A 72,089-nucleotide genomic window follows, 5' to 3' on the forward strand; every position below is an offset into this window, starting at 1 on the left:
CTGACTGGTTTTTCATATAGCAGGTATTGGCTGCATTGGGCCCTCTGTTTTCTTCTATCATGTATCTCTCATGATTAGGGCAGGAACATGCTAGATGGACAACCAGGGTTCAGGGTGATGGGGGTATAGATGCGTCCATGAGATTGGACCCAGCCCTCGTTCCATTCAGGTCTCTAGCCTTAAATGCCCCAGTGGCCATCTCAATGAAGAAAGGGAGAAGATGCCCACCTCAAACAGAAGTGAATAGTGTGAACTACAGTTGGCATTAATATCCACAGACCCAACTCCTAAGTGCAGTTAAGCCAAGGCAGGACTTTAATGAAGCCGTGGGGGAAAGCTGTGGCTGAGAATGTGGCCATACATACAAGTATGGCCTGAATGGTCTGGCTAATCTGGGAGCCCCTGGAGCCTGTCTTTGTATTCTTTCTTCTCGGGAAGAAAAAACGGGAAGGGAAGATTCAAGCTGACTACATTGTCCTCTGTTATTTTCTTGCCTCCTCCTCAGTCCTCTCAGGAGAGACAGTTTGGAAGTGAATCTTTAGCCTTCCATTTTTGCCTCTGGAGGTAGTGGCTGCCAAGGGGCTTGGAGAAACATCTGAGAAAGCCCAGCTCACAAAGTTCCCATCATCTACCCTCTTAAGTTCCCCTTGTCCTTCAGTGGAGCTGTCCTTTGCCAATCTCCTCCAAAATCATTTCCCAACAATCCCAGCACCCCCTTCACCACAGATAGGTCTCTGACAACCACACTGGCCAATTTGGGATAAGAAATGAAGAGGGTACAGCTACTCACTAGTCCTGACAAGAAAGCCAAAACAATTTCTCTTATGTCTTAATTTGGTCTGGTAGGAGGCCAAATGCCTCTTCTCTTGAGAAATTTTTAATGAGAGGCTAAGCTCACAGCTCTCCTGAGACAGTAGCATGGACAAACTCTCAGATTCCTTTCCTAACACTGTACCAAATTCTATCTCTCTTTACAAGGCAGGTTAGAGGAAAAAAAGATGCACTCCCCTTTCTCTCAGCAGGTGTCGTCTCTGGGAGGTCTCCATCCCAATTTCTTGCTTAGTGAACTGCTAGAAGCTAAGAGGATTTTTGGCAATTGGAAGAAGAAGAATGCGTATCTATCCATAAACTCTGTGGCATTCATAGTGCTTGTATTTGTCCATTTGACCCAGATCTCTCAAAGCTGTGGCTAAAACTGGAATAATAACCATCCCAGTCAATTGCCAATAGCAATATTGACCAACATTCTTCCTAGAAATCAGAGTCAGAGAATGTCAGGACCGAAAGGGCTTTTGGATTGTCAAATGTCATAGCTAGAAGGGACTTTATAATATAGAACACAGAATATTATAACTGGAAGGGATCTTAGAACACAGAAGGTAGAATCTTAGGGCTAGAAGGGACCTCAGAGATCATCTAATCCAATGCCTTCACTTTAAAGCGGAAGACCAGAAAGGGCAAGTGATTTGTCCAATGATCCACTGAGTTAGTGACAGAACTAGAACACAGGTCTCCACACTCCCAGTACCAGAGATGGACCTTGAAATGGAGATAGGAATTAGGAAGATGAATATGGCCAGTAGGTAGTGTGCATGAAAGCAATGTGATGATACGCCGATATGACCCAAGAATTGGTCACAATGCTTAAGACGCCACTCCTCACGGCTGCTTTTGGTACTGGCTCTCAGTGGCAGTATAGAAGTCCTCCAGCACACTCTGGAGATACTCAAATGTAGGCCGATCTTCAGGCTTATTCATCCAGCAGCGAGTCATGATGCTATATAGCTCTTCTGGACAGTTGTTGGTACGAGGCATCCGGTATCCACGATCCAGGGAACGGATCACTTCAGGGTTAGACATTCCTGAAAAACAGAGGAGAAGAGTCAGGTAAAGGAAGGAAAAGTAGGAGCCATCCACATCCTCTCACCTAATTTCACTTTTTACTTGTCATGAATTTGAGGGACATGAAGCTGGGGTTTTAGAGGGGGTGTCCATGGTCTAGAAGTAGTCCAATGTTTACCCTCAACTTTTTTCAGTCTATAATATACCTGTAAACTTAAAAGGTCCCCAAAAGGTATGGTCTCCCTTTGTTCTCTATCTAACCTAGAGATGTTTACCCCAAAGAAGAAAAGATTTAGGGGGACATCCTTACTGTTCTCAAATATCTAAAGGACTGTTATGTAAAAGGTAGATTCAATTTGAACTACACAGCCCCAGAGAACAGTATGGGACTCTAATATGGAGGCTATAAAGAGGCAGATTTCACCTCAGTATGTGAACACACTTCCTAAAAATTAAGGTGGTTTAGAGATATGGCTGCCTTGGTGAGTGTTGAGCTGCCTGTCACTGATGGTGTTTAAGCAGAGGCTGAAAGACCATTTATCTGAGATGATGTAGAAAGGATTCATGTACTAGACATGGGGTTGGGCAAAATAATCTCTCTTCCAGTTCTGGGGTTCTGTTATTCTAGTGATCTATCTATATCCTTTACCATAGCACACAAAATATATATGTACATATATGTATAGATGTATGTATACTCCGTCCTTTTCATGGTGATGGTCATTTGCTACAAGTGGTATTGAAGAATGGCAGCCTGACTGCTCTAACTAGACTTCACAGGGCCATCTATACTTTTGGCTCTCTACTTTTCAGCTCAAGTGAACTGTTTTTTTTTCTGGAAAGCATGTCCTGGAAACTGGCTTATAGTAATTATTATTAACATTTTTTGGAGGCAATCGGGGTTAAGTGACCTGCCCAGGGTCACACAAGTAGTAAATGTCTGAGGCTATATTTGAACTCAGATCTTCCTGACTTCAGAATCAGTTCTCTATCCACTGCGCCACCTAGCTGCCCCTACTTATAGTAATTAAACTCACAAGAGTCTAATTGATAAGCCAGAAGAGCAATTTTGTAATAAAAATGCTAGTTATAATAATATATGGTTTTCATATAGCCCTGTATTGTTAAAAAAACTTTATATATTATACATTATCTTATTTGATCTTCATAGTATCTCCTGTGAAATTCATTATCTATGTTTTACAGAAGGGGAAAATGAGACCCAGAGAAGGGGGAATGGCAATCAAGGCCAACCAATTAGAATGTAGAAGGAAGGAAATAAGCATTTACTATATGCCAGGTACTGTGCTAAGCGCTTTACAAATATTATCTCATTTGATTCTCACAACAATCCTGGGAAAGGGGTACTACCCATTTTACAGTTGAGGAAACTGAGGCAAATACTGGTTAAATGACTTTCCCAGAGTCATAGTATATGCCTGAGGCTGGATTTGAACTTGGCTCTTCCAGACTTCAGGTCTAACACTCTATCCACTGTGCCACCTAGCTGCTTCTAATGTGGTAGAATCGGGATAGGAACCCAGGTCTTCTGACTCCAACTCTAGGATTCTTTCTACCACACCAAAAGCTACTAAGACAGTCCTGTCTGCCAAATAGCTCATCCTTCCCTGTGGGAAAGTCTACTTGGAAAAGCTAATCAATAAGAGAAGGTTGCTTGGCAACAGCAGTACATGACAAAGGGAGTTAGAAGGTCTGAAGCACTAGTTATCCAGATGCTTTCCTCCAGCAGAGGAATAAGGTAGTGCAGTGAAAGAAACATCTTGGTTTCTTGGTTTTGTATTCAGAAGGCTTGGGTTCCAGTCTTGGCCCCACTAGATACTAGTTGGCTGATTGTCATTTTCTTTCTTTGGGCTTCAGATGGGAGGGCTGCTATGAAGGTCAAATGAGATAATGTATTAAAATGTTTGGTAACCATAAAGTTCTATGCAAAAATTATCTATTAACATAAAGAGTATTATTAGTAAGTTGCTACTGTTTTTTATTGTGAGGCTCTGTTTCTTTTTCATTGTGACATGTTCTCATTTTCTTCATTTGTAGAATGAAGGTATTGGACCCAAATAACTGGAGAAATAATAATCGCTCATGGGTAGGCTAAGCCAATGTATTAAAAATGACAATACTCTCTGAATGAATTAGTTTACTTATTTGGTACATAATTACCAAATGATTACTTTATGGAGCTAGAAAAAATCATTTGGAGAATCAAAAGGTCAAGAATTTTAAAGGAAGTAACAAAAAAAGTGAGGAGGAAGGGGGCGTCTAACCAGGTCTCAGACTATATACTAAACAGAAATAATCATCAAAACTATTTGAAACTAGTGGAAAAAATGGAGAGGTTGATCAGTGGAACAAATTAAATATATAGTATACAGAAGCAAATGAACATAATAGCATAGCGTTTTTTATTCATTCATAATGTTCAACAAACACAAAGACTTTAGCTACTGAAATATGAACTCAGTATTCAGCAAAAAGTCTCTTGGAAAACTGCAAAGCAGTCCAGCAGAAATTAGATATAGACCAGATCCTCACACCATATATCAAAATAAGCTTCAACAGGATATGTGACTTGGATATAAAAGGTCACATCATAAACATATTAGAGAAGCAAAAAAGAAATTACCTTTTATAACTACTGATGGGGGAAGAGTTTATGACCAAAGAACAGGATAACAGAAGATTAAATGGACAATTTTGATTACATAAAGTTAAAAGGCTTTTATACAAACAAATATAGGTTTAACAATAAGTTAAAATTATAAAGGAAACAGTTAATTAGGAAAAAAAGTGTCTGGCAAGTTTCCCTAATAAAGGTCTCATCTCAAAGATATATAAGAAATGAGTTCAAATTGATAAGAACAAGAACAATTTCCCAATAAATAAGTGGTCAAAGGATATGAACAGACAGGTAATTTATAAAGCAATAAATCCAAGGTATCAACAACCATATGAAAAAAATGCTTCAAATCACTAAAAAACAGAGAAATGCAAGTTAATGAGGTTTTATCTTGTACCAATCAGATTGATAAAGATGATCCTCCCCACCCCCGCTCCAAAAAAAGAGAATATTACAAATGTTGGAGGGGCTATGGTAATACAAGCATACTAATGCAATTTTGATGAATCTGTGAATTGGTACAGCCACTCTGAAAAGCAGAAAGGAACTGTGCCAAAAAGTCACTAGATTGTGCCTACCCTTTGACCCAGGGATATCACTACTAATCCTATATCCCAAAGAGACCAGAGGAAGAGGGAAAGTTCACATATGTGCAAAAATAATTATAGCAGCGATTTTTGTATTGAAAAAGAACTGTAAATGAAGGGGGGAGTGCCATCAATTGGGGAAGGTCTGAAAAAATTATGATTATATGAATTTAATTTAATATTATTATGCCAAAAGAAATAATAAATGGGATGGTTTTGGAGAAACCCATGAATACATATTAATAGATGTAGAGTGAAGTAGGAAGGATTATGAGGACAGTTTATACAATAATAACAACCTTCTGTCATCACAAACAACTTTGAAAGACGTAAGAACTCTTAAGTAATACAATAAACAACCATGAGCCCAGAGGATTAATGAAGTTTGCTACTTATTTCTTGACAGAAAAGTAATAGATTCAAAATTCAGAGTGAATCATCTATTTTTGGACATGGACAATGTGGAAATTTCTTTTGCCTGACTATATATATTTGTTACAAGGGTCTCATCTTTCTTTTCTTTTCTTTTTTCTCTTTTTTCTCTCCTTCTCTCCTTCTCTCCTTCTTTCTCTCTCTCTCTCTCTCTCTCTCTCTCTCTCTCTCTCTCTCTCTCTCTCCTCCCTCCCTCCTCCCCTTCCTCTTTCCCTCCCTTCTTCCTTACCTCTCTCCCTCCCTCCCTCCCTCCCTCCTTCCCTTCCTTCCTTCCTTCCTTCCTTCCTTCCTATTTGGAGGGAGAATGAATAGCAATAGAGATCTTTGCCCACAAGAAATGAGAAGAGAACCACAAACAAGACAGCTTTGAAAGTTACGTGTTAAATTTATTATATTCTTAAAAAGAAAAACAAGTTCTACATGTTAGAAGTTCATAGTTTCATGTACAATCCCATCCTGTTCTACAGCATATATGGAAATAATCAAAATTAAAAGAAAGATAAATAAAATGAGAAGGATGAACTGGATGATAATCTCTAAGGCTCCTTTTAGTTCTCATTCTTATGTAATAATGACTCACAACTATGAAGTATAAAGCATTTTCTTTATAAAAATCCTTTTGAAATAAGCAGAACATTCTTCTCTGGTCAGTGTTAGGGACACAATGGCAAATTCCTACTCCCCAGCTTTAATTCTTCGATACTATCGTCAAAAGCAGCCCTCTGTACTGCCAGCCTCACAGGACTACTAAAAAGTTTAAGTGAGATCGTGAGTAAGGCACTTTGCAACTGTAAAGCATTCTAAAACTTTAATCAGTTTTATGTACAGGCTACATTTGTTCTCCAAATTTAGTTTACCTAAAATATGAGATTGGCCTAGAACAGGTGTTATTTTCAGAGTATATTTATATGATACTTACATATTTTCAAAGAGATTTTACGTTAGGGATACAACTTGGATTTGGGATAACATAATATTATTGTACCTCTGGCAAACTTATGTCCCTAAAGCACTGAATACACATACTACTTTCTGTTCAACAATTTTTAATGGTTCTTTAATCCTATTTCATTGAGTCCAAGCTCCTCTGACATGCTTTTAAGGCCCTAATTATTCTAGTTTCATAATCTTTACCATCTCCTCACTTTTCCCTCATTCCATAATACAGTTCCTTTGCTCCTGAAGGAATCATCTTCCTTACCTGGGTAGGGAATCCGGCCGTAAGTGACAATCTCCATCAGGAGGATGCCAAAGGACCACACATCTGACTTGATGGTAAAGGAGCCGTAGTTGATGGCCTCTGGAGCTGTCCACTTGATGGGAAACTTGGCTCCTGTTGAAGGATAGAGTTGAGTCAAAAGAGTCAACTGCAGGGATAAGGGTGCGGGGGAGTTATGGTGTGAATGGGATCCCCAAATGGCCAGCATCTCTTCCCTGGTTCAGCTGTCCACCCTACCCTCATACACGCCCAGGAACTTTCAGGTAGAAGTCTCGGAGTGCAGTTAGGGAATGAAACGCATGTGTTGGTTTTCTTGAACACAGCAAGAATCTTGGTGTGGGTGCTCCCTACACTGAGTTTTATCTCAGTCCTTCCACTTAATAATAGCTAGCTTAAGGAAGCATTATCAGAATCAAATAAGGTAATATAGTTAAATATGCATATACACATAATTTGTAAAAGTAAGACTCTATAAAAAGGAGAGCTTACATTTACATGGATTAATACTTCAAAGTTCTGAGAAAGTATTTTGAAAACCTGAAAGCATCATAGAAATGTAAGTTAGTATTATTTTTGGACTAGACCTGTGATTTCACTGATATAGGCAATTCTCAATGAGGAGACTCTCTCAGCCAATGCAGCTTGGCTTCTGCTTTGTAATTTATAGTTGGAAAGGAGTTCTTAGCCTTTTTTTGGTGTCATGATCTTCTCTAGCAGTCTGGTAAAATTTATGGTCCTCTTCTCGGAAGAATGTTTTTAAATGTATAAAATGCAATACAGAGGATTATAAGAGAAACCACTTTTATTATTGAAATACATTTATCAAAATATTTTTTAAAACAAGTTCACAGACCCCAGGTTAAGAACCCCTGTCTTAAAGAGTTGCTAGAAGTAGCAAGAGGCATGCTGGGCCTGGAGACAGGGAGACCTAAGTTCAAATCCAATCTCAGATATGTACTGACTATGTGACCCTGGCTGAGTCATTTAAGCTCTGTTAGCTTCTGTTTCCTCAACTTTAAAATGTGGATTATAACAGGATCAAATGAAATAATATTTGTAAAGTGCTAAGCAGTGTTTAGTGTATATTATATATATACACACACACATATATATGTACACACATCCATATATATGCACACACATATACATACATATGTACATATATGTATATCTACAAAAATAACCCTGGGCAAGTCACTTAACCTCTTAGAGGAAAGGGAAAGTAATAAGCATATGTATGTGTGTGTATGTGTGTGTATAATACATATGTAATAACACATTATATGTGATACATATAATATATGAATGTAACATATTATTGTATGTGTATACATATATACCATATCTATATCTATGTGTAAAATACATATATTAGATAATATATTATAAAATACCTATATAATATATGCACATATACTATATTATATAATGCATATAATAGAGACATGTATGGCTATCTAAATGTATATATTATAACACATGTATATATTATGTATGTGTATAGCATGTATATATAATATACGCATGTATATGTATATGTATGCATGGGCATAGCCAATATATATATATATATACACTTTATATATTATGTATAGGTATAATATATAATGTAATAATATATTGTATAACTACATATTATATATAATACATATATAACACTATATATAATATATAAAATGTTATATAAATGTATTATATATAATATGCCTATTCTCTTCCCTTCCCTCTAAGAAGTTAAGTAGTTTGCCCAGGGTCACACAGGCCAGAGGCAGGCCTTGAACTCAGGTCTTCCTGAGTCTGAGGCCAATTCTGCTACTCAGTTATTAGTATATCAGTGGGAGTTCTCCGACCTCTAGCATACACTGAAGTCCCTCCTCACCTTTAATAAATGGTTTCATGAATTGCTGTAGCCAAAAAAAAGAAATTCCCTAGTGTCCAATCTTCTGTTGACGAGCCTTTCAACCCTTAGCTAGGTTGGTCCTTACACAAGAGACACACAATCAGTCAATGAATTGTCCTCCCTTTGAAGCTTTCCCAGTTTAGGAGGATCAATAATGAATTGCCCTTTCAACCCTTGGAACTTCTGGCACACACTTTTTGCTTTTTGGCCAGTTGATGTTTTCTTCTAAATATTTACAAATGTTTTGGGGGGTGATGCAAGACGTAATGCTTAACATAGGGTACATATGCTTATGTTTTTTGGAGAGGTTATTGGTGTCCTCATTTTTTTGATAAAAGGTATGCGATACCTAGGGAAGCTACGTAAGTGATGAGGCTTTCATCTGAAAGGAAAGTAGTGAAATGATTTGCTATGACTGATATGCCACCGGGAAATTTTGAAGTCAATAATTATGAATCTTACCCAGGCCTACTGCTTTCCACTTCTGCAAACAAACTAATGTTTCAGTCATTGCCTTTGATGGTGGCTTTTTGTCATTCGTTTTATATACAGTTCACTAGCAGCCTGGGTTCTTGCAACCATAAAGGCAATTAGAAAATTTCTTTCATTTTTCATGGGTTCTCTTTCTCCTCTGACTTTTTTTTTGCTTTTCAAACCTCTGTGCTTAAGTTTGATGGTTGTAAATTACGTATTTTGTTCTTTTCTTTCATCTCCTCTTTTCCTTTTTTGTTTCTGCCCTTCTTTTTCTCTTCCTTTCTCCTTTCTTCTTTCCCTTTCCTCTCTTCTTCCCCCTCCTCCCCCTCTCTTCTCTCCTTTTCCTCTCTCTCTCCTTTTCCTTCCCTCTCCTATCTTCTACCTCCCTTTCCTGTCTTTACCCCATTCCTCTCCTTTCCCCCCTTTCTTTTTTTCCTTTTACTTTCCATTCTCCCTTTTTTCTCCTCTCTCCTCTCTATCTTCTTGTTCTACAACCTCCCCATCCTGGTCTCTGAATTTCCATCTTTTTCTCTGTCATTTCACAAAGTATACATTCAGTGAAACCAGTCCCTATCTAAGATAAAAACTGATTCTACAACTTTAAAAGGTAAGGCTAGATGCTCTCCTATCTAGTCCTCATGGGTTGGGCCAGGTCTCCTCAAAGCAGTTGGACCTCCATTCTCATTCTCATTCATACCTCACCCTGCTCCCTACACCTAAGATTTGGCCTGAAATCTCCTCCATTAGTCACTAATGGCCCAGGCAGCCAAGTATAAACTCTCATTAGGACAATCAAATTTTCGAATCTAGGCCTGGAGGAGACAGGTCAGTTTTGAAGAGGAGAGTTATAAGCTAATATATCTAAAAAAAAAAAGACCATCCACCTGTCCGTTTTACAGAGAGGGAGAGTGTCTGCCCAATGCCACACAGATGGTAAGCAGTGGATTTGGGACTCAAACCCAGATCCTCTCTGACTCCAAATCCAAAACTGTTTCAAGTGTACCACACTGTCTCCAGCCTCTTCATTTGGCAGATGCTGAAACAGGCTCAAAGACATTAAATGTCTTGCCCAAAGTCATACAAGCAGTTAGTGTTAGGGATGGGCAAGGACTGAGGTCTCCTAAGGCTCATTCTCTTTGTCCCTGGCTGATCCACAAGGTTGAAGCCTAAGAAAAAGGAGATGTCAGACTCGGCATGAAAAAGGTTGTAGCAGGATAACTAAAGGGTGTTTCAGGGAGAGAGAAAAGAGGTCATGACATTGCCTACCTTCTCGAGCATTGTATAGGTTGTCCTCAATGAGCCGTGCCAGGCCAAAGTCAGCAATCTTACACACCAGGGTGGAGGAGACGAGGATGTTGGCTGCTCTTAGATCTCGGTGGATATAGTTCCTCAGCTCAATGAAGGCCATTCCTTCAGCAATCTACAATGCCAAAAACAGAGACAACCATTCTCAAACTTAAGCCAAATTCCAAGCAGCTGAGGAGGAGCTAACCAAGCAAGTGTTGCCCATTGTCTTCCTCCCCTCTGAGAACCCTTCTGCGCCCAGATTAAGATAAGCCTGAGTCCACTAAGACCATCTGGGCTTGGATCAGCTATTGGACTTCTTCTAGATTGTTAGTCTTGCGTCTTGGACAAATGATCATTCAGCCATGAGGTGACCATGTCGATTTTTGGACAATTTTAGTTTAAGTTCTTTCCCACACTGAACTGAAATCTGTCCTTATAACTTTGAACCCATTGTTCTAGAGCTGCCAACAGCAGAACAGGCTGCCCTGGAGGGTAGAAGTTTCCCCATCCCTGGAGGTCTTCTAGTGGACGCTGGTTGACCACTTTTCAGAAATGTTGTAACAGGCTTGATCCCTGCTCTGATAAAGGTAGGACTGTATCCCCTCCACAACCCTTTCCAGGTTTGAGATTCTGTGTTCACTTCGCCCCATCCTTGAAATAACTGGATATTCACTTTGTGCATATTTTATATTTACCTGCATACATGTTTCTCTCAGTAGAATGTAAACTCCTTGAGGGTAGGGTTATTTTTTCTTTTTTTGCCTTATCCTCATAACCTAAAACAGTACCTGGATTGTAAGGGCATTTAAATGCTTGCTGAATTGAATTGAAGGGTTCTCTGAGATCACATAGAATGAAGATGTTCCCTCTTCCCTATAACAGATCTGTATGTAAATAACAGTTGTTTCTGTTTTGACCAGAAACCCTGAGGGTCTTCCCTTCCCAGATCTATTTTTTTAAAAGAGGCTATTCTTTGCCTAATTTTTTTTTTATTAAACCTTAATCACTGAATGGGCACTGCCTCACTCAAACTGAGACCTGTTAAAGACCTTAGCTTGAAAAGGCCACGGGGGCCCCACTGCATCATGGGCCATCTCCAGTTGTCCTGATCGATATCTGGCCACTGGACCCAGATGGCTCTGGAGGAGAAAGTAAGGCTGGTGATTTTGCACAGTCCTCCCTAACTTAAATCCAATTCACTTGCATGTCATGGCATCACCTCCCTGATGTCCTCTTTGATAACAAAAGACAACAACTTATCAATTCTTCCCCTGCCCCCATCATCTGTTTTTTTTCCAAGCTAAACATCCTTGGGATAATTGACTCAGTGAGTCAGTGTTAACTCAAGTTACTTGGACAAGCTGGTTGACCAAATACTTTTTAACATTTTTTTTTGGCAGACACCTGAGAAATACTAACAAACAGTTCATTTTTGACCTAGGGACAAATGTAGTAATGGTGAAACTTCAAAAATGGTCTGAGTAAAGGGACTTTAGCACACAGAGTATTAAAACTGGAGGAAGAGCCCGGAGAACTAGGAATTCAAATCCAAGTCCTGACTCCAAATAGAGTATTCTTTCTAGTGCATGATACCACCTTAGAATGTGAATACAAAATGTCAGAACTTGAAGAGAACTTGGAAAATAGAGCTGGAAGAGAACTTATAACTCTTCTGGTCCAACTTCTTCATTTCACAGAGGAGGAAACAGGCCCAGAGAAGGGTCATGAAGTACCTAAAGTTGCAGACTAAGAGGCAGGATTTGGTTTTCAAACTGAAGTCTTCTAAGCATATGTCCAGTAAGCTTTCATATATCCTATGCTATCTTATTCAAGAGGAACCCAGGTGACCAGAACCATCAGCTAACTGGGAATGCTTTCCTAATCCACTTTGAGGGGTTGGAAGCAAATGGCAAGGAAATCAGCTCATACCAGAGATTAAGTACAAAAATCAACCTCTAGGACACAGGCTGGGTTGTAGACTAGAGATCTAGGTGGCACAATGGCTACAGCACTGGACTCATGCCACAAAGACATGAGTTTGAATCTTGCCTCAGTCAATTATCTATGTGGTCCTATGAAAATCACTTAATTTCTCTCAGATTAAGTTTTCTCATCTTTAAAATGAGGATAATAACAATATCTACTGGTGATATCATAAAGAAATTAGAGAAGCAAGAAAGAACTTGCCAGGAAGATGTATGAATAGGAGAAGAGTTCATGATCAAACAAGAGACGGAGGGGTCACATAAGGTGAAGTCAACAATTTTGATTAAGTAAAATTAAAAAGTTTTTGCACAAACAAAACCAATGCAGTTAAAATTAGAAGAAAAACAGGTAAATGGGGAAAAAAATCTTTGCAGCAAGTTTCTCTGATAAAGGTCTCATTACTAAGATATATAGGGAATTGATTCAAATTGCACTCCTTATTTGATAAATTGTCAAATGTTATGAAAGGCACTTTTTCAGAGGAAGAAATCCAAGTTATCAATATGAAAAAATGCTCCAAATCATTATTATTTTGAAAAATGCCAATTAATACAATTTTGAGATTCTACCTCCTACCTTTCAGAGTGGCAAAGTTGACAAAAAAAGAAAATGAGAAATGCTGGAGGGGCTATGGGAAAACAGGCATATTAATGTACTATTGATGGAGCTGTGAACTGTTCCAGCCAATCTGGAAAGCAATTTAGAATTATATCCAAAAAGCTATTAAGCTGTGTATACCCTTTGGCTCAATAATACTACGATTTGGCCTATATCCCAAAGAAATCAAAGAAAGAGGAGAAGGAACTATATGTATAGAAATATTTATAGCAGCTCTTTTGTGGTGGCAAATAATTGGAAACTGAGGGTGCCCCTCAATTGCAGAATGTCTGAACAAGCTATGGCCTATGAATGTGATGGAGTTACCATTATGCTGAAAGAAATGAGCAAGGTGCTAGTTTCAGACAAACCTGGGGAGACTTGTATGAATTTGTACAGAATAAAATGAACAGAACCAGGACAACAGTTTATTCAACAACAATAATAAAGACAAACCACTTTGAAAGACTTAGGAACCCTGATCAATACATTGACCAACCACAATTTCAGAGAACTTAAAATGAAACAGTCTATTCACCTCCTGACAGCGGGGTGATAACTCAGAATGCCAATTGAGATACTTTTTTTTCATTTCCAATGCAGGAATTTGTTTTATTTGACTATACATGTTTACCACAGGGGTTTTGTTTTTCTTGTTTTCTTAATGGATGGGGGTGGGGTGGGGATTGAGAAAGATAGGAGGGGAAGAAGGTAGAGCTTCATGAAAATAAAATAAAATTTAATTTAAAAATAATAACACCTACCTCACAGGGTTGTTGTGGATCTAAGGGGATGATACATGTAAAACCCTTAGTAAACTTTGCAAATACTGTAAATGTTAGCTATTATTCTTACTAGGATTGGGACTGTGATTTCATTAGTATAGGAAACTCCTGGGTGAGAAAACTCCATTTACCAATGCAGGATGGTGCCTTCTTTGCAACTTAAGAGTTTTAGAGAGTTAAATGATTTGGCCAGTGCTGCATAGCCAGTATATATTACAGGTGACACTGGAACTTGTCTTCTTGGCTCTGAGGCAACTCTAAGGTCCACTAGGTCAATTATTATTAAAAGGTTTCTGGCCTTATCTAACTGGGGTACTCAACTAGAGCCTCATTCCCAAGAAGCTCTTATAACCTGAGTTCTGCTCTATTTGTTCAGTGTAGAGAGGGCCGAGAGAGTAGCCTGGGCACCCAGGGACTTGAGGACCTCCAACCAAGATGGTGATGTCCTAGGTAGGCTGCACCAGCAGATGGCAGCAAATGAACATCATTGTCCCAAAGCCAGACAGTGGATCAGAATCTGATTCCTGGCTTTGGATTTTCTGAGACTCCTTTAGGCTCAAAGGACTTAGAAATGGAAGGGACCTTAGAGGCCATCTGTGTCAATTCCCTCATTTTACAGATGAGGAAACTGAGTTCCAGGGACCTAAGGTTACAGAGTTAGTAAATGGCAGAGTTAGGTTTTATATTCAGATTTTCGAACATCAAAAACTGATGTTTTTTCTTTAATACCATATTCTTAATCTGGGGGTCTGTAGGCTCCTAAAGGGTATATGGATAGATTTCAGGGGGCCCTTAAGCTTGGATGGGAAAAAATTATATTTTTATTTTCAGTAACTACCAGGTGAAATTTAGCATTTCTTTCAATTATTTAGAACCATTATTCTGAGAAGGGGTCCATAGGCTTTATTAGATTGCCAAAGGGGCCCACCACACAGAAAACAGGTTAAGAGCCCCAGCTTTGCACTGGGTGCTGACTTTGTAGTCAGGGGTTTGGGGTAGGACTTTTGGTTATCTCACTTACTACCTGTATAATTAGGAAAAGTCATTTAACCTATCTGGGCTTCAGTTTCTTCTTCATCTGTAAAATGAAAGAGGTTGGACTAGATGACCTCTTAGGGCCCTCCAAACCGATCTCCAAATCTATGATCCTATATACCACGCTACCTTTTACAGGCTACTGGGTGCTGCTGGCCTCCTGGGGCTCAATTTAATTTAATAAATACATATTCCCTTATTAAGGGCTCAGTTGTTAGGGTCTGAATCCTCAGGATGCTCTGAGGTAAGGTATCACCATCAACATCACTGATGAACATTCACCAGGGGGCAGAACTGGCCTTAGGTCAGGTTGTCTCTATGTAGTAGGAGGGGTACTCAGCTAAGGAACGAGAGATCTGATTTCTGGGCCTGGCTCAGACTTGGTGTGTGACCTTGGGCAAATCTATCATTCAGGGCCTCATTTTCTTCCTTTCTCAAGTAGCCGATTGGCCTGTATACCTTCTAATTCCTTCTTTTTCCTAACATAGGGAGTTAGTGACAACACCAGGACTGGACAAGAGGTCTACAGGCTCTTTCCAGTAATTGTTATTATTAAGTTTTCTATCCCAATATTCTATATTGTAAGTACCTTTCCTCCTCTGTTATTCTGTATTTTGAAGTAGGGAACAAACCTGTTTATTGTCTCTCTGGGGTACTGCATTGGAAATTTCAGAGCTTCATTTCCATATTGTTCTCCTGAGAATCCCCGGGGAAGCAGGTCCACTTATTGTATATAGTTTGCCAACCTTAGGTTTGCATAGGCAAAGCCTCCCTGCATTTCCCTCCCTGCATTGTTCTTAGGTGTTCTCAGAGATCCAGCCCTTCCTTGTGCTCATTGGAGCATCTCTGGGATAGAAAATCTTCCCATTCTCAAGTGGTGTTTCCCATCCATGCCTCCTCCTCCTCCTCCTCCTCTTTTCAAGGCCTTCCCTGATGCCCTCAAATAAAAGTGTCCCTTCCTCCTTTAAAGGCTCATAGCACTTTTGAGGACCTCACTCAGGGTCCATATTATATCTTCCCTTGTATCTGTAATCCTGTCTCAGCTCCTCACCAGAATGTAAGTTCTTGAGGAGACGAACTGTATGTTCCTCACATTCTTATCCTCACTGGGCCTTGCACGTAGTAAATGGCCAGTTAATATATATGAATGAATGAATGCTCTTGATTCTAAGTGTGATCCTTTCCCCATGATACCTCATGGAATGTAAGCTCCCTGATAGCAGGGATTTTTTAATTCTTTGTATTTATATCCTGTGGGCAGCTGGATGGTATGGTGGCTAGAGCTCCGGACCTGGAATCAGGAAGATCTTAGCTCAAATCTGGCCTCAGATGCTTACCGGCTGTGTAACTCTAGGCAAGTCACTTAGTTCTGTTTGCCTCAATTTCCTTATCTGTAAAATGAGCTGGAGAAGGAATTGGTAAACCACTCCAGTATCTTTGCCAAGAAAACTCCAAATAGGGTCATGAAGAATACGAAACAACCGAACAACAACAACAACAACATTTATATTCCTGGAACCTAGCATAGTGCCTGGCAAATCAAAGGTGCTTCATCAATGCTTGTTTATCCATCGGTCACACTTTATTTGGCTCATGGTTATTTGTACACCTGTCACCACTAGGGGCGCCCTTCCCCCTTGCCATCCTCTCTTGTCGCACCCCTTCTTACCCTAACCCTTGGCCTTTAGGCTTTATGATCTGACGTGTCTGTAGACCCTGTAGTCCCCGGGCATTATTATCTGACCTACTTATATAAACTAAGGACCCCTGGGCCTCGCTCTCCACCCTGTCACTGCACCCTTAGGACTTCAGCGGAACTTTCCTTGCTGTATTATCTCTCTCAATTACAGTATGACCTTCTTGAGATTAGGGGCTGTCTCACTACTCCTGATGCTCAGCATTTAGCACAGTGCCGAAGTGTTCGATAAATGCTATTTTTCATTCATTCATGCCTTATCTCCCTTACAACTGTAAGGTTAATGAGGCTAGGGACTGCGTCTTATTCATCTTTATATCTTCTCCATGGTCTAGCATACAGTAGGCACTTAATAAATGTTTAAATGAATGAAGAATCCAGACAAGCAGAGAACAGAAGGAAGAAACTTCAGGCAGAAGAAACAGTGTGAGCCTGGACATGGAAGCTGTAAGGCATAAGAGAGTGTCAAATGCGGGTTGGAGCAGTGAGAAGACTGGTTGTCCTGGAACAGAGGCTCTACTTAGAGGACCAGTGGGAAATAAAGCTGGAGACACATTCTGGGATATACAGTGGCAGGGCCTCGAAACCCCAGCTAAATAGTTTAGGCTGTATGAGCACTGAATGGGATCGCGCAGGTAAAGCACTTTGCAAACCTCGAAGCACTACAGAAATGTTGACCTTATTATTATTGTTGCTATCATAACTATTATATCTTATAGACAATGGGGAACCATTGAAGGTTTTTGAGAAGGGGTGACACGCTGAAAGAACTGCTTTAGGAAGATCAAGACTTTTTTGGTCAAGATTATTGGCATAGTATCATGGAATTAAGAGCTAGAAGGTAGGCCGTGTAATAGGCCTTGTAATGTCAGAGCTGGGAGGAACCTCAGAGATCACCTAGCTCAATCTTCTCATTTTACAGAGAGTATACTGAGACCCACACAGACGAAGTGTCTTACCCCATGTCCCACCCGGTATCACCAGGGCCAGAATTGGCCTTAAGAGTCAAGACTGTCTCCATGTAGTACGAAGGACACTCTACTAAAGAGGAGGATTAATAGCAGACACAGGATCCTAATGCAAATCCAGCGCTTCTCCCATTGAGTTTCTACCCTATGGAGAGACCCCAAAGGAAAACAGCAAGAAGGTAGCTGGGATAGAAAAATGGGTCCTTCCCATGACACCACTGGTAATGGGGTGGTGGGGTGGTGGTAAAGAATTTCCCAAGGAGGTTACCTTCTCACCTGGGCTGAGAAATCGATGAGCTTTGGCAGGGGTTGTTTTCGGCCTTCATCACTTTTCAGAAAGTCCAGGAGGCTTCCTAGTTGGGAGGGAGGGGTAGGAGAGAGAGCTGAGTCGGGGTCCAGGGGCCAGATGGACCCACTGATCAACCTTGGCTCCCCAGCCCTACTATGTAGCTCTTCCCAGGCTATGTCAGAGGTGGACCTTGAGCCCAGGCTTCCTGAATCCGAGGCAGTTCTTCATGTATCATACCCCACAGTGCCTCAATCATTTCTTCCTAACTAGATGGCTAGTTTCCCTTCTTTGGAGTCCCTGAAGTTTTCAGCACGTGGCAGGGCACAGAGCCTTTCCTGCAGTACAATGAGTTAGGGTGATGATCACAGCTTTTTGCCTTCCCCTCTTCTCATCAAGGGCAAGGGTATTACCCTTCCAACTCTTCCTCAGGTGGTTCATTGGGGACTTCTCTCTCTTTTCTAGGCTGTGTTCAGTGAATTCCTCCCTTAACCCCTCTTTCCTCAGCTGCAAGTGACCTCTCCTTTATCCGATCTCTTTTTATCCCTCTAAGTACTTCAACCATGGAAACAGTCTCAAGAGTCGGAAGGGCATTAATAGAAACACAGTATCCAGAGTTAGGGAGTTTCATAAAAGAGGTACCTAAGCGCTATGTTAGAGGCAAGGAAGAAATGACCATTTCCATGTTTCTGTGACTAGGGTAGGGACAGGGAGTGGAATTGACTGGGGCAGAAGTAATGAAGTCTTCCTGGAAGAGGCATTTGATCATCACTCCCACCTTTTGCCATGAACTCAGTGATGATGTAGATGGGCTCCTCCTTGGTGACCACAGCATGCAGTTTCACAAGCTTGTCATGTTGCAGAGTCTTCATCAGGTTGGCCTCGGCCAAGAAGGCTTCCACAGACATGCTACCTGGCTTCATGGTCTTCACAGCTACCTTGGTGTGCTTGTTGTAGGTAGCTGAAGGGGGACAGAAACAGGGGTAAGGAGTGATGTCAGAGTGGAGATCCTAATGGGAACTACCACTCTTTCCCTCTCCCTACTCTAAAAAAACCTTTCCCAATTGATCCCACACCAAGGAGGGAATCACCAATTTCTGGATTTCCTTTCTCAGAAGGGAAGAGAGTAACATAGCCCCTTAGGTACACAACTTTAAAGGCAAATTGACTTTTGGATAAGCTAGAGACTTTGGTTTCTTATCAGAGAAACTGCTTTTTAAAAGTTCTTATTCAGCTCTGCCCTTCCCTCTCCCACTCCTAGGTCCTTCCCAAAATCTCCTATCCAGCCCAGCCCAGGACTCTTACCCATCCAAACTTCTCCAAATTGCCCAGCTCCCAGTTGCCTCTCCAACTTCAGGGATTCCCTGGGGATCTCCCAGGCATCCTTCTCCCAGGGTTTCTGGGGTTTGGGGACCACACAGGGCACTGTTAGCTTCTGGCATAAGCCATCACTTTCTTCTGCAACAGAGCCCTAGAATCAGTTCTAGGTGACACCAGCTGGAGAGAGAGTATTACCAAGGGTACCCAATTCTTTTTAGGGCAGGGAGCCCTAACCAGGCTAGCCCAACCTACTATTAGTCAATTTTAAATTTTAACTTGGATGACTTCTAAACCAGTTGTTGCTGTTATACCCATCCCATCCCAGAAACTTTACATTCACAGCTAGAAAGGACCAGAGAAATCATTTCTCTACTTCCTTCTGAGGCCCAGAGAGGAAAATGACTGCTCAGAGTTACATCGTTACTTCTGAACCAGGATTCTGAATCAAGTAGAACCAAATCTTCTGACTCCAAATTTAATGCTTTTATCTCTACACCCATAGCGCATTCAGATGCCTGGGATCCCCTGAGGAGGACACAGCCCTTGGTCCCAGGGTTGGCGAATACTCACTCTTGTAGTGGGCCACTAGATCCTGCAGAGTCCTAAAAGAGCTCCGTGGGGAGATATAGTAACCACCATTGTCCAGGGTCCGGATCTTATAATGTTTCACTGCATGCTGGTGCTGGGCATCATAGTCCCGTATCGATAAGGAATAGCTGCCTGAGTAGCAGGAGAGGAAAGATCTCTTGTCGTGGGATCTAAGAACCCTTCTTTAGCCCTCCCTTCCTTAACCCTTTCTCTCCTGGGTAGGGGCTCCTACTACCACTCATATCATTTCCTCAGACTTTCCTAGGGGACATAATCCTGGGGAACTGCCCTAACCAGTGGGCTACAGCTCAATGAAGGAACTGTCAATGCCAATTTAATAATGCCCGAGTTTGGCCATAAATGAGATTGTTGGTGTTAAGCTTCCCTGTGTCCCTTTTCCCCACAACCACCCCATTCAGGCAAGTTCCTTTAGGAGAAATGACTTAGAGGTGACACACCCTGGTACGACCCAGACAAGTCGTACAAGACAGAATCTCATGCCTCACATTGCTGCTTGCTCTGTACTGATATAAGTTATGTGATAGATAGAAACAATAAACCTTCATAAAGCCCTCTACTAGCTCACACCCCCTGAAAATCATGATGACCATGCTAGGGAAGACAAGTCAAGTCAAGTGCCATGATACCATGTGCTCCCATCTTCTGCACTTCTTCCTCATCCCTCTCTCTCACCTCAAAGGAGAGTTTGGAACTCTCTCACATGCATACTCTGCTCTCATCTGAAACACATACCACGACCACTGACCCTCCTACAAGGCTCTGGCGCTGTCTGCCCTCGGGCTAGCTTCTGACCTCTATTCTTACCCCGGGCTATGTAGCTTCTAGCATCCTTTAGATAGCCTCCATCAAAATGCAACTGATTGTTCCCCTTCCCAGCCACACTTAGGGCAGTGAGAGGCAAAGAGGTAATCTTGGTGCAAAGGGTAACAACGGAAACTCTTTCCCACTTTAACCCTAACATTAATCAGTCAACTGGATGAAAAACAACTTGGACTTTGGCTGTGGAATGTTGCACATGGTGTCAGACAAGGTTACTGTGTCAACGAATTTTGTTTCACTTTGTTTCTTTGTTACAAAGGAGGGTTGTATGTAGACCATGTAGTCAAGCTAAGTCTTACCTGTGAACCTACTAAGAGAAGACAGGCACACACATGCATGCACATGGAAGCATGGACACACAGAGTTATCCAGACACATTCATATGCTCACACATGTAAACATTTTTTTATCTCTACCATGGTTACCACCCCTCCACCCTGATCAAGTACAACAAGGAAACTCTGGTTGGTTCACAGGGGCATAGATTTCGAAATGAAAGCAATGGAAGAGATCAAAAGTCCAATTCCCTGTTTTACGGATGAAGAAACTGAGGCTTAGAAAGGGTTAGTAGCTTGCTTAAAGCTACTCAAGCAGCAGAGTCTTAGTTTGAACTCAAGTCTTAAGACTTGAACATAGAGCTTTTTCTGTTCTGTCATCCAATTAGAACCTCACAGTGATGGACGCAATTCATCACGATTTAGAGGAGAAGGTTCCAAACTTTCTCCTTTCTTTTCAATCCCACCTTCTACATTTCTTCTTCGTCCTTCTCTCTCACCTCAAAGGACTTTACTTCTTACTTTACTAAGAAAATTAAGGCTACCCAGTGTAAGTTCCCTTATCCCCTCTATTCCATTCTTCAAAACTCCTTTACACTTTTACCCACCCTCTTTTCCTTTTTGATAATCTCTGAGGAGGGGCTTAGTGGATAGAGCACTGGGCCTGGAGTCAGGAAGACTCATCTTCCTGAATTCAAATCCAGCCTCAGATGCTTTCTAGCTGTGTGACCCTGGGCAAGTCACTTAATCCTGTTTACCTCAGTTTCCTCATCTATAAAATAAGCCAAATGGGGTCACGAAGAGTCAAACATGACTCAACAAGACAATCTACGAGAAAAAAGTAATTTTCCTTGTCAAGGCCAACTCAGACTTCTATTTTGTACCCCTGATCCCCCTCTCCCTTCCATCTCTTCTAGAAACATGCTCTATCCAGGGGTGGGGACCCTGTGTGTGGCCTTCTAGGTCCTTGAGTGTAGCCTTTTGACTGAGTCCAAGTTTTACACAACAAATCCTTTTAATTGATTTGTTCTGTGAAGTTTGGATTTGGTCAAAGGGCCACACTTGAGGACCTAGAGGGCCTTGAGGCCACAGTTTCCCTACCCCTGTTTAGTCCCCTCCCCTCTCACCTTTAATCTATCACTTGCTACTGGACCCTTTCCTGCTGCTACAGATACTCCTTGTGTCCTGCATTCTTAGAAAGCCTTCCCTTGATTCTGTCACCCCTTAAGCTGGTATCCTGGAGATCTTCTCCATTTCACTGCCAAGTTGCTGGCCTCTCCTGTAGCTATCTTCACTTCTTCACCACCCACATACATCTCCCTCTTTTAGAAAGTGTCTTCAGCTCCTACCTCTTTGCTAAAACAACTCTTTCCAAGATTGCTAATGATTTCTTCCCTTCTAAATCCCATTGCCTTTTCTCAGTCCTCAGCCTCCTTGACTTCTCTGAAGCCTTTGGCACTGCTGGACACCCTCTCTTCCAAGGTACTTTCTCAGCCCATGGTTTTCATGACACTGTTCTTTCTTGGTTTTTCCAATAGCTGTTTGGTTGCTCCTTTTCCTTCTCCTTTTCTGATTTGGCATCTTCCTCCTAATCCCTAAATATTGTTGTTCCACAAGGCTCTGTCCTGGGTTCTCTTCTCTTCTGGTTATACATCATCTCTCTTTGTGATCTCACCATTTCCCATGGGTTCAATGATCATCTCTTGGCTAATGAGTCTCAGATCTATATATCTAATCCTAATTTCTCTTCTGAGCTATAGTCTCACATCACCAAATACTGGCTGGGTATTTCCACCTGGATGTCCCTTTGGCATATCAAAATCTATATGTCAGCTGACCTGATAATTTCCCCCTTATATCTGACCTTCTCTCAAACTTCCTTTTTTTCTGTTGAGAGCACTGGCATTCTTCCTGTCACCTATATTTATAATCTCAGAGTCATCCTTCTTTCTTCCCCCTCTCATATCCTCCATATTTAATCAATGGCCAAATCTTGTTAATTCTACCACTACATGTCATGTCGATGCCTTTCTCTCTACTGAAAATCTAGCTGGGGGGGACAACAATATATACATACAGAGGCATACATAAAACATATGCATGAGGGGGCCCAGGTACTACAAATCCATAGAGGCAAGAGATAAAATGTCATGTATAAGGAACAATAAGAAAGCCAGTTTGGCTGGTAGAAGAACAGAAAGGAATAATCTGGAGAGGTAGTTGGGAGTCAGGCTGTGAAGGATTTTAAGTGTCAAAGAGAGGAGTTCATATATTTCATTCTGCATGTAATAGAAAGCCATTGCTGTTTACTGAGTAGGGGAGTGACATGATCAAATTTATATTTTAGGATAAGGGTGAGGAACCCGAGGCCTTGAGGCCACATGTGGCCCACTAGGTCCTTAAGTTCCTCCCTTTGAAGTTTGGATTCAGTCAAAGGGGACTTGACTTCAGCCTGGAGGCTGAAGGTTCCCCTCCTCCACCTTAGGAAAATCACTTTGGCAGCTGTGTGAAGGATGACTTAGAGAAACAGGGAAAACAACTGAGAGTCTTGTTGCAATAGTCCAGGTGAGAGATGTTGGCAATCTGAACTAGGGTGGCAGCTGTGTGAAAGGGAAGACAAGCATAATTTGAGTGATGTAGTGGAAATAAACACAATAGATTTGACAACTATTTAGATATATATGGTGAGTGAGAGTGAGGAACTAAAGATGGCAATGAGGTTGGGAGCCTCAGTGACTGGAATAATGGTAGTACCCTCCATGGAAATGGGGAAGTTTGGTAGAGGAGTAGACTTAGGGAAGATAATGAGTTTATTTTTGGACATGTTGAATTTGAGATATCTTCAGAACACTGAATTCTAAATGCTCAGCAGCCAATTGGTGATGCTGGACTGAAGCCCAAAAGAGAGTCTAGGCTGAACAGATAGATCTGGGAGTCATCTGCACAGAGATGGTAATTAAACTTGTGTGAGCTCATGTCACCAAGAGAGTATAGAAAGAAAGAGGGTCTGAGATAGAGCCTTGGGGGACATCCAAAGTTAGGGGACATGGTATGGATGATGATCCAACAAAGGAGACTGAGAAGAAATAGTCACAGATAGGAAAATCAAGAAAGAACTGTTAAGAAAACTCAAAGAGGAAGGACTTTTTAGGAGGAGAATAGAGTTAATAGTGTCACATGTGGTAAAGAAGTCAAGAAAGATAAGGAATGAGAACAGGCTATCAGATCTAGCAATTAAAATCAGCGACTTCCAATGGAACAGTTTCAGTTGGATGATAAAGATTGAAAAGGTTTGGGAAATGACAGGAGAGGAAGTAGAGGCAATGAAGGTAGACAGATTTTTCTAGGCTGAGAAAGGAAGGAGAATGATGATGTGAGGGCATGGTAGGATCTAGTGCTGGGTTTTTTAAGAGTGGGGAAGACTTGGGTATATTTGTAGACAATGGCCAAAGAAGCAGTAGAAAGAGAGAGAATAAAAGCTACAGAAGTCTATTGGATGATTATGTGGGCAATTTGCTGGAGAAGAGAGGATGGGATCCAGAATACATATAGAAGGGTGCCCTTGGCAAAGAGAAATGCTATCTCTTTATTGGGGATTGGAGCAAAGGAGGAGAGGAATGGGGGATCACATCGAGGGGTTGTGAGATGAAAAGGAGAGAGAAGGAGGCTTGGGCAAACAGGCTCTCTTTTCTAGAATAGTCAGTCTTCAGCTGAAAAGCAAGGAGATGGTGTGGGAAATGTTAAGAGATTTTGTGATAGCCACTGTGGGAGATGGAGCAGAGGATCAATAAGGGAGGAGTAAAAGGATTGTCTTGCAGTGAGTAAGATAGCAAATTCATAGTGGACAGATTAGATTGGTCGGTGGTTGTTGTCCTTCGTTCTCTGACATAACTATGCTTGAGTCAAGATTCAATGTGTCCAACTGTGGCTGATCAGGCCAATGTGAGCTTGGAATACTCTACCGCAGGTCGGGCACAAATAGTCCATGTGAACATTTGGGGTGGGTACTCCAAACTTGCGCATGCTGAATTTCCTTTGAGCTGTTTCAATTCTGCTTTGCTCAAAAAGCACAGGACAGATTAGATAGCAAATTCCTAGCAGACTCTTCAAAGTTGTGTGACTTTCTCCAGCTCCATTCGATAGCATGTGAGTAGGAATAGAAGAGGAGTAAGCCAGGGCTGGAGTTTTGTTGGGTTTTACTATCCTTCTTGTAGTCCATGTTGTTCTTCAAAGTCAAATTTGTATCTCCCACCTCTGCACATTTGCGCAAGCTGTCAAAGGAACTCCATCATCCTTCAAAGTATACTTTAGAAACTGCCTCTTCCAGGAAACTCTCCCTTATCCCCTCACTTGTCTGTGTTCTCTCCCTACTCAAATTACCTTGTGTTTACTTCTGTGTATACATGAATGCCCCAATAGGATGTAAATTCATTAGGGCAAGGACAATTTTGCTTTTGTATCCCAGTGTCTAGCACAATGTGTGGCACACAATGTATGCCTAATAAATGTTTGTTGGATTGAATAGTAGAAATATCCCTGGACATAGAGACAGAAAACCTAGGTTCAGGTTCTAGCCAGGCCATTCACAAGTCACTTCACTTTTAAGTTTCAGTTTACTCATCTCTAAAATGGGATAATAGTATTTGCTGTTGTGAGGAAAGCAGTTTGTAAACTTGAAAGCCCTAAAGAAATAGAAACTGTTTTATTACTCCTCACTCAGGTGTTTGACTAAGGAAACGGTTATGTCCAGATGGTACGGCTGGGCTGCTCCAGGGGAACTGCTCCTAATTTGTCCTTCAGGAATCATAGGACCATAAAATGTTAGAGCTTGAAGGAGTCTTAGAAATAATCTAGTCCAATTCCCTCATTTTATATTTATAGAAACCGTGGTTCCAAGAAGGGAAGAGACTTGCCTAAAATCACACAGGTTAGAATTTGAACCCTAAGCCCATGACTTCAAATCCAATACTCTTTTCACTGTACCTGCTTGGGACTGCCTGACACTCTGTGTCCCAGACTTACCTTTGGTGGTCTCACTGTCCCGAATCATGAAAGAGCCCAGTATGTTCCCAGGTGCCAGCAGGTGACGCTCTGCATCCTTACGGCTGATGTCTTTGAAGAACCATCTGAGACAGCAGAAGAGCAAGGTGTCAAGGTTGGTGTTGGGGCTGAGAACCAGGAGAGTCCACAGGGCAACCTTGACTCCTGTGGCATACTGGGGTCACAGTAGAGAATCACAGTAACTCTGAGTGACAAAGTAGACTCTGAGCAAGATAACTAGCCTGAGATTCAGAGAAGGTAGTCCCAAAGGTGAGAAGGTGAAGATATGAAACTAGATTTTTTTCTATTCTTCAAGGTCCAGCTCACATGTCACCCACTCTATGAAACCTTCTCTGATCTCATAGACTTCATGCTCTTCCTCTGGGTTTATCCTATTCTGATGTGTCTTATATTCATCTATGTCCATGTCTTATCTGCCTACCAAACTATAAGCTCTCAGAGGATTGGCATTGTATATTACTTATATTTGTATTTCCTTGAGAGCTGAGCACAGAGCTCTGCACATAGTAGGTTCTTAGTGTTTGTTGAATGAATGTAATTAAAGAGATCCAGCACCAAAGATTTGAAGGGGTCCATGGGTTGAGAAAAGGTGATATTGTTTTCACCTCCAGGAAACACCTGGTAATGAAGAGATTTCACAGAACACCATGGCCTTAGAGTGCAGCAGAATGAATTTAGGTGAGACTTAAAGCATAACTTGCTATTTGGGAGGATGAGCTTCAGAGAGAGGCTGTGATACTTTTTCTTCTGGGAAGATATTTTAGAACAGGGTAGATCTTCATCTGTCTGAGATGGTCTAAACTAAAGCATCCCAGCTTGGATATAGATCTCTCAACCCTGTGTGTCTCTAGGCTTCCTTCTCTGAGGGCAGGCAACAGGTATACTTACTCCTCTGTCTCCAGTGAGTTGATCTGAGCTACATAGTTACTTGGGATATAGCCCTCCTTCCGAGTTGCAAGGGATCGAGCTTTCCACCACTCTCCAGACCTGCAGGAGGAAAAAATAGGATCATCCCCCCGTGGCAGAACTAGAGTGCTTCAAACCAACCCTTGCCCCCTTTGTTCCTTCACTAGGGGGTTAGATAGAGGACTCCAGACCTGAAGGTCAAGGAGTGTCAGAGTTGGGCATCCAACAGAGGAGGGGGTTGGGCTTATTATTTCTTAATTATTTTAGTTATTTATAAGGTCTCTTCTAACCTGAATGAGTGTTACTTTCATTTATATGAATTAGGAGTTATGTTCTCCTTCAAAGTTCTTTTATGAAGCTTCCCTGAGCTTTGCTGGTGACCCTGGGCACCATATAAGCTCTGACTGGTGCTAGACAGCTAAAAAGACATCTAGTACAGGTGATGGCCTGCATGACTTATCTGAAGACCAACAAGCGTGGACAGGCTCAACACTGAAGATGGACATCAAGAGATGAAATTTTGTGACCACAAAAACTGTGGGTGTTTTGGGACAAGAGTCAATCTTGGCTAAGACAGAACTATAGGTAGCAAAGAAGTTTGCTTGGCCCTTCCAGGGTTTTGTCATAAACCCTCTGTAGGCTCAGTCACATTCAGGGAGACAAACACCAGGCCAGGACCTACTTTTCGAGGACCACCATCTGGTCACCCTTCCGGAAGCTGAGGTCCTCACTGTGGATGGCTTCATAGTCATACAGGGCCACAACCGTGATGTCTATATTCTCAGAGCCTGCTGGGAAATGGAGACACACGTATCATTAGGAACTGTCAGATCAGAGCTAGGCCTACCTTTCTCCCCCTGCATGCCGCTCCCTGGATTCTTTCTCCAGTGTTTCCCTTTTCTATGTGTTTTCTTTCTCTTTACAAAAGAACTTTTACTGTAAGTTTAATAACAATTTCAACAAATATGAAAACACACACATTAAACTGTAGAATAAGAAAGTAGCCTAGTATAGTAGAATGAATACTAGATTGTGAATTAGGGACCCTGGGTCCTATTGCTGGTTCTGCTTAATAGTTGTGTGATGTTGGGCAAGTCATTTCTACCCCTTGTCCCCTGCCTTCTCCATCCTCAATTTCCTCTTCTGTAATGGGGATAAGAAGACTAGTCCTTTCTGCCTCGTGGGACTGTGATGAGGAAAGCACATCCTATCAGAATATGAGCAGCCATTATCATCACTGTTCTCAGAGCCACTGACAGGGCCATCACATGGGGGAATGTGTATAAGGGACTTTGTGAACAGCAAAGCACAATAGGAATGTGATGCTATTTTTTCATAGTATCTTTTATACTTTAAAAGATTACATATAACGCTATTATATGAAATAACAATAATGTCTAATTTGTTCAGTATCCCCATCCGAGCTTTCATAAGTCTGTAGAAAGTTTTGGTGTAATTGTTTATAACTTCAGAACATTTTCTGTCAAGCGGTGAAGGGCTTAGCACCACAGTGTCATAGAAAGAGTACTGGGTGGGAAATTGGGAGACTTCATTTCTAGACCTGGTTTTGTCACCAACTTGCTGTGTGACTTTGGCTGAGTCCCCTCTCTGGGCCTCAGTTTCCTCCCTCTGGAAAAGGAGCAGATTGGAATAGATTGTTTTGAAAGGAGGGAAGGAGGGAAGAAGGAAAAGAGAGAAGGAAGGAGAAGGGAAGAGGGGAGGAGAGGAAGGAGGAAGAAGAGGGGAGGGGAAAAAGAAGAGAGGAGGAGAAGAGGGGAGGGGAGGAAGGGGAGAGGACTCAGAAAAGCAAGGAAACTTTGGTTTCCAAGGCAAGATACTTCCTGCCTTGGAGCTTCTCTGTTTCCTCCTCTGTGTGACTCCCAGCTCCCACCCCACTGCGTGACTCAGAGGTCACATACCATCAGAGGAGATGTTCTGGATGACACTGGAATCATTGACTACCTGTAGAGAGTGAAGATGGACAGGGTCAGGATTAAAGAAAGAATAACTTCAAAGTTGAACCTCTTTATTTTGTAGAGGAGAACACTGAAACCCAGAAAGGGCACAAGACTTGTCCAAGGACACAACAAAAAAAAAAATCAATGGCAGAGATGGAAGTAGATGCCAGGTGTCCAAACTCCCAGCCCAAAGCTCTTTCCATGGTTCTACATTGCCACCTGAAATCTTCAGCAGACTGAGAAGCAGTGGGAAGATATGTCATCTTCTGGAGTGATTGAAGGAAGTGGGAGGTAAGGGGGATACAGGAAAAGTTGGGTCGTGGGAAGAGCCCTGTATTTGGGGCTGGAGGATCTAGGTTCCAAGTCTGTTCCTCCCAGTTACTATCTGTGAATTTGGGCAAGCCTTAGCTTCCTGCTCTATAAAATGAGGGGAGAACTAGATAATCTTTGAGGTCTCTCCTAGCTCCAAATCTTGTGATTCAGTTGTTATGGACAAGGCTAGGCACCCAGGGGCAGGAGGAAATGAAATACTGCAGCAAAAGATGGCTGAGAGTCTGGGACCTGGCACAGTAGGTGACAATAAGGGAAGGCTAGTTTCCAACTTTGTGTGGGATTCATCAGGGCCTTAAGGGGCTAATACAAGAAGGTACTGGGGATTTGGGGATAAAGACTCAACCACCTTCTAGAGACTTCAGAGGGAATTGCAGACCAACACCATGGACTAAGGGCTCTCTTTCAGCATATCCCCCACAAACAAGGTAGGGAGAAGATAGAAAAAAGGACTGTTCCTCATGGCACAAGTCAAACTCACAACATAATAGGGAACTCACTCTTCCCACCAAACCTGAAGGCTTGCTCACCTTTCCTCCAGAGGTTGTTGGATCTGGCACATACTTAGGGCCCTCGGTATTTGTTTGAGACTTTTTTTTGAAGTATGTCCCGCCATCTTGGGTAAACCTGGACTTCACACACCCCATCCTAGGAGACAAAGGGGGGAGTGTAGCTCTGTGCCCATAGCATCCCCATGGACCTAAATCAACCCATTAATAATGATACTCTTCTCTGGGTATCCAGTGTAAAAGACTTTATATGCCAAGGGGCAAGAGATAAAAATATGATAGAGATGATTATGTTTCTGCAATATAATCGGCATAATTAATCACATAAACAAAAACCCCAATACCATGTAATTATATAAATAGAAATGGAAAAAATTTTCATCAGGATACAACATTCACTTATTTTAAACAAAAAACCAAAAGCACAGACGTAGGCCCTTCTTTAATGTAATCAAAAGTACTGATCCACAGCTAAGAGCTAGCATTATTAGTGAGATAGAAGCATTGAAAGCTTTTCAAATAAGCAAAAAAGTAAAACAAGGATTCTTCCTCTCTCTACCATTATTTGTACTAGTACTATTAGTACTATTATAGTACTAGAAATACTAATGATAGCAATAAAGGAAGAAAAAGAGATGAAATATAAAAACAGCGAAGAAGAGGAAAAAAGATCCCTTTTTGCAGGTAATACGATTACTTCTGTAGAAAGCCCCAAAGAATCAGCAAAGAAATGAACCACAATGATTAATAGTCTTAGCAAGATAACAGGATACAGAATAATCCACGAAAATCCCTAGTAACAAAAGTACATTACATTACACCTCTAAACAGTGGAAAAAAGAAATGCCATTCAAAATACCTAGAAAATATTTGGGTATTTACCTAATAAGACACACAAAGGATTTGTAGAAAAATATTATTAAACAGTTTTTACAGATGTAGCCAGAAGGGTATGCAGTCTCTCTCAAAGGGAGTCCTTTCCTATTATTCCTTGGGTGTCAGGTACTCTGATTAATATTACCCCACCTACTGGAAATTCCACTCTTAAATTCAGCATGTTATTAATGAATCTCTTAGAACTCTTAGGATAATGAAAGCAAGACAGTTTAATTAGTGGTAATATAAAAAATAACAGGCACAGTAGCAGAAACTCTGTGCCTTCTCTATAGAAATAAAGGAAGGTTTAAATAATTCATTGTTCATGGTTGGGCCACACTAATATGATAAGATAATTCTACTACCTAATTTAATTTATGGATTTTTTTATAATATACCAACCAAACTGCTGTGGATTTCTTTTTCATTAATCTAAATAACACCAAAATAAATTTGAAAAACAAGATGTTCGAAGAAAACAATGAAGAAGAAAGGGAATAAAGAGGGCCTAGAATTACAAGGACACAAACTATATTATGAAGCAGTAATAATCAAAACTATTTGGTATTACTTAAGAAAACTGAAAAGTAGATCAGTGGAACCATCTAGAAAATGAAGATGCAGAAAGCAAACACAGTACCCCAGGATTCTGTAATCTCAAGGACACAGATTACTGGGGAATAGACTCCCTAGTTAACAAGAAATATTGAGAAATCTGGAAATATTAGAGGCAGCTGGGGGTTCAGTGGATAGGGTGCTGGGCCTGTCAGGAGTCAAGAAGTCCTGAGTTCAAATGTGGCCTCAGACACTTACTAGGTTACCCTGGGCAATATACTTCACCTCTGTCAGTTTCCTCACCTGTAAAAGGGGGATACCTACCTCACAGGGTTGTTGAGATAATAATTGTAAAAATCACTGAGCACATTCCCCGACATAGTATAAATGCTATAAAAATGCTTATTCCCTTTCCTTACTATTATTACTAATAAAGAAGACATTATATGTATACCACATTCCATGGCTATAAAGCATTTTTACATTCACCCTTGCCGAGGCAGAAGATTCAAGGCAGCAGAGAGTGAACAAGGATAATCTAGGCAATTGGGTCAACTCTTAGATACTGCAACAAGGGCTGTTCTTCATTAGGTCCAAATGAGAGCCAGGATGGCAGAGTGGATAGAGTGCTGAAATTGGCATCTGGAAGACTTGAGTTTGAGTCTCATCTCTGATGTTATCTGTGTGACAACAAGTCATTTAATCTCTCTGAGCCTCAGTTTCTTCATCTATGAAGTGGGGAATAGAGCTCCTATCCTCAAGGGTCCTGTGATGATGGATAAAGGTATCAGTTACTCCTCTCTCAAATGCCGGGGAAGAAGGGAGAGATTGGGTCAGGTGTCAGAGGCCCTCCTCTTAATGGTAAGAGTACTGGTTTCTGAAGCTTTGGTCTTGGGCTGTGTTCTGAAGGTAAGTAAGGGCCTGATGTTTGAGATTCTGATCCTAGAGAGGAATCCTCACATCTGAGCCAAGAAAACATGTCATCTTAGGCTGCGTGAAAGAGGGACGTGGCATCTAAAATGAAAAAGCCCACAGAACTTTGCTCTGGTTAGACCATATCATAATATCTTGTCTAATCAGCCCCATCTTCATTCCCATTCCCATCCTAGTCCAGGCTCCCATCATGGTGCCTGAGTCAGCTTCTTAATACACACCTGTGATTATGTCCTACCCTCCATCCCCTCAATCAATGAACAAGCATTCATTAAGCACTTTAGTATATACCAGCCACGATGAAAAATGCTGGGGATACAAAAAGAGAAACAATTTCTGCCCTCAAGGAACCAGTGTTCTAATGGGGGAAGACAATATATAAAAAAGGAGCTGAAAAGTAGGGGGTAGAGAAGATAGAGTCAATAGTCAGTAAACATTCATTAAGCACCTACAATGTTGCCAGGCATTGTGCTAAGTGCTGGGGATACAAAGAAGGGCAAAAAAGGAGCTCACAGTCTAATGGGAGAAGAAGCTAAAAGGGAAGGAAGAGGGGAAAGGAGGAAGGGGAAAGGGGGAAGGAAAGGGTACCCTGTGAAGGGGCAGGATGAATTCCTGTAGCCAGGTGGGAAATGATGAGATGACCACATCTTCCTTAAATGGAAGATCTGGGAGGAGCTCTCCCTATGTTCACCCTTCCCCCCTCCCCCCACTCCATCCAATCATCTCACTCAGATGCCCATCTGGCCTTCATCATTGTCTCTAGAAACTCATTTTCCTATAAGATCACATCAACTCTGAAACACACCTCTTCAGTACCCCCTGCCCCTTGGGCTCCTCTGGTCAAAGAGAAGGAGGTATTCAACCTAAGCCCAAAGAATCAGGGATGACTGGCCTGGGCCTTTTTTCAAAACAGAGATTCTAGGAAGAATTCACCAATGGGAAAAGGGTCAGGTTGGGGCACAAGCAGAGGAAGCTGAGGTATGGTGGCTAAGTCCCCTTCTCAAGAAACCTTCAATAGCTCCGTAGTGTTGTTCAATGCAATGAACTCAGGTCTGAAAAGTCAAAAGTCTTGGCTATGACCATAACAACTAGCCAGGTGTTCAGCAAATTCCTCTCCCTCATTGGATTTCAGTTTCCTCATATGGAAAATAAAGGGTGGGACTAGATAGATGAATTCTACACTTTAAACTCCTTTGTCTGGCATTCCAGGCCCTTCACAATTTGCTCTTCACTCACCTTTCTAGCCTCCCTCCCTGACACTGCTTCTCTTTACAAATGCTCAGCTTTGGTTAGAAGATCATTTGCTCATCTCTGAGAACATCCCTTGCTTTCACTTTCCCCTTCTTCTGAAATTCCTCTTCCTGTCTTCTCCTTCTCATGCCTGCCCCTTTAAAAAAAAATCTTCCAACAAGCTCCATCTTAGATACTTCCTTTTCCAGGGAGACTTCCCTAATTCCCTCCCCCCCACCCCCCACACTGCTTTGACCCTCTCAAGTTCTCTTCACTTTCTTCCATGCATCATAGCTTTTTGTGTTCTTGTCTAATCTTTCTATTTGACCAGGGGTTCTTAATCCTTTGGAAAAACTCATGGACTCTTCAGAATAATATGTTTAATTGCATAAAATAAGATACATACGATTACAAAGGAAACCAAGGGTTAGTGAAAATAAAGATGTAATTATTTCCCAGCCAAATTCATAGACTCCTTGGGTGTCTGTGGACCTTAGGTTAGGAAATGTCTGTACTAGACTGTGGTCCTTGTGAAGCCATGAATTCTCAATCAAAGACTCAGTGAATGTTAGGGCTGAGAGAGGCCTTAAAATGTCAGACCTGAAAATGACCTTAGTGCATAGAATGTAAGGCCTGGAAGGGATCTTTGAGCCTATAACAGTGGTTCCTAACATGTGGATTGTAGATCTTTGTTGGGGCTCATGGAATTATTGCAAGGAATCCTCAAATCTAAAGGCAGTGTAGTGATGCAATGTGGATAGTACACTAGACTTGGGAGTCAGGAAGACCTGAGTTCAAATCTAGCTTCAGACACTTATTAGCTATGTGACCCTGGGCAGGTCACTTGACCTCTCTCAGCTTCAGTCTCTTCATCTGTAAAATGGGGAAAATAATAGTATTTACTGTCCATGATTGTTGTGAGGATCAAATGAGAAAATAAAGCACTTTACAAACTTGTAAGTGATACATAAATGTTTATTGTCATTATTGTTGTTACTATGGGTACACCACACTCTGCCATTTATATTACATTTCATTTGTGGTTGAGAGGGAAAAAAAAACATTTGAACCTAATCTTCTCACACAAAAGCATCTGGCTGACTGGTGGCTACTTGTTCTGATTGCCCAGAGCCATCTGATAAGGCTGTAAGTACCAGATGCCTTTTCTCCACAATATGTGTTTGTGAAAGCGGATTTTCTGCACTTGTATTGAAATCTAAATGCTAAAGTAAGTGGCACGTGGAATCAGCTCGAAGGTTCACAATTTCTTTTTAAAATTTTTTTTGTTTTTTTAATTTATTTTTATTTTTAGTTTATAGCACTCAATTCCACAAGTTTTTGAGTTCCAAATTTCCTCTCCCTCCTTTTCCTCCCCCTTCCCCTCCAAGACAGCATGCAATCTGATATCGGTTCTATATATACCTTCACACTAAACTTATTTTCACAATAGTCAAATTGTAAAGAAGAACTATAACCAATAGAATGAACCATGAGAAAGAAGAAATAAAACCAAAACAGAGAAAAAAGAGAGAGAGAGCAAATGGTTTGCCTCAATCTGCATTCAGTCTCGGTAGCTCTTTCACTCATGAATCCTTTGGAGCTGTCTTAGAATAAGGTTCATCATTCCGTCCCTTCAACTGGACTTCCAGTACTGAAATCTACAAGCTGGGCTCTATCCACTGTCTCATTAAACAACACAGTATGACCAACAACTAAGCATCCTTTGTGAACTGAATAAAGAATATCTCCTATCACAATGTTTCAAGTATACGTAGGTGCTGTTGTAATTAGTAAAATATAAATTCATTTCAAAGCATCGCCAAATTCATTGGAACTTTTTGTCAGGGTTTTTGCATATTTTTTCAATCAATATATGTAGTGGTGGTCCTTAAAATTTCTTATCATTAAGAAAGGGACCTTAAACTCTGAAAAGTTGGGAACCACTGGCGTAGAATATAGAATGTCACAACTATAAGAGTTCTTAGAAACCATTTGGTCCAACTAGATAATTTTTCAGATAGGTAAATCGAGGTCTGGAGAAGAGATGCTATGGACTCAAGGTTTCCTAGCAGACCACATATTCGTGGCCACAGGTTCATTTGCTCCCATATTAACCTCAGAACTCCAGGATAGACTAAAGTGGATTACTTTCATTTCCCTGAGGGGTTAAATTGAAGCCCAAATGGCAGAAGTGACTTGACCAAGACATATAGAGAACAAGCTCAAAACTACCAAGTAGCTAGGTGGTGCAATGGATAGAATGCTGAACTAGAATCAGGAGTTCAAAATCCAGCCTCAGGAAGACAGTGGCTGGAAAGCAGGGACTTGCGTGAGCTCCCCGCCAGGTCTCTCCAAAAACCTATAAAAAATGGCTCTGAACAAATTCTAGAACAGCAGAACCCACAAAATAGCAGAGGGAAGCAGGGCTCCAGCCCAGGACAGCCTGGATGGTCCCTGGGTGAGGTCTATCACACATGGAGCTGGGAGCGGAGGGGAGCGGAGGTCAGCATGGGCAGCGGCAGGACCAACCAGACAAGGAGCCAGGTGAAACGGGCCCTAGAGCCCTGAATCAGTGAGATGTGGCAGTTACCAGACTTCTCAACCCACAAACACCAAAGACAACAGAGAAGGTTAGTGGGAAAAGCTGAGGGGGACAGAAGGAAAAGAGTTCATGGTTCAGCCACCGCCCTGGGAGCAGTGGATGTGGTGTAGCTACAGAACTACAGCTACAGTTGCTTCTGGCCCCAGGCCCACCTGGTGGGAGGAATTAAGTGGCAGATCAGAGCAGGAGTGCACAGCCTGCTTAAGATTTGTGTTAGGTCTGGGTTGGCGGTTCTTGGGGAAGGAGGAGCGCTGGTGTGGCAGAGCTGGCTGTATAGAAACAGCTCTGAAAACAACAGTGCATCCCCTCAAGCTTGGAACAAAGTACTCGCTACTCTACAAGCAGTCATACCCTGATGAAAAACTCAAGGGTCAAGTAAGTTGGCTGGGAACATGGCCAGGCATCAAAAACGGACTCAGATTCAGACTCAGACTTTGGAGTCTTTCTTTGGTGACAAAGAAGACCAAAATACACAGCCTGAAGAAGTCAGCAAAGTCAAAGAGCCTACATCAAAAGCCTCCAAGAAAAACATGAACTGGTCTCAGGCCATGGAAGAGCTCAAAAAGGATTTGGAAAAGCAAGTTAGACAAGTAGAGGAAAAATTGGGAAGAGAAATGAGAATGATGCAAGAAAACAATGAAAAGCAAGTCAATGACTTGCTAAAGGAGGCCCAAAAAAATGGAAAAAAATACTGAAGAAATAAACACCTTAAAAAAATAGACTAACTCAAATGGCAAAAGAGCTCCAAAAAGCCAATGAGGAGAAGAATGCCTTTAAAGGCAGAATTAGCCAAATGGAAAAGGAGGTCCAAAAGACCACTGAAGAAAATACTACCTTAAAAATTAGATTGGAGCAAGTGGAAGCTAGTGACTTGATGAGAAATCAAGATATTATCAAACAGAACCAAAGGAATGAAAAAGTGGAAGACAATGTGAAATATCTCATTGGAAAAACCACTGACCTGGAGAATAGAGGAGAGATAATTTAAAAATTATTGGACTACCTGAAAGTCATGATCAAAAAAAGAGCCTAGATATCATCTTTCAAGAAATGATCAAGGAGAACTGCCCTGATATTCTAGAGCCAGAGGGTAAAATAGAAATTGAAAGAATACACAGATCACCTCCTCAAAAAGATCCCAAAAAGAAAACTCCTAGGAATATTGTTACCAAATTCCAGAGCTCTCAGATCAAGGAGAAAATACTGCAAGCAGCCAGAAAGAAACAATTTGAGTATTGTGGAAAAATAATCAGAATAATACAAGATCTAGCAGCTTCTACATTAAGGGATAGAAGGGCTTGGAATATGATATTCCGGAGGTCAATGGAGCTAGGATTAAAACCAAGAATCACCTACCCAGCAAAACTGAGTATTATGCTCCAAGGCAAAATATTGACTTTCAATAAAATAGAAGACTTTCAAACTTTCTCAATGAAAAGACCAGAACTGAATAGAAAATTTGACTTTCAAATCAAGAATCAAAGCAAGAATCAAGAGAAGCATGAAAAGGTAAACAAGAAAGAGAAATCACAAGGGACTTACTAAAGCTGAACTATTTGGTTTACATTCCTACATGGAAAGATGATGTGTATGATTCATGAGACCTCAGTATTAGAGTAGCTGAAAGGAATATGCATATATATATGTGTATGTATATATACATGTGTGTGTATGTATATGTATATGTAGGTATATATAGTATGTATGCATATATATATATGGAGAGAGAGACAGACAGACAGACAGAGAGACAGAGAGAGACAGAGGGCACAGAGTGAGTTGAATATGAAGGGATGATATCTAAAAACAAATCTAATTAAGGGATGAGAGAGGAATATATTGAGAGAGGGAGAAAGGGAGAGATAGAATGGGGTAAATTATCTCACATAAAAGTGGCAAGAAAAAGTGGTTCTGTAGGAAGTGAAGAAGGAGGAAGAAGATAAAAAAGGGGGGATGATAGAAGGGAGGGCAGATAGGGGGAGGAGGTAATCAAAAACAAACACTTTCAAAAAGGGACAGGGTCAAGGGAGAAAATTCAATAAAGGGGGATAGGATAGGAAGGAGCAAAACATAGTTAGTCTTTTACAACATGAGTATTGTGGAAGGGCTTTACATAATGATACACATGTGGCCTATGTTGAATTGCTTGCCTTCTTGGGGGGGGGGGGAGGGAAGAGGGGAGAGAATTTGGAACTCAAAGTTTTAAAAACAGATGTTCAAAAACAAAAAAAAAGTGTTGTTTTTTTTTTTGCAAAATCCAGCCTCAGACACTTTTTAGCTATGTGACCTTGGACAAGTCACTTAACCTCTGTTTGCCTCAGTTTCTTCAACTGTAAATTGGGGGTGACAATAGCATCCACCTCACAAGGCTTGCTGTGAGGATCAAATGAGATGGAATTTGTAAAGCACTTGGCGCGTAGTATGGGCTTAGTAAATATTCCCTTTTCCCTCTCCAGTCTTTTTATACCCATCCAGTTATCATTTAGCTCCCTCAAAAAGAAAAAAAGAAACAAAATACCCCAAACCTCTTGCATCTGCTGAAGGAGAAATAGTCAGCTGTCTGGGATGGGTCTATTTCTGCCACTTTCACCACACCTGCCACTCACCAACCCCTCTACACTTTGTCCCAGAAAGAAGTTTTTACAGGGACAGGGTCTGGGGGTATTCACATTATCAATGAACACATAGTGCTCAGACTCTGTACAGAACAAGAGAATAGAGGAAGCTTTGCCTTCCAAAAATTTCTGATCTAAGTCAGGGCTCAGAAGCAGCATTGTATAATGGAGAGCTCCAGCCGGGGCATTGGAAGAACTGTGCTTGGCTATAAGTGGTGTGTGACCTTGAAAAAGTCAGTTCCCCTTTCTAGGACTCAGTTTTCGTTCTCAGTAAAAGGAAGGAATTGGTGATTCAAAGAGATCTTCCAGTCTTGACATTTCATATTCCTAGATTTCTTCCAGTTCTAAGTTTCTCTGATTCTGGTTCTAAAGCCTAGTCCTCTGGTCCATCTGCCACAATATGCTGCCAGGCAACTGAGTTCTAGGTCTCCTAGCAGAGTTAACTTGAACTATATTAATGGGGACAGGTTGGGGTTAAGCTTTAGAAGAAACCATTCTGTTAGAGTCCCCACCCACCCACCCAAGGGCAGGAGCCTTTCAACCTTCCCTATGAGATCAAAATGTTTCCATTTATTTTATCTCTGGATAGGAGTAAGAATGAGGAACAGCTGATTAGCCAGGTGATATGAGAGATCCAGACCTGGAAAGATGGGATTGGGGATAGGAGGGAGGCTGACTTTGCCCCTCTCTGGGCCCCCAGGGGTCTGTTTGACTCCCTCCCCATTGGGGACAGTGACTGCCACCCTCTTCTTGTAGACAGTGAATATGGGGCAGGAGGACAGGATGCAGAGGTTACTCAAGATCCTCTGGGACTCTGGAAGGAGGGTCTAGCCCAAGAGGAGCAGAACCCAGCTGCAGTTTAACCACTGATGCCACCCACACACCCCTACCTCAGCACCCAGTCACCCCCAGCTGCCCCCAGCTGCCTGGCCCCTCAGACCCACACGCTACCTCTGTGCTTCTTTCTAGCTGAGGGACCTCAAAGCCCCTCCTCACGTATACTAGTTTCCTGAGAGGAACAGGAAGAGTCTATCTGTTCTTCCCATTTTGTAGAAAGGGAACCTGAGACCCAGAGAGATTAAAAATCTAATCTCAGGTCACACAGCCAGGACTTCTGGTTCCTGTTAAGTGCTTTCTCCATTTAATATTCCTGAGCCAGGACAATGAAACTGGCTTCTCCCATTCCGTCGACATTCGAATCTCTCTTCCTTTTATTTTTCTCCACCTTTCTATCCCTTGCCACGTTACTTTATTTTCCTCTCGCTGTTTTCTCACTCCCTCTAGGGAGCCCAATACACAGTTTTTCCATTCTCTACCTTCACGAATTGGGTTTATATCACCACCTTCCCATAAGTAGCCCCGGACTGGAAACACGCCTGCAGGGACACCACAACCCGCTGGCTCCGTTTACATTGCTCTTTTCTTCCAGCCCTGCCGAAAGAGGGGGATGGTGGTGGTTCTGGGTATGCTCCCGCAAGACTTTGGGACTCACCTGACCTTCAGTCTTCTAAAGTGTCCCAAGACGTGCGGCTCCAGCCCTGCCCCAGGCTCCCCCAACTCAGTCTTCTCGGGGCTCCGCCGCTCCTGGGGCATCAGGCTGCACCAGTGGGGTTGAGGGGAGGCTGGCGCTGTAGTCCCTTGACAGCCCTTCGAGACTCAGTTTCCCTTTACACAAGGAGCTCTAGGAGCCTCTGCTTTTCCAGGGGATGGAAAGGTTGGGGAAGGGGAATAGATAGGACACAGGTGGAGTGGTACTCAAACGGACATCCCAGAGCGATCTTAACCCTGTTCTTTCTCCCCCTTTCCTTCTTGCTTCAGTTGTAAAAGTGTCCCCTTGGAGGAGGGTCAGACAACTGGAGCTACAAGGAAATAAACTTCGTCCTTAGGTGGTCCCCTACCGCTCCACCGAGTATCTGAGTTCTAGCCAGCTGGAGACAAGCTCCGCCTACGACACTTCCACCATCCTCCGAGCTGTTCTAAAGCCACCCTTAAACTTATGTTCTGACAACTACCCGAAAGATTCTAGTCCCGCCCACAGGAGTTCAGACTGGACAAAACATTCTAGCCTCGCCCTGAAGCCCTCAAACTTTCTTGATTAGGTTTCCTCCCCTACCTCATTTTCCCCTAAGTCCACTACTCCCCTTTTCCTTTCCCATATGACCCTCCGGGTTGGAGTCACCACTTCCCAGACCCTTCTCTGTTTCTCTGAGGTTCCTCTCTGCCGCTATTGTAGGTTATTCAAACATCATGCAAAGTCCCTAACACAGGAACAATCTCTTTGACGTTTGGGGCCGCTGACAGTATTTTCAGAACAGCTCAGAGGCTTTCTGAGACAGGGAGATCAAGCTGTTATCCATTTGATTTTTCACTATCTCGATTTCTAGGCTCCTTTCCTTTGAGGGATTCTGTTTGTGATCTGTTTGTGATTCTCCAGGCGATCTTGTTTGCGGGGATCAATTGAAATCACTGGTGTCGTTTAAAGAGCCCTGACCTTAACGGTCAGAGGACAGGGATTCACATCCCACTTCTGCCACTCAATGCCTGTGTGACTACGGCAAGTCATTTTCCTTCTCTGGGTCTCAGTTTCTTCATCTGTAAAATGTGGGAGTTGGACTACAAGACCTCTCTTGTCCCTTCCAGTTCTTAATTAATCTAAGACTTGGGGGAAGGGGAGGGATGGGGCAGGAATTCGATCATTATTTCTATACGGAAGTAACAGGGGGTCGATCATTTCATAATGAGCCTCCTATTTTTTTTTCCTAGACCAATCATCCTTTTTCCATGCTAGGAGTAGAGAACTGTAGAAATAAAATGTTAGAGCTGGACAGATGCTTAGAAATCACCTACTCCAACAGATGAGGAAATTCCTTTGCAAGTTACGTAGAGCTGATTGTGTTAAGCCACTGAACACCAAAGTCCATGAGATCAGTAGCCACTTGGGGGGAGGGGAGAATAAATGGAAGAAAATATAATTTCCGAAGACTTACAACTGACCCAAATCCCTTCTTGCTCTGGCCACCCTCTTTTGGACATATTCCCAGTTGTCATTTTTTTTTTCCCTGACTAGTCAATTTCAACATTGCAGGGAACTCCCAATGAGGAACCTTCTTCTTCTTCTTCTTTTTAACCAATACAGACAAACACTCACTCTGCGATTTATAGTCTTAGAGAGTTGTCTGGGGGCACTAAGAATTTAAGTGACTTGTCCAGGGTCACAGAGCCAGGAGCCAGTATGAATCAGATAATCTCCCTCCCTCCCTCTCTCTCTCTCTCTCTCTCTCTCTCTCTCTCTCTCTCTCCCCCACCTCCCTCCCTTATTCCTTCATTCCTTCTCTCTTTCTCCTTCTCTCCCTTTCTTTCTTCCTCCTTCCCTTTCTTTCTCCCTCTCTCCCTCATTTCCCCCTTCTCTCCCTCCTTTCTCATTCCCTCCCCTCCACTGAGACATTTCCTCTCCAAGCTGCTAATGTCCTTTCTAAAATGTGAGGCCTAGAATTAAACATCTGGAGCATGGTGTTCAAATTTTGTTTAAAAATCCATAGAACCTAGGAGTTTAAATGGACCTCAGAGATTATCCCTCTAGTCATTTCTTCTACAATATCTCTGAACAGAGCCTCTGTGTAAACACTTTCAGTGACAGGGAGTCACCTACCTCACAGTGAGCCACCTATTTTTTTTTCATATTGATCTATTATATTGCCCCAGGTTAGGAGTAAAGAACTATAGAAACAGAATGTAGGATCTGGATAGGTCCTTAGGTAATCTAGCCCTACAGACACAAAAAAACACATTAAAAGTTCACATAAGCAACTAAAGAAAGAAACCAAGACTACAACTCAGGCCGGTGTCCTTTCCATGCAACCTTTCTAGGTGATTTCTAAGGTTCTTTCTAGCTCTGATATTCTAGGTTCTTTGAACTCTAATGTTCCTGGGTGGGAGGAGGGGGTGAGGGAAGACATAATGACCATTGCTTGGAGCTCTTATGCTTTGCCAGATGCTGCTGCCATCACCCCACAAGGTGTTCCCTAGGAGAGGTTAGTATTATCTTGTTCACTGAGAACTTTGGGTTGGGAAGCAGGAGACTTGGGGTTAAGTCCAGATTAGACACAATTTACTGTGTGACCTTGGGCGAACTTTCTTCCAGCTCTAATATGCCACGTTCTAAGGCCCATCTGAGCTCTAATGTTGTGTTCTAAAGTCCCTTCCAGCTCTGGTATTCCATGTTCTATATTACAAGGTCTCTTGGACTTTAACATCCAGTGTTCTAAGCTCACTCACAACGCTGATATTCGGAGTCTAGACCTCTTTATACTTTAACTAGGGTACATCCCCAAATAATTGTGTCTCAATTTCATAGCCCAGGAAAAAAATGAATCAATATTTGAACCTTATTTTTAAAAAAAATTGCTCTTTTGCACCTCTGGTATTCCTAGCAAAGTATTGAGCCCCTTGGTGGATACACACATACAAGCACCCACATATGTGTACACATGCACCCCATGTGTTTATACACAAACACACGCATACTGGTATACACATATGCATTCATGCAAGGCACGTTTACATAGGTGCACCATGTACACAAAAACACACACAGGTATAGTCACATACATGCATGTACACACATAGGTACAGTGACACATATGCACAAATACACATGCAGTCAGATATACATGCATGACCACACAGGTATACTCAAATGTATGCACATCTACACACAAATACATGCATGTAAGCATATACACACAAGTATATCCGCATGTATGCACACAAACACACAATCCAGGCACATACACCTCTATGCACACACAGGTATACTCACATGTATGTACACATACACAAAGTTCCCTGCCTTTGGGGAGCTTACAGCTTCTTTGTTGAATCAAGATAAGTATACATTTGTGAAGCAGATAACAAGACAACGGAGTAGATATAGAGTATATACCCTAAACTGCATGGTAGAGATTCTAAGACCTATATATGTGGTGTACATTTCAATACTATGGGAACTCAGAGTTGGGAGAGAGGCAGAGTTCCCTGTGGGTAGGAGTGGTCAAAGAATACTCAACAGGGCTGTGAAGAGGCTAGATCTGGATAAGAAGGAAGGAATGAAGGAAGGAAAGAAGAAAGATGAAAGGAAGGAAGGAAAGAAGAGAAGAGGTGGAAGGAAGGAAGGAAGGAAGGAAGGAAGGAAGGAAGGAAGGAAGGAAGGAAGGAAGGAAGGAAGGAAGGAAGGAAGGAAGGAAGGAAGGAAGGAAATAAGCATTTATTGTCAGGCACATATTCTATGTGCCAGGCACTATGCTAAGCACTTTACAATATCATTATGCTAAGCACTTTACCTACCCAATTATCTCATTTGATCCTCACAGCAATCGCATGTAGTCAGTATAAGCACATTTGATCCTGCCATCTACTCACCTGAGATAGAAAGTGAGGATGAGACTTTGGAATATGACTTTGGATGCCATGGAAACATTGGAACTTCCTCACTTCCTCAGGACAGTCCATAAAAATGAGAAACAGGTTTCCCATCTATTAGACTCTTTATTGCTTCCTCAAAATATATCAGTAATTAAAATTCTAGGACACAGTTTAAAAAAAACCAGCATTCATGCCTGTGGAAATGATTTGGCTGACCAAGCAGCTAAAACCACAGCTTTAACTCCTCAAATTCCTAACGTACAAGTCTCCATAAGCATGGCCTCAGTATATCCATCTCTCTCTGAAGCCCCTAAGACTCTTAGCCTAACAAAAGGATAGCCATGACCCAGAAAAGAATGCTTATCACAAAGCAAGATAAGCTTCAAAAGGAGGGATGTAAATTTGATATAACTACGGAACTATGGGTTGGCCCAAATGGACTTATAGTACTCCCTAAGAACTTATCCCTCCCCATGATGGAACACCTTCATTCATTCAGTCATTGGGGACCCAACAAGCTAGTGGTGCTAGCTCAAAAATGTTGGTTGCGGGGGGCGGTTCACAGAGCCACTGTCATTGCCTATGAGATGTGTCCCACCTGCCCCAAGCACAATGCACCCAAACCTCTGAAGCCTGCTTGTGGCCAGTTTCCTGTCCCAGATGTGCCCTTTGAAACCTGGCAGATCAACTTTATCCAATTGCCACCTGCCCTTGGTTATAAATATGCTTTGGTTATGGTCTGTATGTTTTCCCGGTGAGTGGAAGTGTTCCCCTGTTATACTGCCACAGCCTCTGGGGTAACAAAAATCCTCTTAGAAAAAAATCATTCCATTATGGGGGGTTCCTAAAGAAATATATAGTGATAGAGATACCCATTTTACAGGAGCTTCGTTAGCTAAGCTACTTTCATCCTGGCCAATTGCTCAGCACTTCCGTTGTGCCTATCACCCTCAGTCATCGGAAATGATTGAAAGAGTTAATGGGATACTTAAAACCTCCCTTGCTAAACTCTCTGAGGAGCTAGGTATCCCCTGTCCCAAAGCCCTTCCTTTAGCCCTGTTAAGAATGAGTTCTAGATCGTTTGGTTCCCATAAGCTCCGTCCCTATGAGATAGTAACAGGACATCCAATGCCACTGTACCCATGGGTGGGAAGCATAGCAGTCAAAGACTCCCTCCTACAATACTGCATTGGATTGGCTCAGAAGATATCAGAGACTTACCAATTTGTCTCAGTCCCATTCTTCAGAAACTCCAACCGAAACTCAGCTCCAGATTCAACTCGGTGACTGAGTCTACTGGAAACATCACCTCCGAAAACACTCCTTGGAGCCACAGTGGAAAGTCCCCTTTGAAGTCCTGCTCATGCCCCCACCCCTCCAGTGCAGACAAACTCCAGAGAATGGAATCCTGAGTCCACCTGTCACATCTCAAAAGGGCAGTACCTCCCACTTGGATTTCAGAACCCACAGGTGACCTGATACTAGAGATTAAATGGGGTCTGAAGCAGCCGTCATCTGAGGCAGACAGCTGTTCCCAAGACCCCCAGGATGAGAAGAAAACAGCTGATGTAGACCACCAACCCAAGAAACTGGACATGGGCTGAGGTTTGCAGTGACTCCATCTATAAACTAAGACTTTTTTTTTCTCCTTGCTACTGTCCCCTCAATCTCTTAATGTTCATGGAAGAAGCAGGTTTTTTTCTTTCATTTTTATATTGTACTGATCTCCTTAAGTTGTGATTAATGAAAATTTTGCTATTTAAGGTAAAAATTCCTGGGACTGTAATTTGTTTTGAGCTTTGATTTCAGGAATAGTTGTCTGATTTGTCACAAAGCCAATAATAGAAAATGGCATGTGTGACAGTCTGAGGACTGCTAAGGTGGATGTCTGTGCCTCAGAAAGGTTGTAAGGGTGACTTAGGACACAGCCTAGGTAGGATCCTCCTGACTTTATTTCCCCATTGTGTTATTTCCTTTCTGGAAAAGGAAAATTCCCACCTGCTTAATCCTGTGCCTTGCTTTAACACTCTGTAACTACATGATTGGCTGTCAGATGTGACTTATGCCTGGAATCAAACAGAGTTAAGGGAGTTTTTCCCTGTTATAGGATAACTGTGTCCCTCTTTTTTTCCTCTTATAGCAAATTTCTATAATGAAAATTTTCAAAATCATATTTCAAATGAGTGGTCCTCATTGACCTTCAAGGGTCATTCCGACCTTTTTGGCTAAAAGGGGGGAATGAGAAAGGAATTTATCATTTTCATGTTAATTGAAATGATATGTGTAATGAATATACTAATAATTTAGTTTTCTCAAGAGCTGCCTCTCTGGCTTGGGAGTCAGAGCTCACAATGCAGCTTGAACTGATAAATCAAAACTGACAACAAAACTGACCTTAGAAGTGAAGCGAATCAAAGATTGTAGAACCCGTTCCTGTCACAGAACTCTGGTTCTGTACTTTGGGGGAGGTGGTCACAACCCCCAAAGACTTGACTCCAGGATTGTTGTATCGTGGGACCTGTAGGTTTCTCATGGGAAACCATTAAACAATTGTTTGTAATCTACCTTCCCCCCCTCCTTCCCCACTTGTGATTTAAGTATATAACTTTTACTTCTGCTTTTACTTCAGCTAAGGGAACATTCTTCACTCTGAGATTGATTAATTAAACTCCTTGATTACTGGTACTCCGGTCTCTAGGCCTGCTTTGCATGGCTCCAAGCATTCTCAGGTTAGAGACTGGCTCCGTAAAAATCCTGTTAACACTAGAGAGGCAGGTACTATTATAATCTCCATTTTATAATTGAGGAAACTCAGACAGATGGAGGTTAAATGACTTACTCAGGGTCACACAGCTAGGAAGTATCTAAGGCTGGATTTGAACTGAGGTCTTCCTGACTCCAGGCCCAGGGCTCTGTCCGCCGCACCATCCAGCTGATCTGGGCTAGGGAGCTTAAAGAATATGGATTAGCAGATGAGAAGCAGGGGAATTCAAGTTGGAGAATCGGTGTGGGAAAAAGAGATGATAGAAACACAGGATTTAGTGCTGGAAGAAAGCTGAAATATTATCTAGAGTTACAAAAATATAGGCTTCTAGATCTAGAGCTGAGAGGGACCTCAAGGACCACCAGCCCAACTTCTTTATTTTACAGATGAGGAAACTGAGGCCAAGGGACTTGCCCAAGGTCACACAGGTCCTAAGTGTCAGGTCCTCTGACTCCAATGTCAGTGATCTTCATAGAATACCCAGCCCAAACCTTCATTTTACAGAAGAACCTGGAGCCCAGAGACATTAAACCAGCAACTTGCAAAAGGTCACACAGGGTATGAGGAGCAGAGCCAGGATTTGATCTTAGCTCCTGACTCCAAATCCAATTGTCTAAAGATCCCATGTTCATGTTGTTCAGTCATGTCTGACTCTTTGTGGCCCCATTTTGGGTTTTCTTGGCAGATACTGAAGTAGTTTGCTATTTTCTTCTCCAGTTCATTTTACAGATGAGGAAACTGAGGCAAACAGCATTAAATGGCTTGCTCAGGGTTACACAGCTAATAAGTGCTTGAGGTCAAATTTGAACTCAGGTCCTCCTGACTCTGGGGCTGCTGCTCTATCCACTGTACCACCCAGCTCATATTCACTCTTATACAATTCGGGGGTTGATTTAGATGATCTCCATGGTTCCTTTCAGCTCTATGTTTAAGGATCAGTGTTTTTTGCTTCTGCCTCCTTCATTTTCATTTTCAGTCCCTCCCTTTAAAAAACAGTCACCACAAAGTTGACTGCACCCTACAGTAGAGCTGCCGCTAGCTTTTTAGAAAAATTATTTTCATATTTCCAGTGTCATTTGCATTTAATATTTTAGATTCCCTTGAATCCCTATTGATTGCCCAGGCATTCAATGCAGGACTGACTGGGTTGGTGGGGGGGAGGGACAGGGGAAGACACAATTATTATGGCATAACATTCATTCGCTCCCTTTTGATTTACTAGATATTCCTGCCATCACATCACAAGATAATTCCCTATGAGAGGTTAGTGTTGTCTTGCCCTGGATTGACAGGCAGGAGACCTGGGATGAAGACCAGATAATAGTCACTAATTTTCTGTGTGACCTTGGGACAGTTTATTTCTTCTTCTTCTTCTTCTTCTTCTTCTTCTTCTTCTTCTTCTTCTTCTTCTTCTTCTTCTTCTTCTTCTTCTTCTTCTTCTTCTTCTTCTTCTTCTTCTTCTTCTTCTTCTTCTTCTCTTCTTCTTCTTCTTCTCCTTCTCCTTCTCCTTCTCCTTCTCCTTCTCCTTCTCCTTCTCCTTCTCCTTCTCCTTCTCCTTCTCCTTCTCCTTCTCCTTCTCCCCCTCTCCCTCTCCCTCTTCCCCTCCCCCTCCTCCTCCTCTTTTTTTTCCTTCTTCTTATGATTCTGAAATGCAAGTTGCTATTACTGTCTTAGCAACATGGATACACCCACATATATGCTGAGAAAAGAGTCCAGTGAACCTCAGAATGGCTTCAGCTATCTGCTCAAGGTCACAGGGCAAGTCAGAAGCAGAGTGGAAATTAGAACTCATGGCCCTGCGTTAAAGAAGAACATGATGCCCCATGGGAGTCCTTTGGTCAACTTGTTTATAGCCTTCTTTGCTGCTGGTGCTAACCATCTTCAGCTGTGTACTCTGTGAGGTATGAATTAAACATTTTTTTCTTTAACATTTTTTATGCTGTTTTTTGTTTCTGCATCACAGTTATTTGCAGATACACCTCCCACCACACACTCACAAACGAGCAAGCATGAAAAAGAAAAACAATTAAGGAAAATCAATTAATCCAGAAACTCAGCCTTCAGCAGTCAGTTTTTCACCTCTCCAATCAAAGCAGGCAAGGACATTTCCTCCTCTCTTCAGCTTTGTTTTAGGGTCCTTTTTACACATATCACTGTAGTGTCCCTTTAAGTCCCAGCTGAAATCTCTCCTTCTATAAGAAGCCTTCCCCAGCCTCTCTTAATTCCAGTGCCTTCCCTCTGTTAATGATTTCCTATTTGTCCTGCCTATAACTTGTTTGTACACATTTCTTTGCTTGTGGTCTCCCCCTTTAGATTATAGGCTCCTTGAGGGCAAGGACTGTGTTTTGTATCCCTAGCACTTAGCACAGTGCCTCGCACGTAGTAGGTACTTGATTGGTTTTCATTTATTTTTTCTTGCAACATGGCTAATATGGAAATATGTTTTGCGTGACTTCATATGTATAATATATATCATAGTGCTTGCCTTCTGAATTGGTGGGGGAGGGGATAGAAGGAGAGAATGAGAGAATTTGGAATTCAAAATTTTAAAATATGAATGTTAAAAATAAATAAAATAAATTCCTTTAAAATGCTGATTGATTGTACAAATATTATATATATATATATATATATATATATATATATGTCTTTCCTTGTTCTTCCTAGCTTAATAACATTCATTACACAATTGCACTTCTCTCTCAGCTGAATTCATTCATATCTACCATTACTGAACTCCTTCCTCAGCTTCTGAGTGAGACTGGTAAACTGCTACAGGTACAAGACTATTGGATGGGTCATTAAACTTGTGTGATTTGGAAACTTGCCTCACAGCCAGACTTTGCTGAGCAGGACTGATGCTGAAATGCAAACTAGGTTTAGATTTCCTGTATTCAGAGACCTCCAGAAAGCCTGCTCCTCACTGCTCCTAGAAAGCCCTCATGACAATGGAGCAGTAGATTGGAATAGACAGACAAGAGTATTGGGCTTGGAGTCAGAAAGATCCAAGTTCAAATCCTACCTCAGACACTTATTAACTATGTGATCCTGGGCAAGCCATTTTCCTCTATTAGTCTCTATAAAATAGTCCTCTGAAAAATAAGGGAGATGGACTTGATGATTTATAGCATCTTGTCCAGCCCTCAGATCCTATGATGCGATGCTGAGGTCCTTTTCGTCCTGATTCACAGCATACTTCAGCTCCACCGAGGAGCTGTCCAGATATGCTAGGACTGTAGCCTGATGTGAATGACTCCCAAATGTTGGGGCAGAGGCTGTTTTTTTTTGTACGTAGGAGAACAAGAGTTACTAAAGCCCTTTCAACCCACACTGACCTAAGGTGAGCAGATCCAAGGCATCTTTGAATACATTAGTCAGGAATAAGCTAGAGAGCCACACACAGAGGTTGATGGAATTCCTTTGGTGATCAATGATTACACATATGGATTGTGTTTCCCCTTTTGCCTCTGGTAGAATGGGGAAGTCTGACCAAATTGTCTCACGGAGGCAGAGAGAAAGATGGACTAACCATAGCATGAAGCCTCTGCTCTATGGTCAAGTGAGTGGTATTGAGAGTCAGGGGTCTGGAAACTCATAAGAAGGAGAGCTCTTGAGGCAAGACTAGGGTTGGGCCTGGGAAAATGGAAGAATGTGGAAAAGCAGAAAGGAAGAAAGAGAATCTTCTAGGATGGATATGAAAAAAGACTGGCTGATTAGGCAACACTGTCTGCTCCAGAAATTGGCAATCTAGCAGCACTCTCTTTAACTCCTAACCTAACCCAAATCTTTTTTTTTTTCAAATTTTAAAACATTTTTATTCAAAGTTTTGAGTTCCAAATTCTATCCCCCCCCCTTCTCCCCTACCCTGTTCCTGAGATGGTAAGCAATCAGATATAGGTTATATACAAATGCAATTATGTAAAACATTTCCATATTAGTCATTTTGTACAAGAAGACTTGAATGGAAGAAAAAAATGAAAGAAAGAAAGAAAGTGAAAAAAAGCATGCTCCAGTCTGCATTCAAACAATATCATGTCTTTCTCTGGAGGTGGATAGTATGCTTCATCGTTAGTCCTTTGGGACTGATCATTGTATTGCTGAGAATAGCTAAGTCATTCACAATTCTTCATCAAACAGTATTGCTGTTACTGTGTACAGCATTCTCCTGGTTCTGTTCACTTCACTTTGCATCAGTTCATGTAAATCTTTCCAGGTTTTTCCAAAATCATCCTGCTTGGCATTTCTTATAGCACAGTAATATTCCATTACAATAACATACTATAGTTTGTTTAGCCATTCCCCACTTGATGGGCATCCCTTCAATTTACAATTCTTAGCCACCACAAAAAGAACTGCTATAAATATTTTGTACAAATAAGTCCTCTTCTCTATTTTGGATATCTTTAGGATATAAATCTAGCAGTGGTATTGGTGGATCAAAGGGTATGCACAGTTTGATTGCCCTTTGGGTAAAGTTCCAAATTGCTCTCCAGAATGATTGGATCAGTTCACAACTCCATCAACAATGCATTAGTGACTTAGTTTTGCCACATCTCCTACAATTTCCTCTTTTGTCATATTAACCAATCTGATAGGTGTGAAGTGGTACCTCAGACTAACTCAAATCTTAACCATTGCCTAAAAGATAACATACAAACATCTCAACTTGACCTTAAAATCTCTCCATAACCAGACTCCAACTCCTCTGTCTGTTTTTCCTGCTGCTCCCCTGCAAGCACTCTCCATCCCATCCAGATCAATGTCCTCTCTGAACTGCAAACACATTGTGTCTCATTATTACATCACTCCCCTACTTATACTCTATAACCCAGCCAAACTAGCCTTCCTTCTGCTCCTCCTTGTACAACCCTCCATCCTCATCTCTAACTGTTCCATGCCTGGAATGTATTAAACACGAGCCCCCATCACCTCTTTATTTCCTTCAAAATTCCATTCAAGTGACACCTTCTACCTGAAGCCTGATCCTCCTGGCTTCTAGTGTTCTCTTCTCCCCACCCCCAATACCTTTTATTTATTTTATATAAACTTATTTTTGTATGTGTTATTTTCCCTAACAGAATTTGCCCTGCTCTTTGAGCTTTCATATCCTACTTCATATTAAACTATTTGTACATATGTCTTGAGGGCAGGAACTGCTCGTTAACTCTATATCTTCAGTACCTAGCACAGCATACGGCACATAGAACACACTTATTAAATACTTATTAATTGGTTGAACTATGTGCAGAGCACAGTCCTAGGCACTAAGGAAGATACAAAAATGAAAAAGACCCAATCCCTACTCAAGGAGTTAACAATTAGTATGAGTGATAAGACATATATATATGTAATATATGAATATTATGTATATTATATATGTGATACACACACACACATATATATATACACCTATATACACATATATACTTATTAATAGAAAGTAGAATGTAAAAGTTGTATAAGATGAGTCAGGCCCAGAACTGAATAGGAAGAGAGTGGTCTAGATTGCATCTGGGAGGCTGGGTACTACTTTTAATGATCCCAAGCTGATTGCTGCCACAAGACCTATCTCTTTATCACCAAAATTCCCTTTGTGATGCTCTGTGGCTGTAGATTATAGAACTCTGGCACTCAGAAGAATTAAAATTGTGACTCTCCCTTCCTCCCCAAGGATAATAGTGAGATGGATAGTGGGTGTAAGGAGGCTGGCACATGTCACCAATGATGACTTGTATAGAGGTGACATAAAATACATCAGTGGAGACATAGGTGACCTAAGAAAGAGATGGGTCAGTCCTATTGCCTGCTCTGGTTTCAGAGAGCTAGGGTTCCAATCCACCTGTGTGACCTCAGGTAACTTACTCTCTCTGGCCTGGGTTTCCTGATCTGTAAAATGAGAGTTGGATTGGATGGACCCTGATATCTCTTCTAGCTCTAAATCTAGGAGTTTATGAGTCTATGATCTATGGGCCTATGTAATGACAGCAAGAGATAAGAGAAGGAGAACACTACCCTGGGACCTACAAATTATTAACAGGCCTAGAGAAAGGTTTCTAGTGTGTTGGGTAGATCTTCTTATGGACTGTTTCTGGAAAGGCACAAACAGGAATCTGAAAGGATGAAAAGGTATGGTTGGGTCTCATTCTGTGCCAGTGGAATGATTCTCAACATCAGTGAGATCATGGACCCACCAAAGCATTCAGGTATAGTTGCATAGGAGAATATACATACATATATACATCATACACACGCGTGCACACACACACACACACATACACACATATATATATACATACAGATAGAGGGAGGGAGAGAGAGAGAGAGAGAGAGAGAGGGAGGGAGAAAGGGTTATGTGATGATATGAGGTAGGAATTATTTTTAGCTGGGTAGAGTTAGGAAAAGCTTTGTGGAGGAAGCAACATTTGAGCTCAGTCTTGAAGGATGTGGAGCAGGGCTTCTTAACTTTTTTTATGAGCAGCTATGTGGTACAGTGGACAGAGCACCAAGTCTGGAGTCAGGAAGACCTGAGTTCAGATCTGACCTCAGACTTTTACTAGTTGTGTCACCCTAGGCGAATCACTTAACCTCTCTTTGTCTCAGTTTGCTCATCTGTAAAGTGGGGATAAATAGCCACCTATCTCGAAGGGTTGCTGTGAGGAGCAAATGAGATAATAATTATAAAGTGCTTGGTACATAAGTAAGCAATATATAAATGTTAGCTACTATTTATTATTATTCATGTTATGGACCACTTTGACAGTCTGATGAAGCCTTTCTCAGGATAATATTTTTAAGTTAATATAACTAAAATATACAGGATTACAAAGAAAATAAATTATATTTAAAAAGTTATCAAAAAAATTTTAAAAACATGTTTATAAACCTCAGGTTAGGAACCCCTGATGATGTCAAAAAGCAGAGATGGCAGATCGTGGGAGCTTCCCTGCCCTTGTTTTTATTCAAATAGCCTCTGTCTTTAAATGCCAGCTATGGGGCTGATGGGATGGGAGGGAGGAGGGTAGGGAAATGAAGGGGTAAGTGTAGAGAGAGAAAGGGGTATAGTGTGAAGTTGTTTTTCTCTCCCAGCTGCATGGACCCCTCCAGCTGGTGGCCTGTCCCCCTAGGGGATGGCCAGTGGTGGGGAGGGGAACCAGGAACACGGTTCAGTTACACAACCTACAGGTTGCTCCCTTCAGAAAAGAGGAAGTACGTATTGGACTTCCCCATGAACTAGGGCTGTCAAGTTCAGCACTCTTGGGGGAAGGGGAGCCCCAAAGGTGTGGGGAGGGGAAGGCAAGAGGCTGCCAGGGCTGGGCTCTGTGCCCAAAGGGCACAGGGAGGGCCTCTGGGACTTACCCAGCCCAAATTACCGTCAGAAGTGAGATAGTATGAGTGGTGAGGAAACAGGTCTCTACTGAAAACTGTGGGTGGGGTGAGGATGTCAAAAGATATTTGTGTCCTATTTCTGAGATAATTACCATCATCATCATCATCATCATAACAACATCAGCTTTCACTAAATACCTTCTCTTATGCCTCCTTGTGGCATGAAAGTGGACTCTGCCGGTAGGGTCCAAACTCCAGGTAAATCCTACCAAACTTCAAAGACTTCAGGTTCAGTAATGGCCTAGGTGCTTGCTGTCTAAGGATCAGCCCAAGCTCATAGGATCATTTGGAGCTAGTAGGAAGCTCAGTTCAACCCCCTCACTGGGGAAACTGAGGCAGCTCTCCAAAGTCAAACAGGTAATAAGTAGGAGAGCCAGAACATGAAGACAAACCCTTGACTACAAATCCAGCATGCTTTCTTCTGAACCATGCTGCTTGCAGTAATTTCAGAAAGGTTGATGATGAATTTTTTGGTCACATCAATTTGAAGAATATCTTCTTTACATTGTAAAATAACATAGATGTTATCTATGTATTTGTTCTTGTTCAGTCATGTTCGACTCTTCATGGCCCCATTTGGGGTTTTCTTGGGCAAAGATACTGGACTGGTTTGCTATTTCCTTCTCCAGCTCATTTGAGGAACTCAGGCAAACAGGGTGAAGTGACTTGCCCAAGGCCACACAACTAGTAAATATCTGAGACTGGATTTGAAGCCAGGTCTTCCTGACTCCAAGACCACAGGCTATCCACTATGCCACCTCGCTGCCCTATCTACACGTAGGAGATGATATAAGTTAAGTACTTTGCAAAATTCAAAGCATTATGTAAATGTCAATCACTGTTATGATTATTTTAGAAGGCTTGTGCCCTACATTGGTTAAAAGAGGACCCACTCTGATGAAATCACGGCCACATCAAGCGCTCATGTAAGAAGAACAAGAGTGTGTATTTCTGTATTGCTTTAGTATTTATAAAACTCTTCCCTTTTGGCACCATCTGTAAAGTGAGGATCATAATACAGATGGAGAAACTGAACCTCACAGAGGTTAAGGGACTTGGCATTAAGTGGCACATCCAGGTTTTGAATGGAAGCCAGAGCTCTTTCTGCTAGGCCAGCACTTAGAAAAGGAAATGAAGGTCCCTCCCTTTTCTTTGCCCTCCTCTAGAGCAGGTCCTTGAAGGTCCGATTCAAAGCCTACCCCTTCTGTGAAGCCTTCCCCGACTACTAGATGCCTCCAGGATCTTATCAGAGACCGCTCTGATCGTCTCTGTCTCTGCCTGAGACTACTTAAAGGTGGAGTCCTTTCTTCTCCAGTAGACTATGATTTCCCCAAAGGCAGGGCTGGACCTTTCCTCCCTTGTAATCTGCCCCTCGCTCCTCACCCTTCAGTGTAGTTAAGTAATTGGGGCTGAACACAGTTGGTTGTGGTTGTCGTTGTTGTTGTGCAGCTGGGTGATGCAGTGGATAGAGTCCCAGGCCTGGAGCCAGGAAGACTCATCTTCATGAGGCTAAATCTGGCCTCAGAACTTTACTAGCTGTGTGACCCTGGGCAAGTCACTTGATTCTGTTTGCCTCAGTTTCCTCATCTGTCAAATGAGTTGGAGAAGGAAATGACAAATCTTTTCCAAAGAAGCTCCAAATGGAGATTCACAAAGAGTCTAAACAACAGCAAAATCTGGAGAAGTGGAAAGAGCATTGATTTTGGTTTCAAATCCTGGTTCTGCTATTACTAGCCACATGACTTTGGGAAAATAACTTTCTCTTTCCAGCTCTCGATTTCTTCAGTTATTAAATGAGGGGACTGGCTTCTAAGGTGATTTGTAAGCTCTTCTAGCTTTAAATCCTGTCATTCTATGAATAAGTTATTATAACTTCCACTCACCCCATCTGTTCTTTCTATTAGATCCTGATGCCCCACAAGCTCCATACCCCCAGGCTGGGGCTGCCTGATGTGATGATAAAGTTAAGGCAAGTCAACCAGTATTTTTTAAACACCTACCATGTGCCAGGCATTTCCCTCCCCCCCAATTCCCTCCCCCCCACCTCTGCACTGGTTATGTGAGATCAGAAGCTCCAGGAAGATTTCTTTTATCTCCCTTGCCACTTGTTCCTTCACCAGAGGAAAAAGACCCTCATCTCTCAACCACAAACAAGGATGAGACTGGGTGTCTGGGTTGTCTCCCAGGGGGCTTGCATCCTGGCCTGGTGTCTCTCTTCCATTCATAGGACCAGAGTCTCAGAACTGGAAGAGATCTCAGAGGGCATCTTAATCTATTCCATATCTGAGCAGGAATCTCCTTTATAACAAGTGGCAATTTAATTTCTGCTTGAACTCCTCCAATAACAGGAACTCACTGCCTTCTAACTATACCTTATATACCTCAGCACCATTCCACTTCTGGACATCTCTTATTGGTAGGAACTTGTTTTCCTTAATATCGAGTTGAAATCTGCCCCTCTGTAGCTTCCACCCAGTGGATCTGGTTTTGTCCTCTGGGTCTAAGCAAAACAAGTCTCATCCTTTTACAAGATAGTTCTTCTGATCCAGAGTTCACCCTGAGTTTTTACAGATCCTTGGCCCCTTCTGGACAGCAGGTCTGATAGGCTGGAGTGAGAAAGGGTGAGTGAGAAAACAGAGGGCCCTGAGGACTTGAAATAGAAAGTTCTTTCCAGTCTTGGGGAGTCTAAGAGGCACTGAATTGAGAATAAACTTCACCAACTTCACAATCTTGCTTCAGGCTGACCTGGCTCTATGCCGGCCTGAGGGGAAGTTCCATGATTGCTGCTTCCTTCACCAGGCTAAGAACCAGCTGATGCCACCAGCAGCTCCAGGGGAAGAGATGGGGGCGGGGGAGAGAAGTGACTGGTAGAATAAATTTGAATCAGTTGTGGGGAATGAAGTGGGAAAGTCCTGACCCCTCTGGGGTCAGTGGGCCCTCCATTCCAGGAGAACAGCTGATTCAATTTTTTTCAATTCTTTAAAGTAAAAGGGAAGTTTGGGGTGTGTGAGAACTTCCTCAGTGACCAAGGAAGTTACCCCATCCCTGAGGTAATAGGCTTCTATGACAGAACAGAGACATGAGCCCTTTTGTTTTCTTGGGGGAGGCTGGTTAGGAAGGCCAGATTCTATGAGCAAATCCTGAACTGACACTGTTGGGTTTCCTTGGCCATTCCTAGAGCCCTTTAAGGTTCACAAGACACTTTCCCCACAATTACTCCGTGAGTTAGGCAATGCTAGTTACCTTTAGGAGAAACTGAGGCTCAATGGGGTTAAATGATTTGCCCAGGATCAAACAACCAGGAAATGTGAGTGGGGATTTGATCCCAGGTCTCCTGGTTCTAAGCCTAGCCCTCTTTTTGCTACAAATGTCTACAACATTGCCTCTGAGAAAGTCCTCGGGGAAATGTTCTCTCTGAAAATTATCCCAACACTCTTCCACTCAAGAATTTATGAGATTTCCCAACTGAATCTCTCTGAATCTCAGTTTTCCCATCTGTGAAATGAGAATAGTATTATATCCCACAACAGATGTGAGGATCAAATAAGATTATGTATATAAAGTGCTTTGCAGATCTCATGGTGCCACATAAATGTTAGCTGTTATTATCATCACCACTACAACATTCTTGTCTTTTCAGTGAAGTTATTCTTATGACTACTACTACCATCATTACTGCACCCCAAATTAAGGCCACACTCCTCAGCTCTTCCAATACAAGGGCTTCCATCACCTTGGTCCACTCTAGCTAATCAACTTTATTTACTTCTACTCCCCTATAAGCAGCTCCCAGCTCTATCCTGGTAGGACCCCTCACTATCCTCTGAATACCCCAGGTCCCATAGAATGTAGGGGTCCCTCAGGGCAAGAAATGTTTGTTCTTCGCCTTTGTATCCCCAGTACCTAGCATAGTTCCTGATTTATAATCAATGCTTGCTAATTAATTGATTACTCCTTCCATGCCTTTATTCATTCTGGTTCCCCCTTGCACATCTCTATTGCCTTCCCCTGTCAAAATCCTATCCCTAGCAAGCTCCACCTATTGTAGGAAGCCTTTCCTAACCATTCCATAGTGACCCCCTCCCTTTCCTAAGGCCCAGAGCATTTGCTCTCTTTTGACAACTTTTACCCTCCACTGCATTAAGTCTAACATTTGACTCTGCACTGTCCTAATTCTGTTTTTGATGTGTGAATTGTCCTAACAATCTTCCTAACTGGACTATGAGCTCCTTGTGATCAAAGACTTTGTTTGCTCCTTCTCTTGCTTCCCTCCTCCAGGGCACTGAACACTGGACCAAGTACATAATAGGTAGTCAGTAAAGACTTAGAAAGTTCCTGGATGTGGGGTACACCCGTGGTACTTTCTCCTGGGGAGGAAGCTGGTGGATTGCTTGAGCATGAGAATTCTGAGCTTCGGTAGGGCTTGAGTTTCGGAGTTCAAAGCTACATTAAGTCTAAAAAGCCAAGCCAGTGTCCATACAAAGTTTGGTGTCAATATGGTGATGGGGGGTGGTGGTGAGAGGGGAGGCTACCAGGCTGCCTCAGAAGGGCAAACTAGCCCAGGTTAAAACTCTAGCAAGTCAAAGCTCTCACACCAGTTGGGCCCATGAGCGGTGACTGTACTTCAAGCCTTCGTGAGACAGGAAGACCCAGTCTTCTCTCTCCACCCCCCGCCCAAAGAAGACAGAAAGCTAAAGAATTTCAGAGTGAGGAAGGACCTTAGAATATAGAATATCAGGGCTGAACATAATCTTAAAATACAGAACATAGCAAATCAGAGCTGGAAGGAACCCTGAAGCATGGACTGTCAAAGTTCAAAGGGATTCTAGAGATCATTTATCCCAACCCCTGCATTTTATAGATGGGGAAACTGAGGACCAGAAAAAGAAAATCATTTCCCAAAAGTGACACAATGAAATAACAGGAAAGCAGGAATAGAACCCAGGTTTGGACTGTTCAGAATTCTTTCCACTAATCTCTCTGGGCCTCAGTTGCCTCTTCTGTAAAATGAGAGTGTTGATTAGATCATCCTGAAGATCCTTCCCAGGCCATATTCCATTATTGTCATTGAATTTCACCTTGGGATCCTAAATGGAAATCATCTGTAAACCTTCATTCAAGAGAGGGTGAGTGAAAAGGCCACGTAGTTTTTATTAAGATCAGGTTATTCCCCGTCCTCTATGGATTTCTGCCTTTAGTGCCTTCTTGTGGCCCCAAGGAAACCCTGAGAACCAAGCGTATGAGCTCTGGTATTTCCTGGAAAATTGGAAGATCTCTGGGGCCCCAAGATGCATCTGTTGTTCAACCTTGCTAAATTCAGAGAATCTCATTGTCTGAGGACTGGCCACCAGAGAATGGCTCTTTGGACCACTGCAACTCCTGAACCCAGATCCAAAGGTTTGAAAGAATAGGGGTTTGTATTAGGGGAAAGAACACCTATATTGGTGAAATAATGGATTCTTTAAAGTCCTATAGGTTTTTCCATAGTTCATCTTCCTATTGGGATGGATAGAGTGTTGTCTTGGGTCCTATTCAGTCTGGTCAGGCCCAAGGGGTATTTAATGTTCCTTCTAGTAGTTTCTATTTTGTTCTCGTCCAGTCTGCCAAGATGGGGTACCACTCCTCTTTTTCAGCTGCCCTTTTGGAGCACCAAAGTTAATGCAAGCTGGGAACTAAGAGAGTTTGCTTAAGGAGTCTCCCCCCCCCCCCCACCCCACACTCTACCCTCCACCAAAGGGACAGTATCGGGCTGGGTGGCTGAGAATCCATGTGAAGTAGTTCCTCTGAAAAACCAAGAGTGATCAAGGACCAGAGCCATAGACCCCCTGCTGGCAGAACCCAGTACTGCAGAGGCACTGTAGCCCTAAATTGTGAATGGGCTGGGTAGGTGAGGTGACTAGTTCGCCATCCCCAGGGCAGGGGCCATCCCCAGTGTTCTTGCTCTCTTGTCAGGGCCAGATTCCGGAGTCCCCTGGGGCATTTTCCTCCTCCACTTCCTCAGAAATTAATCCCGTCCCCATTCCTTCACTAAACCCCGCCTCCCCACAGCCTCCACTTCAGGTTCTGGGAACATTTTTAAATGCTTTCAATTGAGCGTCTGCCTTCTCTGAGTATATAGATCACAATATTTAGAGTTGAATAGGACCTTAGAGACCATCTGTCACAGAAACTCAACCATTTTGTGTTTGTTGTATCCCTTTGGCAGTCTAGTGAAACCCATGGGCCCCTTTTCTGATGAGTGTTTTTAAACTCATAAAACAAAATCCATAAGGTTACAAAGGAAACTAAAGGTTAATAAAAATTAAGATATAATTTCTTTTCCCATACAAATTCATGGATCCCTCTGAAATTTATTCATGGACCCTGTCCACGGACCCTTGGTTAAGAACCCCTGATCTAGTCAGGGGTTCTTAGATGAGGAAAATGACTCCCAAAGTAGCCCAGAGGCTACTTGCCCAAGATTACTATGTAGTAAATCCAATTCAAGGTCCTCTGACTCCAAATCTAATGATCTTTTCATTATACCACATCAAACCTGATCCAGTGAAGATCTCCCAGGCCTTTTTATCTCACATCCCAGACACAAACACTTTTGTCATAGCTACACCATCTCTGCCCTCTATAGGGCCCCCAGTGTGTGTGGTTGGGGGCGGGGTTCTCACAGGTAGTTGTCCTCTCCTTCTTCACCTCTCCCTGGGCCCTCCTTCTCATCCCCGTCGCCTTCCTCTCCCTCCTGTGCCAGGGCCTCGATGTCGTGGGTGATGCCAGTGAGAATGCGATTGAAGGCCTCGGCCTCTGGGCGGGGAGCTCGACTGTCATAGCTGCGCACAGCAGAGGCTGAAGTGGAGCTCATACTTCGCTTTATCCGGCCAAAGCTGTCAGTGAGGATGCCGCCCTCTCGTATGCCCACGCCCTCCAGGAAGCCTTCAAAGTAGCCAATGTCCTGGTCCGGGATAAAGGGCCGCATCCCTGTAGGGGCCAAGAGGCGGGTGGCTGCTCTGTTATCCCCACTGTCTCCTGCCCCATACTTCCCAGCCAAAGGGGGAAGGGGCCCCAGGAACCCCTGTCTGAGCCTCTGGATCAGCAGGACTGGTATCTTTAGCCCTATGTGGCTCTTTAATAGAGGGAGTAACTGGGAATTGTAGGGTCGTAGATATAGAGCTGGAAGGGACCTCAAGCATCTAGTCAACTCTCATTTTATAAATAAGGAAGCTGACACCCAAAAGGTATTGCTATAAATGGCAGGGGTCACCAGTAAATGGCAGGGGATACTAGTAAATGGCAAAGTCCAAATTTGAACCCATGTCCTTGGACTCCAAATCCAGTGCTTTCCTCATTGCTACCTCTCTCAGAGGACGTATCAGAGACTGAGCTGAAATGGACTTAACTGGATACACTACCAAGCCTTCTCGTGTACTGCTTTCTGGGCATTGCCTAGCCAGGTCCCACAGGTAAACATGCTTTGAACATATTTATTAAGTCCCTAGAGGAAGCTCTGAAAGGGCAGGCACCATGTCCTTCATCTTCTCCCTCTTGGTCCTTTGCACAGGGTTCTAACACACACCATAGATGCTCAATAAAGGCTTGTTGAATGAAACATACGAACGCTTTTCTTATGATGGTGATGCTAGTGATAATCAGGATGGTTGTGGAGGGTGAATGGTGGTGATGGTGTTAGTATCGAGACAGTTCAATAAATTTTTTATGAATTGGATGGTGAGGGGAAGGGACTGGGGATAGATATTGGGGTGATGGTGGTATTGATGATACTGGTGTAATGGGGGTGAAAATGGCAGGTGGTGATAGCAATGACCATGATAATGGTGATCATGACGACGGAGGGAGATGATGGTGGCAGTGGTAATAATAGTCATAGTAAGGTCCTATTGGGTCCTTATGGATCACCAAATCCAACCATCTCATTTTAAAGAGGAGGAAAGCAAGATCCAGAATGATGTGACCTGCTTAACATGACACATGTACACAGTAGATGGCAGAGCTGGGATTTGAACCCAGTTCTTTGGGGTCCAAATCCAACATCCTGCCACATGATGGTGGCAGTGATAATGGGGATGGGGACAGTAATGATGGGGGCAGGGTCCAGGGCTGATCCTTGAAATGGGAGGAGGGGTTAGAGCATGCTCACCCAGGAGAAGGAACTTCCTCTTGTCCCCATAGAGCCGAAGAAGATGCCCACAGTACTCCTGCACAGACAGCCCCAGCCTGTATTCTCGAAGCAGCAGAGCAAATTGCTGGATCTCAGGTGGTGACAGCTTGTTTCGCAACTGTAGGGAAGGGCCAGGCGGTGAGACCAGGCAAAAGACAGAGGATGGGCTCACAGTTGGGGGGTGGATTCCACAGGGTTTGGCAAAGTATGCTAGTATGGCTACTGAGGGTGAGGCTGTGGGCGATTCAGGGGGCAGAGGGCACTATGGGAAAGGGGGATGGCTGCAATCTCAGTGCTCTATTAGAAATGTTTTGGGGGACACGGCCCTATATATCCTCTCTCTGCTTGCTTCCTAGAGAATCAGGGAGAGGATGGAGGCCTGGGACAGGACCCAACTACAGGGACACATATCTCTGTCCTCTGTCCCATCAGAGGACTACGCTGAGGGATCTAGGCATGGGAGGAGAGGTGGCAGGTGAGCAGCGGTCCCAAGAGATAGGGGAGGATGTAGACTTCCAGGGAAGGAAAGGGGCAGGTGGGAGGTCCCATGGGGCACAAGGCGGAAAGAGACATTGAAAGCTAGGCACCACAGGATGTGGGCATGTGGGAGGAGGAGAGAGATAGGTGACGTAGACATGAATTGGTGTGGGAGGATGTGGGTGGGGGTGGGGAATGCTGTGAGTGAGCAGAAGCTTCCACGGAGTGCAGAAAAATATAGAGGCTCAAGAAAGAGGGCAGGTGAGCTGGGATAATTTCCAGAGGTTGGCAAAGTGGTACTCACCTTGCCTATTCCTTACCGTCACCATATAGTCCTGTAGCTGTTCCAAACCCAGGCTGCTGCCATCACTCTCACTGCAGTGAGATCCCTGGAAGGAGGGTGTGGATGTCCCACTATAATAGGCTTCGAAGGTGTCATGGGAGCCATTACTAGAAGGCACAGATAGAGACAGGTGCCCTGACTCACTCCACTGAGCTCTCCCTGCCTGCTTGACCACCCCCTCCCCAATACTCCCCTCTGCAGTGGTCTCTTCAGGTCAATGTGTAGTTTCTTAGGGTCTGCCACATTAGTCAGTCTGTCAATAAACATTTGATAAGCACCTACTATGTGCTAGGCACTGTGCTAAGTGCTGGGGATACAAAGACAGTCCATACTATCAAGGAGCTCAGTCTATTGGGGGAGACAACATGCAAATAACTATGTATGAACATGTTATATACAAGATAAATTGGAAATAATCAACCAAGGGAAAGCACTAGAATTCTGGGGGACTGTCCTAGAACAGAAGCATCAGATACCCAATATAGACTATGAGCTCCACTGGAGCAGGAATAAATAGTGTGCATCTTAACTCAACTTTGCCTCTTCACCCAGGGCCCTTCACATAGCAGGTATTTAATAAATATGAAATGTTTAATAAATGAAATCTCAATTACCCGAGGAGGGGGCTCAGCTTTGTGGCTCCATCCCAGGCTTTCAGCCTGAGCTACAGCTCCCCTTCTCCTCCTCCCCACTGTGCACAGATGCATGCGGGGGCGCACACGCGCGCGCGCACACACACACACACGAGAATGGTTGTGATGGGTTGATGACAGGTATGTGCTGGAGCCCAGAGCCAAGGCTAAATTTTCAGCGTAAGTATTTATGCCTCAGAAATCTGCAAATGCTACAAATCAAGGCTTGATTTATTGTTTTATTGATTGTCTAAACTTAAGAAAGTGTTAAAAATGCAGATTAAACTTTTAAATGTAGGAATATAATTTTTTTTCCTCTGAGAGCCCATTTGTTAAACATTGACCAGCACAGCCCTGGCTGAGGGTGACAGTGACATTGTTGGTGATAGAGGATTCAATAAATCTTCAATAAACATAATTGAATGGTACTGGAGTGGTGGGAAGATTTAGTTATTAGGGTGATCATAGAATGAGAGCTAGGAAGAATCTTGGACTACAGCATATGCTGCTGATCATGGGCTGTTCACCAGGTGCAATCTTATCTTTAATCTAGTATCAGGGGATCAGTTGTAGACACACAGAGAAATCATAAGCATGTTACATATGCCAAGGGCACTCAAAATAATTTCTCTATTATGTACAGGGTTAAAAAAATCCACTGATGGAAGGAAACTCAAATGAAGCAGAAAGGACCTTGTTCATGAGGGCAAAAGAACTGTGTGTCCCAGGACCGACCCTTTCTATTAATATGATGTGATGCTTGTTGATCGGTGTGGCTAATTTGTGAGATTACCCTATGTTACCTTGTGCTTGCTTTGTGGTATAGTGGAAAGTGCTGGATTTGGAGTCAGAAATATTTGGATCCAAATGCCAGCTCTTCTATCTGTTACAAGATGATTGATAAAGTTCCTTTTGGCTCTTTTATTTATTACAGTTATTAGAGTCTCTCCTAACTCTCCTATTTACTGTAATTGATAAGGTCCCTTCAAGCTCTCAGGCCTGTGATCTGTGACACATGCAGCTTTGGGTAAGTTTCTTCCCTTCCCTAGGACTCAGTTTCCTTATTGATCAACTGAGGGCTCTGGACAAGATGACCTTCTAGCCCTGACTTTCTATGACCTGTGTTCTAAGGTCCCTCCCAGCACTTGTGCTCCATATGTCTTTTTTTTTTTTTGGCTCGGTGAGTTTCAAGCCTACTAGGTTATGGCTGAGCATATTTAATTTCCCAGCAACCTCCATAGCGCTTAGAGCCAGGCTAGCACACAGCAGGGACTCAGCCAAGGACACCCTTCATGCCATACAATGGTGAAGAATTTCCCCAGGAAACAACCAGAGGTGTCTGGGGTAACTACTGGGGTGCATGGAGAGGGATGGGGATTGGGCTGGGGGGAGGAGAGAGGGACAGCACCAGCTCTGGTAGAAGTCGGTACCTACAAAGAACTGCAGCAACTGAAGTCAGCATCGTAGCCATAGGTCCCATCTGTGCGGCAGCTCTCACCTGCAGTAGGACAGAGATCAGTTGGAAAACAAAGCAGGATTCCATCATTTCCTGGGGCCATCTTCTTTCCCTCCACTGGCCCCATCCCCAGACGGTATCCTAGGAACTAATCCCTAATTCCTATCCTCATGAAATTCCCTATCCCTTAATAATAGGTTATATTTCCCTGGCCATTTAAGGCTTACAAGCATTTTCCAGAGAAGATAAAAAACCCAGTGTGTTAGGTAGTTAAAATATTATGATATCCATCATACAGAGAAGGAAAATAGGGATCAGAAACAGGAAATGATTTGTCCAGAGACATGTAATTAATAAAATCAGAGCCAGGATTTGAACTCAGACCTCTTGCTTACAAAACAATCTTCTTTCTATTATAGTGCAGTCTCCTTTTCTAAGTCATGAAATATAAAGGAAAATTGGAGGATCTAGGTGTGTTTAGGCTGGAGAAGAAAAGATTTAGGGTCAAGATGGGGACAGAATGGGGCAGGATGGGGGCAGGATCCTTCCCTGTCTTTGGAAATCTTGAAAGCAATCACTGGGTTTAGACTTGTTCTTCATGGTCCCAGAGGTCAGAACAAGGAGCAGTCAGTGGAAATCATAATGAGGCAGATCTAGGGTTGATGTAAGGGAAAATTTCCTAAAAATGGGCTGCCTTAATCAGTAGGATCCTATCGATCTAATCCAACCACCCCCCCACTCCCCACCCCATCCCCTGCCTCAATTTAGAGGTGAAGAAACAGAGGCCCAGAGAGGTTTGGGACTCTAAGGTCACATAGCAGACATGGGATTCGAACCCAGGTTCTCTGTCTGAACTCCCTGTAATGGGAAGTGTTCAAACTGAGTGGATAACCCTTAATCAAGGATACCATAGAGGAAGTTCTTTTGAAGGATGACAAACCAGTCTGGAGACCTCCCAGATCTCTTTTAGCTCCAGAAGCCTGTGACTCTGGTGTTAGTCCCTGCCCCAAAATTGCACTTCGGGTCCTGTCAAAGCAGGAAGCAGGTATGTACTTTCTTCTCTTGGGTGTCTCTCAGTACAGAGCACAGGGCTGGGCACACAGGAGGGAGGTGCTCAATAAAGACTTCTTGATCAGGTGATTAAGTCTGGAGTCCCTCACCACCAGGCCCTCTGCCTCCACACCTTCTAGCTCCATTCTCCTTTGTGTAGATTTGCCTTTGTCTTGCTCCTCCAATCCTTGCACGTACACAGACAGCATCTAACCAAATTGTGTCACTCTCATTTGTACACTTCTGTATCAGCTTCCCCCTACAGTGCCTAGGGCTAGGCTAGGGCACAAAAGCCTAGGATGCCTCCTCCTTTGCCTAATATTGGCTCAGAATTGTCACAAGGAACAGAAAAGAGGAATCTGGAGTGACAGCTAGCTGTGGGGAACAGAAGGGATCTTTGCCTAGTCCTGGAATGCCCTTTCTCTGCCCCTTCCCTCCATCTTTACCTGCTGAAATCTTTTCTTTACCTCAAGGTTCAGCGCAAATGCTTTGTCCTCTATGAAGCCTTCCTTGACTTTCTCCCCACTCTCTAAAGATGGAAGTGATCTCTTTCATCTAATCTTATAGTACCTTATTCATACCTCTCTTGGGTACTTATTATTGGAGAGACATTTGAGCATAATAGAAAGTCACTGGACTTGGAGTTAGAAGTTCAGAGTATGAGTCATAGAATCATAGCATCTCAGAAATAAAAGGGACTACAGAGCTATTTGGTCCAGCTGGTACCAGAGCAGATAGTCTCTCTAGCACATAGCCAACAAAGAGCCATCCAGCCTCTACTTAGAGACCTTCAATGACGGTCCCTTCTACTTTCAGATAGCTCTAATTTTTGTCAAGGGGATAGCTACGTAGTGCAGTAGAGTGCCAGACCTGGAGTCAGGAAAACACATCTTCCTGACTTCAAATGTAGCCTCAGATACTTACTAGCTGTGTGACCCTAGGCAAGTCACTTAGCCCTCTTTGCCTCAGTTTCCTCATTTATAAAATGAGTTGGAGAAGGAAATCACAAACGATTCCAGTATCTCTGCCAAGAAAACCTCAAACGGGGTCACAAAGAGTCGGACATGAAAAACAACTGAACAAGTTATTGAAAAATTTTTCCTTGTGCGGTCCTGAAGTCTATGGTATGGTTTAGCGGAAAGGAAACTGCATTTGGAGTCCCAATACTGGCTCAATTACCTGTGTGACTTTCAGTAAATCCCTTAACCTCTCTGGGCCTAGTTTTCTCATCTGTAAAATGAAGGGGTTGGATTGAAAGAAGGAAACAAGAATTTATTAAGTGCCTACTATGTGCTAGGCACTGCGCTAAGTGCTTTACAATTATTATCTCATTTGATCCCCACAACAACCCTGTGAGTAAGGTGTTGTTATTGTCCTTATTTTACAGATGGGGAAACTGAGGAAAATAGGGATTAAATGACTTACCCAGGGTCACACAGCTAGTAAGCGTCTGAGGCCACATTGGAAGTCAGGAAGATGAGTTTTCCTGACTCTAGCCACTCTGTACCAGCTAGCTGCCCCTTTATACACAGTAGGTGCTAAATAAATGTTTGGAGGGGCTTGATGGATGAGGAATAGCTTTGTAGACCTTGGTTTCTCTCAAAGGCAGCTGATCTGTATTCCCTGCCTAGTTAGATTCTCTGACCTGGGTTCAAACCTCTTCTTTGGATTTTATTACCTGTGTGACCCTGAGCAAATCATTGAACCTCTAAAAAAATGAAGGGATTGGACCAGCTGAGAGGCATTATCGAGTAGTGAATAGTGTGCTGGACTTGGCATCAGGAACACCTGGTTTCAGATCCCACCTGATGTTTACTAGTTGTGTGACCCTCCCCTCCCCCAGCCAGTCACTTAACCTCTCTAAGCTTCAGTTTTTCCTCATCTGGAAAAATAAGGGGGCTGGATTACCCTGTCTCTCGAGGTCCCTTCCAGCTCTAACTTCTCTGATCATTTGGTTCATTTCGTTTTGGTTTGGGGACAAGTGTGAGGAGGGTGGCACTGAGGGGAAGCTGCCCCTGACCCAGGACTCACTGCGGCTGATAAGCCAGGGCCGTTCAGGGGTGGAGGTGTAGTGATAGCCAGCCCGATCCACACACTCGATGGTCTGATCTCCGTAGATGATCTGGAAGACCTGGCAGATGAGAGCACAGGATTCTTCTGCTGCATCCTGACCACGAAAGAGAGGAGACATTGGTAGTTGAGAAGAGCTCTGAGCTGGGGTGTGGGGGTAGGTAGTAGGTGAGGCAGCTTTGGCAACCTAGAAAGTGAGGAACAGGGTAGTGCTGAGAAAAGAACCCTGGACCGGAGATTCAGGAGACACAGGTTCTAGATGTAGCTCTGTCTCCAATTTGCTGTGTACTTTTGGGCAAATTATTTCCCCTTTCTGAGCCTCAGTTTCCCTATTTGTGAAATGAGTGGGTTGGCCTGTGTGGTTTCTCTAAGGCCCCTTACAGCTCTAACATTCTGTGCTCTTTGAAAAAGTCCCTTCCAACTTTAACATTCTAACTGGTTGTAACATTTTCCTCTATTCCTCTTTTTGAGCCACTGTTAATATTCCCTACAAAGGGGCATTGGAGGGAGGCTAGGAGTCTTAAGGGCTCCAGAGGCAAAAAAAAAAAAAAAAGATTTATTCTCATACCAGTTCTTGACCATCAGATTGGGGATATATTTAAAACAGGTTGGGCTTCGAGGGAATTCCCTTTAATTACAGTTATCCCCTTCATATTGCAAGGGCTAGGACTGTGGCACCCCTGTGATCTGGAAAATCCATGTAAAATTTTTTGGCCCTCCCTTCATACCAGAGAAGAAGACTGAATTTTTTTCTTTTTCTTTTATGGGGTATTTACAGTACCTTATTGTAAAATTTGGGCTAATATTATATAATACTATATATATATGTATATATATATATATATGCATTCTGAGTTTCTAACTTTTTCTGTGTCATCTGCTGGCCTTTGCATGTCCTCTGTGGCTTCTGCAAAACTCCCCCAAAATTCCCATTTAATTTCTTATGCCAACCTACAATATATCAAAACCACAATGAGGAAAGTCGCAATGCGGAAGGGATAATTATACAGTCATTGTTTCAGTTCAGTTGTGATAAAGGATGGAGCTTTGGGGGCCCCTCAGTTGTAATGCTATTACATCCCTCACCTCCATCTTTTCTTTAGTCTTGTGTCCGCCACCCTCATTCTGCCGGGTCTATCAGAGTAACTGCTTAACTGGTCTTCCTGCCTCCAAATCTCTCCTCTGTCCAATTTGTCCTGTGTGATGCTAGAATTATCTTCCTTGTGCATGGATCTCTTCATGTTCCTCTTCTGTTCAAAAACATTTAATGGCTCTCTATTGCTTCCCAAATAAAGCTCAAACTCCTCTACCTGACATTCAAAACTCTATAATCAGACACAACCCTACCTTTCCAGTCACCGAATACTGCTCATCTTGCATTCTACTCTCCAATCAAACCAAGTAACTTTGTCCCTATCATGTACCCTGGACTTTCCTAACTCTGCACCTTTGTTTGTGTTATGTTCAGAATGTGTCCGTGTCCCTCTCCATTTGAACTACTGAATCCTTACCCAACCTTCAAAGACTATCACTTTCATGAAATCCTCCCTGATTCTCCCAATTCTTGAGGATGACCTTGACCCTCAAACTTCGAATAGCATCCTGCACCTCTCTAGTGCACTGATCATGTAATATTGTATATTAGAATTTTCTGGGTTGATATCTTATGCCCTTATTAGACTTTGAGTTCCATGAAAGTAGGGACTACACAGAACACTGGTGGAATCAGAAAGACTAATTTGGACCCTAAAAGCAAGTCAGTTAACTTCCTTGTGACTAAAATTCCTTGTCTGTAAAATGGGGATCATACTAATTACTTCATGGGTTATTGCAAGAATCAAATGTATGTAAAATGCTTTGTGAACCCTAAATTGCTATAGAGATATGAGTTAGTTTCTAAATTTTGTATTTTCCTCAGTTTCCAGTACAGTGTTCTGCAAACAGTAGGTGATTAATACATGTCAGTGGAGCTCTTTTTATGGTCATGAAGGACTAGAAACAAAGTAGATACTTCTGGATTGGGGAATGAATAAACAAATTGTGATATATGAAGATGATGGAATATTGAATATTTTAAGAAACAACGAATATGATGAATACAGAAAGTATGGAGAAAGTTAGGTGAACCAATGTAAAGTGAAAGCTTGCAGAACCAGGAAAACAATATACATTGTAACTACACACTGTAAAAGGAAACAGTAGCAACATAATAATCAAAACTGAGTCCTGTGAAATTACAATGACCAAGCTGGGCCTCAAGAAGGGATATGGAAGGTACCTTCATTCCTTCTTCTCAGAGATAGAAGACTATAGGTATGGAACTTTGAATATAATGTTGGATTTGGTTAATTTTGCTTAATTGTTTATTTTTCTCTTATTAATTCTATGTTATAAGACAGCTCTTTGGGAAGGGGAAAGGATATATTGAGAAATATAAATGATATAAAAATAAGAGACATCAATTAATTTTTTAAAAATGTCTGGTGAGTTGAAATTGGATGAATGTTGTGGCCCAGATTGGCGCTCTAGGGCCCCTCAAGTCAGACGACCCTCCCAGGTCATAATCCTTTGATTCACTTTGGTTGAGGGGACAACTCACCCTATTGGCAACTGCCAGGATGATGAGGTTGCAGTAGGCATCAGGGCTGGGATCCTGAGGATCCAGGGGGTTGAGACCAGGTTGTCGCCGCTCCCAACTGCCACCACTGAAGGTCTGGCGACGCTCCCAGCTGCCCCCAGGCTTGCCCCCTTGCCGTAGTTCCCAGCTTCCTCCAGGTTTGTTCCCCTGTCTCCGCTCCCAGCTGCCCCCAGGTTTGCCCCCTTGTCGTCGCTCCCAGCTGCCACTGAACGTCTGGCGCCGCTCCCAGCTCCCAAAAGCCCGGCCTACGGCTTTCTTCTCACCAGCACCTTGCTTTCGTTCCAAGCTGCCGCCACCACCACTACCAGCGTTCCGGCCCTCGGTGCCCCCCCATGCCATCCTCCAGTCCAGGCTACAGATGGTGTGGCGTCGCTCTACACCACTTGAAGGTGGTCTGGGTTCAGGACCGCTGCCTGTAGATCTCTTCTCAGGGGTCATGCCAGCCACCCCAGGTTCTCGCCTGCCACCAGGGCACACATCCATGCCAGCAGGGACGGGATCTACACCCAGGCCTAAGAGAGGATGAAAGAATGACCATCTGTCCAAGACTAAGGGTTAAGGCATGGGAAGAAAAGGACATGTTGCCAAAAGGAGCTGTTGGCACCTGATACCAACAGCATCATTGTTGCTTTCTCTTTCCTTCATGTAGAGAGGAAGTATGGGATAGTGGAAAAGCTTTTGGGTAAGGAGTCAGGACACCTGGATCATGGTCCATATTATCTCTAAGGTACCTTCCAGCTTTAACACATATGCAACTAAATTTTAGCTCGGTCACTTGCCACTTGCTTAATGCATGAACCCAGGGCAAATTACTCGATTCCTAAGCCTTAGTTGCTTATCTGTAAAAGGGTGATAATAATTCCTGAATTACAGACCTCATAGTAAGGATCATAGCATCTCAGGTTTAGAGATGGAAGAGATCCGAGAGGTCATCCAGTGAAGAAATGGGTCCCAAGATGATAGGTGATTTTCGCAAGGTTGCACAAGTAATGAGTGGCCCAGCAAGATCCTAATGCTGTACTCTTTCCATTTTAACTCTCTGCTTCTCAATACCAGCAAATGAGCAATGAAAGCAGACCTGGTCCTTATCACTTGAGTGACTGGTGGCTTGGAAAGAACACTAGATTTTGAATCAGTTGTCCTGGGTTAGAATTCAGTTCTGTTACTTACTACCTAACCCTCACTTACCATAAGTATAAGACAAGGACTAGACCAGATCACATCTAAAGTCTGGAGAAGGAAATGACAAACCACTCCACTGTCTTTCTCCAAGAAAACCCCAAATGGGAGCATGAAGAATTGGACACAACTGAAAACAAGTGAACAACAATACGGTCCCTTACAGTTTCATATCC

At 42.7% G+C, this 72,089-nt stretch overlaps 2 protein-coding genes across 4 annotated transcripts in view; both read right to left on the minus strand.

The window, feature by feature from the left end:
* Nucleotides 1-292: 292 nt before the first annotated feature.
* On the minus strand, nt 293-40,475 carry HCK (HCK proto-oncogene, Src family tyrosine kinase). 2 transcript variants are annotated; one of them, XM_036751375.1, is made up of 13 exons: nt 39,823-40,475; nt 29,541-29,658; nt 28,642-28,684; nt 27,405-27,510; nt 26,705-26,803; nt 25,778-25,881; nt 19,623-19,772; nt 19,038-19,190; nt 18,511-18,693; nt 17,723-17,799; nt 10,359-10,512; nt 6,701-6,832; nt 293-1,862 (listed from the first exon to the last, which is right to left on the minus strand). In XM_036751375.1, exons 1-13 carry the CDS (start codon nt 39,921-39,923, stop codon nt 1,660-1,662), a joined length of 1,623 nt encoding a protein of 540 aa, XP_036607270.1. In that variant the 5' UTR covers nt 39,924-40,475; the 3' UTR covers nt 293-1,659. The 2 variants fall into 2 exon arrangements, with proteins under 2 accessions (XP_036607270.1, XP_036607269.1); XM_036751374.1 differs by having other exon boundaries at nt 27,405-27,513.
* A 19,658-nt stretch (nt 40,476-60,133) lies between these two features.
* The window catches only part of CCM2L (CCM2 like scaffold protein), a 23,740-nt gene continuing 11,784 nt past the window's right edge, over nt 60,134-72,089 (minus strand). For both annotated transcript variants that reach the window (XM_036751034.1, XM_036751035.1), the window contains exons 5-10: nt 70,696-71,246; nt 68,058-68,193; nt 64,955-65,018; nt 62,866-62,995; nt 62,048-62,186; nt 60,134-60,870 (exon numbers count right to left, since the gene is read on the minus strand). In XM_036751034.1, the coding sequence (XP_036606929.1) occupies nt 60,560-60,870; nt 62,048-62,186; nt 62,866-62,995; nt 64,955-65,018; nt 68,058-68,193; nt 70,696-71,246 (1,331 nt within the window). In that variant the 3' untranslated portion in view covers nt 60,134-60,559. The remainder of the gene's footprint in view (nt 60,871-62,047; nt 62,187-62,865; nt 62,996-64,954; nt 65,019-68,057; nt 68,194-70,695; nt 71,247-72,089) is intronic.

This window comes from Trichosurus vulpecula, chromosome 3, assembly GCF_011100635.1.
Source record: "Trichosurus vulpecula isolate mTriVul1 chromosome 3, mTriVul1.pri, whole genome shotgun sequence".
NCBI lineage: Eukaryota > Metazoa > Chordata > Mammalia > Diprotodontia > Phalangeridae > Trichosurus > Trichosurus vulpecula.

Coding starts and splice junctions, on each gene's coding strand:
- HCK (XM_036751374.1), bottom strand. CDS start 39,923: ATGCCCCAGGAGCGGCGGAGCCCCGAGAAGACTGAGTTGGGGGAGCCT. Junction 28,685..29,540: donor CAACAACCTCTGGAGGAAAG/GTGAGCAAGCCT, acceptor CACTCTCTACAG/GTAGTCAATGATTCCAGTGT. Junction 10,513..17,722: donor TCATCGATTTCTCAGCCCAG/GTGAGAAGGTAA, acceptor TTGGCATTGTAG/ATTGCTGAAGGAATGGCCTT.